Consider the following 72,089-nt stretch of genomic DNA (forward strand, 5'->3'; position numbering starts at 1 on the left):
CTTTGGATCCATGGTTTGACTATGCAATACATGTCTTGTAAGTATGTATACTTTATCTCCCACCTATGAGCTCCAGATATTAAAGCCTTATTAGAGTAGGGTGAGAGAGAAGGCAATGTCACTATGCCTTATACCACAAATACCACATATCTTGAGAGAAGGCATATACCATCAATGCCTTGGTAAGGATCCGAAAATACCACAAAAGAGAGACCTGAGAGAATCATACAAGGAATTTCTGAGTTTTATTTGAAAATCTGCGAAAACCCCAGAGTTATAGCTGATCAAGAATAAGAGACATGGCACTTGGCTAGACTGTTCTATCTTTTAACCACTCAAGACAGAAGTGACAGTTACAAGTCCCATGGTGTAGGTAAAATAAGTAAGTTTTAAGTCTTGACAGTTTACTATAACTCAGAGATGAGATCTTATTTAAAAGCATGTGTACCGTCAATTTTTAAAGATATTGCAACAACTTATGATCCATAGCTGAGTCTATCCTTGCTCAGGGACGAGCAAGAGGTAAGGTTGGGGGAGTTTGTTGATGGTCCTTAAGTATCAAATTTAATTATCAAATAAATAAAGAAAAGGATCCAAATGAAATCAACATCTAGACTTAGGGTTTTATCTGACAGAATTCCACGAGTTTTGGTGTTTGTCTATTTCTGCAGGGGGTTATCAGGAAATATGGAAGAAAGGCCCACATGTCGGGATTACGTAAAGATATTAACGTGCTGCGCAATTATCTTACATCTAGAAGACTCCAGAAGCCACGAGACCGAAGCGGAGGCGAAACGGGGCTAGAGGTAGGGCGCCCGCCCTCCTGCCCTGGGCGCCCGCCCCCTCCAGGAGTCCAATCAGGACTCTGCTTCGCGGGAGATCTCCACCGACCTAAAGGATGAATCTAAACCATACAATCTATGTCGGTTTGATCCAAGGGCCCATATTCACTTGAAGGGACTATAAAACCAGACCCCCTGGCCCCTGGAGGAGAGAGCCTCTCAACCCTAATTCATTGTTCCATCAAGGGAGAAGAAGCCTCTGATCAAGATTAGAGCCACCACATCAATTAGATATCTAGATTAGCATAGCTACATAGGATTAGAACTAGAAGGAGTCAATCTTCGATTGGTTTCCAGATCTGTCAAGAGGATTCTTGGTAATTCTCTAATTGTGCTTCTAATTGCTTTCTAATTATCTTTGTTCTTCAATATTATGAATATGACTTTGTTCTACTTCAATATATTGCTTATGACTTTGCTCTACTTGCTTATATTCAAGATTATATTGTTCTTAGTTTATCATAGTTATGTACTTGGCTTAGTTAGATTGGATCTATATACATGCTTAGGATCGTATAGCGTTTATCCATCGGATGCATGGGTAAATGATAGATATTGTGTAGGCGTGGTGCTTATACCGTATTTATCTGCGATTGTACCCAATATGCCAGATCGTGGGGTGGTTCGTGATAGTGACAGCTTCATTGATTCTTATATAGTCCCCCTCTCGTGTATTGGGCTGGCAGAGCAACATTATTACAGGGGAGTGATTGCTATGTTTCTCATATTCCTTGCTAATATCACTATGCATGGGCGTAGTCTTGTCTCACAATGATTGCTAAGTATGCTTGCACTAACTATGATATGCTAGACTATATAGTTGAGAATAACTTAGGGAATATTCTTGTAGTTCGTTCTAATACCATGCTAATGACTTTCTAGAGTATCTAATTGAGGTGCTTATCATATTTATTATGTGGCTAGATCAGATTAGTTATCCTTGTCACTATTATTATTTCATATATCTTTTATGTGACACTTATCCCTGTATGAAGAGTTAGATATAATGTTCTCAATTATACATGCAATGATAGATGCTCCATCTCATATTCTATTCTGTAATCAATAGTGATGATTGTTAATCCCTTCCCAGTGGTAAAAATATAAATAACGATACCTGGAATACTTCCCGGTTAAAATGCTACATCGGTATTAATCTGTGCGCTTGCAGATCGAATTCATTATTTATTTAGAAGAGCAATTGCATATTTCAATACCGCGTCTCTTATATCATGCTGGGGATGAAAACTTGGCTTAAGTGGTGTAACGGATAGGTTTGGCATTTTTGGCACCGTTACTAGATTTAGAGAACTTAGTCTACTTTTGGTAATGATGTTAAGAATACCCAACACACCACCGCCGCCCCTCTGCCTCATCACGACCGACAACTCGTGCGAGGCAGGAGGTGGGCCGTGAGCCGGCAACACCATGTGCCGGAACCGCGGGCACGACGGCTCAACATCACACGACGACGGGAGGGGACGTGTCTCGCGCGCCATCCCCCACCGCTACTAAGCTACTTCCACGCGGGTTGTTCACTCCAAGAAGGACACTGCCATTCGGATTGGACAATGCCGTGACGCCGCTCGCTAGACCAATATGCCCAAATGCTCAAACGTACGTGGAGAGACCAATGGTCCTCCCACGCGACTCTGAGACCCTACGGCCGATGTCCGAACTGCCGGATTTCTCCCAGGTGCGAGGCCTCCGCCGCCTAGGCCCTGGGCGATACACGATCACCTCACTCAGGCAACGGCTGCTGGAGGAGGGACATGGATGCTTCTACGCCACCGAGCCGGACTCCGACTCCAAAACTGATAGCTACAACCCTACGAGGGAATGCTATCACGTCGACGGGGCAGTAGAAACTACCGACGAGACGTAGGATGCTGCAGCGGGCGGTCGAGCCCCTGCAGCACGGGAAGACCCCAGGACTCCTGGGAAGGACGGACAGGTCAACCCCCTACCACAGGAAGACAAAGCTGCGCAGCTTGCACAGCTACGAGAGCTCAAGATGAAGCTCGACGAAGACCGTGAGCGCCTCGTCATGCTTGAGCAAATCCTTGAGCAAGACCTGCCGTACCCGCCGGGCGGAAGTGTCCGCAGACGCGCTCGAGAGGTACATCGACAAATCGTCGGAGACGCAGAGCCAGAGCAGCCCGCTACTGCGCAACATGCCAGAACCATCGAACTCCCAGGCTCGGCACATTCGAGACGAGGTACAGACTCTGCTCCAGGTGGCGGCAGTTCAACAAGCCGAAAGCTCAGCTTCTCGATGACGAGGAGCTGCCACTGAAAAGCGCGACGAGCCGCCTCAAAATGAAAAAGAGGTGTCAGTCCATCAACAGCCTCCTCCTCGAGGTAGAAAGACCGCTCTCGTTCTCCCCGTCGACACGACGCGCGGCATGACATCGAAGAGAACCGACGCCGCCGGCACGAAGACGCGTTAGAGCGCGGTTACAGTGCACATCGCGGTGGGAGGTACGACAGCGACGAAGACCGGGTGGCCCCCGAGCCACCGGGCCCGCGAGTGTTCAGTAGGGCGATCCGCAGCACGCCCCTGCCCAGTCCATTCCGACCCCCGACCAGCATCGCAAAGTACAATGGTGAGACCAAATCAGAATTATGGCTGGCCGATTTTAGGCTGGCCTGTCAGCTAGGTGGCGCTCGAGGTGATGATCGAGCCATCATCAGATAGCTACCCCTCTTCCTCTCCGACACCGCCCGTCGATGGCTCGAGGAACTTCCAGCAAATCAGATTCACGATTGGGTCGATTTGTTAAAGTTTTCGAGGGTAATTTCAAAGGGACCTACATACGGCCCGGGAACTCGTGGGACCTCAGCAAATGCAAGCAGAAGTCAGGAGAAACTCTTCGAGAGTATGCTCGATGCTTCTCGAAGCAGCGCACTGAGCTGCCACACATCTCTGACCATGACGTTATCCTGGCTTTTGTCTCTGGTACCACCAGTCGAGACTTAGTGTGGGAACTGGGCCGAAATCGCCCTCACACCGTCGATGAGCTGATGGACGTAGTGGCAAACTACGCAGCAGGGGAGGAGGCAGTCGGCGCCTTCTTCGGCTGTGAAGGAGGGAAAGGCAAGCAGCCTGTCGATGAAGATGGAACCCCCAGTCGAGGGCTCAAGAAGAACAAGAAAAAGCAGAAAGTGCGGCAGTACAAGCAGGAGAACTTCAACGACGATCTCGTCGCTGCCATGGAGCGGAAGAAGCCTCGAGGCCCCCCAGATGGGGGTATTTTCGACAAGATGCTTGAAGAGCCATGCCCTTATCATAAGGGAGGCGCCAACCACAAGCTCAAGGACTGTCGTATGCTGAAAAGGCATTTCAACGGTCTAGGGTTCAAAAGGGATGAGCGTGACGACTCGAAGAAGGAGAAGGGCGGCGACAAAGAGGGCAACAAAGACGACGACGGCTTCCCCACCGTCCATGACTGCTACATGATCTATGGTGGGCCTTCGACACAGTTGACCACGAGGCAGCGCAAAAGGGAACGCTGTGAGGTCTTCACGGCAAGAATGGCGGTACCCCAGTACCTCAGCTGGTCAGGCACCCCCATCACCTTCGACCGAGAGGACCGACCCGACAAGGTAGTCGCCCCAGGCGTCTACCCGCTCGTCGTCGACCCTATCATCATCAACACCCGGCTCTCCAAGGTTCTAATGGACAGAGGCAGCAGCCTCAACATCATCTACCTCGAGACCCTCGACCTCCTTGGCATCGATAGGGGACGGCTCCAGCCAAGTGCCGGCGGTTTCCATGGCGTCGTGCCAGGAAAAAAGGCGCTGCCAGTAGGTCGAATCGACCTACCGGTCTGCTTTGGCACGGCAGCCAACTTCAGGAAGGAGACCCTCACCTTTGAGGTGGTCGGGTTCCGTGGCATGTACCATGCCATCATCGGGCGCCCGGGCTACGCCAAGTTCATGGCCATACCCAACTACACCTACTTGAAGCTGAAGATGCCCGGACCAAAAGGCGTCATCACCGTCAGCTCCTCCTTCGAGCACGCTTACGAGTGCGACGTCGAGTGCGTCGAGTATGGGGAGGCGGTCGAGAACTCAACCGAGCTCGTCGCGAAGCTCGAGGCCCTGGCCGCTGAAGCTCCGGAGCCCAAGCGCCACGCGGGCAACTTCGAGCCTGCAGAGGGAACCTCGACCCCAAATAGGAAGCTGTGCTTGTCGACTTTCTCCGTGCGAACGCCAACATGTTTGCATGGAGTCCCTCGGACATGCCAGGCATACCGAGGGAAGTTGCCGAGCACTCCTTGGAGATTCAAGCCGGTTCCAAGCCAGTGAAGCAGCTGTTGCGCCGATTCGACGAGGAGAAGCGCAAGATCATTGGCGAGGAAATCCACAAGCCTTTGACGGCCGGATTCATCAAGGAGGTTCATCATCCCGACTGGTTAGCAAACCCTGTACTAGTTAACAAAAAGAATGGGAAAATGAGGATGTGTGTCGATTATACAAGTCTAAATAAAGCATGTCCGAAAGTTCCTTTTCCATTACCACGTATTGATCAGATTGTCGATTCTACTGCGGGATGTGAAACCCTTTCTTTCCTTGATGCATATTCTGGTTACCACCAAATAAAAATGAAGGAGTCCGACCAGCTCGCAACCTCTTTCATCACACCTTTTGGGATGTATTGCTATGTAACCATGCCGTTTGGGCTTCGAAACGCGGGAGCCACATACCAGCGCTGCATGCTCCACATATTTGGCGAACACATAGGGTCGACGGTCGAGGCCTATGTCGACGACATTGTCGTCAAATCGAAACGGCGAGGGGACCTGATCCAGGACCTCGAGATCGCTTTTAGGTGCTTACGCACCAACCAGATCAAGCTCAATCCCAAGAAATGCGTCTTCGGCGTGCCTCGAGTCATGCTCTTGGGTTAAATTGTTTCCCAGCGTGGCATCGAGGCCAACCCCGAGAAAGTCTCGGCCATCACAAGAATGGGGCCGATCCGAGACATCAAGGGTGTGCAAAGAGTCACGGGATGCCTGGCGGCTCTGAGTCATTTCATCTCGAGACTAGGAGAAGGTCGAGCGTTTTTCTTGGACCCCTGAGGCCGAGGAAGCTCTCGAAAAGCTGAAGAAAACGCTGACATCAGCACCAGTCCTGGTCCCACCTCAACCTGCGGAACCACTGCTCCTTTACGTTGTGTCGACGACCCAGGTCGTCAGTGCAGCAGTGGTGGTCGAGAGGCAGGAGGAGGGGCATGCCCTGCCAGTCCAGAGGCCAGTCTATTTCGTCAGCGAGGTGCTTTCGGAGACCAAGGTACGTTACCCCAAATCCAAAAGCTGATCTACGCCGTAATCCTCGCCCGCCGCAAGCTGCAGCACTACTTTCTCGGCCACCCCATCACGGTGGTCTCGTCTTTCCCCTTGGGCGAGATAATCCAGAACAAGGAGGCCACGGGAAGAATAGCTAAATGGTTGGTCGAGCTCATGAGTGAGACTCTCACTTACGCGCCTCGCAAGGCCATCAAATCGCAAGCCCTGGTGGATTTCATCGCGGAATGGACAGACTCCCAGCTCCCCCCAACCCAGGTCCAGTCGGAGCTATAGACGATGTATTTCGATGGGTCACTCATAAAGACGGGGGACGGGGCCGGCCTGCTATTCATCTCGCCCTTGGGCGTCCATATGAGGAACGTCATCAGGATTCATTTTGCCGCATCCAACAATGTCACGGAATACGAGGCCCTCGTCAACGGTCTCAAGATCGCCATCGAGTTAGGAGTCCGACGCCTCGACGTCCGAGGTGACTCCCAACTCGTCATCGACCAAGTGATGAAGACTTCAAGCTGCCACGACCCGAAAATGGAGGCGTAGTGCAAAGAAGTTCGTCGACTCGAGGACAAGTTCCATGGCCTCGAGCTTGTCCATGTCGCCCGATGCTACAACGAAGCGGCCGACGAACTCGCCAAAATCGCGTCAACCCGAGGCACGGTGCCACCTGACGCGTTCTCAAGAGATCTTCACGAGCAATCCGTCGACTTGGGCTCGGGGGCTGGCGTCGATGCCGCTCCCGCCCTGCCAACCGACACCGTCGATGCAATGCTGATGGCAGCAGAGGTGATGGAGGTAGAGCAGCGACCCGGTCGACCGTTCGACTGGCGCACACCGTTCCTCGACTGCATGATCTGCTGCGAGCTGCCAGAAGATCGATCTGAGGCCCGCCGAATTGCTCGACGGGCCAAGTCATATGTGATTTATGGCGAAGGCAATGAGCTATACCGACGAAGCCCGACGGGGGTCTTGCAGCATTGCATCACCGTAGAAGAAGGCCGAAAACTCCTCGAGGACATACACTCAGGGGCTTGAGGCCACCATGCTGCTCCACGGACCCTCGTGGGGAACGCCTTTCGACAAGGTTTCTACTGGCCAATGGCCGTGGCAGATGCCATCGAGCTTGTACGCTCATGTCATGGGTGCCAGTTCTACGCCAAACAGACGCATCTGCCCGCCCACGCTCTTCAGATGATCCCCATCACCTGGGCATTTGCGGTATGGGGGCTCGATTTAGTAGGACCTCTACAAAAGGCAAAAGGGGGTTACACCCACTTGCTCGTGGCCATCGACAAGTTCTCCAAATGGATCGAGGCTCGACCCATCACCAACAACCACTCCGAACAAGCCGTCCTCTTCTTCACCGACACCATACACCGATTCGGAATCCCTAACGTGATCATCACCGACAACGGCACCCAGTTCACTGGCAAAAAGTTCTTGGACTTCTGCGATCAGCATCACATCCGTGTGAACTGGTCCACGGTGGCTCACCCTCGAACTAACGACCAGGTCGAGCGTGCCAACGGCATGATCTTGCAAGGTGTTGATGCAAAACTGGTCTGCAAACACAAAGGGCTAATACCCGATTCAAACGTTAAGGCGTGCCAGCCGATTTGACCTTGCTATCGGCAAAGGTGATAACTCGAATACTTTAGTCCTGACAACAGCGATGCGCCCGGATGTCACGGCTAAGAGGTACTCACACGGAACTTGAGAACACACCGAGCTTAAGTCGACGAATTCCTAAGAACTCGTAACAAAAGGAAAAAGTATGACGAAGTCGTCGAAAAGTAAATGCTGGAATATGAGTAAAAACGTGTGTTTGATTCCTTGATTGATCTCTTATTACAAGGCCCTAGGGTCTATATTTATACCCTGCTCAAAGAGCTACAACCAGACATGATTAGAATTCGAATTCCAAATTACACGGAATCCGTATATAAAACGATGCAAATAATTAAAGAAATAACAAAACTATCCCTCGTGACAAACCAAAACTCCTCCACATAACGACCGGCAGCTTCCGGACTCCCTCTTTGCATCATCGGCAGACCCTTTGCCATAGTCATCGGCAGACTTTCTTATCTAGCCATCGGCACCATATTACTGCCTGTGGACTTAGTCACGTTCAACTTCTCCCTCATCGGCAACCATCCTCATCGGCAACCCACTTTGTAAACATCGTACTGCCACCTTATCCTGCCATCCTAGACACGTGCCCAAAAACGGTGTCAACACATGCCCCCAGTTTCGGAGTATAAAACTATTATTGCTCCAAAATTCTCTGCAGTAATGATGCCTTTTCCCGCAATTAATGCTCCTAATTTGGTAACCGACAACCTCAATCTGAACAACTCTGATCCTATTCCTCCGCAGATTCCTCGAAATCCCCAACCTCCCAAACGGGCATTTTTCTCAGTCGTACATCGGCAACAATACCGTTACAAAGATCTGCCGATGTTCTGACCAGGATATTCGCACAAACGGTTACTTCCCCTCTATCCGCCCATCGGCAATATGACCGTTATAGAATATTGCCGATGGACCGACCAGGAGATCTCGCACAGTAAAATATCTTCAGATAATGACCGCTTCCGTCAAATCACCTGAGTACCCTCGGATTTCTCGGATGCGGCAAGGAGATAAGTCGGATTTGCCCTTGCCCATTTTGTCCTATAAATAGTTCCTTCTTGGGTACTCCTTCCCCATCACACCATTCTACTACCCAACTTTACTTTTCCAGCGGCGGCGCCACCAAAAACTCCTAAGGTCTCCAACAAGTACCCCTCTTCACCAACTCCGGCGCCTTCACACGCTTCCTTCGCAGCAAGATGGCCGTCGGGTTCGTCGTCCCTGAGGTCAAATCTCCACCCCGTCTTCTGTATTTTTCTTCATATCCCTGTTCACTCGCAATTCATTTTACTGAACATCTTCCTTTTCTTTCCTCTTTGTATTTCTTTTTACGCCCAAAATCACTAGGAATTGTCCAACAAAATTGTCATCCCCACCGATCAACCACACCTTCAATGCCTCGGCCCTCTAGGGGACCCAGATCCAACTAACCTTATCAACGCAGAAACCAACAGGATCCCCTTCAGAGCCGAAAATTTTTCCTTAGATCTGTGGAAGGACACCTTCCGCTCTTGGCCCAGCCCAACTGTAGGGTGGAAAGACTGGTTCTTGAGGGTCAGCAACTCTAATGAAGTTCAGTGGGGTGAAAGGAATCTAGCCCAATGCATTAGATTGTCCATTGCCGATATGCATAGGAACGAGTTACTGTTGATAGCTGCATCCTACTTTTGGTCAGACACCCTCAATGCTTTTGCCTTTGGCCACGGCCCTGCTTCTCCTACTCTTGCCGATGTAGCCATGCTTACTGGTCTAGATATATCTTCTGCCGATAGCACCCACCTTTTTGATACTGCTCCTAGTGCCAAAGTGGAGACTCGCGCTATCGGCGGTTGGTCGGGGTACATTCAGAGGTACCGTGGGAAAGGATCTGTCACCATAAAGGAACAAACCACCTTTCTGAACATGTGGCTGGACAAGTTTGTATTCTGTGGTCGATCGGCAGGACCGACTTCTGTCTACCTATCGGCAGCAGAAAGACTGGCTAACGGTGGCCGATTCCCTCTCGGCCGATACTTGCTTGGCGCTGCTTACCACCTTCTTCATCAAGTAGCCCAGAAACTTCTGCTCGGCCAATCCACTGGCAACTTGGGAGGCCCCTGGTGGTTTGTCAACATGTGGCTCAATCTGCATCTGCACAAGCGTCTCAACTTCAACCTGTTCACACAGCGTTTCCCAAGAGATATAGCTGAAAACCATGTATTGGGTGAAGAGGAATCGGCAACACGCGCCCCCTTGAACTTTGGCGAAGCTGTCATAGTTCTGCCTGGTTCAGGGGGTAATCCAGATCAGATCGGCCGATTCTTCCAGACTCTGTATGAGGGTTTGACCAGAGACGAACGACCATGGTTGGCTTATGATGACCCAGATAGCATGCTCCCTCTGACCTTCAATCCATTTGATGAAGCTCTCGACAGGGACAATGAGGTGATGATGGCAATTGTGACTCCCAGAATCATTCCAGTGAATTTCTTTGGTAGCACAAAAACCTCCCCTCAAACTTACGAATTTTACAATCCATCGGCATTAGCTCGCCAGTTAGCTTTCGGCCAGTTGCCGATTGCACTTCCTTATGCCGATGTGATAAAACCCAGAGAAACTATCAACAACCTTCTTGAGTGGACTCGAGCAGCCCAACTACCACCAAACGCCGATATAGATGTAGATCTGTCAGAATGGGTTCCGGCTGCTTTTATCACTCAGGCATACAAGTTATGGTGGGCAGAATGGAAAGAGCATCTATTCTGCAGATCGGCACTTTCATACCGCGGCATGATTGACTCCGAATACGAAGTTCCCGATGACACTGTAAGTAACTCAAACCAACGTTTCATTTTCTCAATATTACCTCCATCGGCAGCTTACCCTTGTATTCCTTTTGCAGGTTGACAATATTCCTCCATTGGTTAGCAGGAGTGGCAGGCCGATCGACTTGTTTCCATCAGGCCCGATTTCCTCAATCGGCCACAATGCTCCCACTCTAGCTTCCATAGTGCATCGGGGTGTACGCCTCAGGAAAGTCACCACCAGAAGAACCCAGACATCACCAACGGTTGCTGCTCCCACTCTTGCGCAGGCTTTCAAGGCAATTTATCAAATCTTTTCCTTTATGCTGACTATCTTTATATCGGCTATATTTATGCTTATAAACTCTTGTTCATTATTGCAGCAAACCGGCGCATCGGCGAAAGCCAGGTGTGAGAGTACCGATGCCCCCCAGTCTAGCCAACCCAAGAGAAAGGGCACCACGGGTGCTAAGACTGCAACAAAGCGCCAGAAGGTAGCAACTCCCCCTCCTCCTCCGGTATCTCCAATTCCGGTGGAGTCTTCTCCTTCTTCTCCAGAAGCCCAGCCACAGCAAGCACCATCTCCCCACCTATGCAGGAAGCACCACAGATAGAAGAACCCCAACAGGAAGGATCTCAAACAGAAGATACATCAGCTGACATAGGTGAACAAACAACTGGCCCGGTGGGTCCAGTTATACCATCGGCAGTTCTCCCGATTCAGACAACCGTTGTCCCTCCTCTAGGTAACATACTTTAACAATATCGCTACCGATGAACTTATTCTTATTTAGTCTCATAACTCCCTTTGTCTTCTTTCAGTTGATATCGTTCCATCGGCAATCTCAACCGATCAACCTGTAGCTCCATCGGCATCTTTGGCCGATCAGCCTGCAGCTCCGTCAGCACTTCTCAGTCAAAGACAAGAGATCGCCTTGAAGCAAGTGAGTCACCGTTTACCGTTAGCACTATTTGCCGATTCTCTGAGTATGAGCTAATTTTGCTTTCCCTCCCAGGAACAAGATTCTCCCGATAGCCTGTTCTCCTTCGCCATCGATCTCTCTGAAGAAGAAGGTGAAGAAGCAAGCTCTTCTCAGATGGTCGGCATCACATCGGCAGAGATCAGGGTCAGGCTGGAAGAATTGTCAGCTCTCCTTCACCAGGACACAGCGCAATTGGTTGATGATTCCGACCCTACCAAGACCCTGTTCAGAACTCTCAGAGGCCAAATCCCAGCCGATGTTGAAGAAATCCTGTTCCAAGCCGCTCATCTGGAGAGTCGTCAGCTGCAGTACCAAAGAGCTTCTCGGCGGCTTGCCGATAGAGCCGCTCAGACTCAACTCTCCGATGAAATGAGGAAAGAGAAGCTCTTGACCGATGAGAAGCACAAGAACATCGGTATCCTGAGATCTTCTGGAGACGCGCTGAAGCGGAAGATATCCGATCTATCGGCAAGAAAAGAATCCCTGTTGGCGGAGCTCAAGGAAGTAGAGAACGCTCTGTCCCAAGCCCAACAGGAAGAGAGCCAATTGCCAGAGACCATCAGGCTTCTTGAGCACGAGCGAAATGCTCATGGTCGCAAGGCACTTCAACTGAAGAAGAAGCTGAAAACGATAGAAGGTTCTGCCGATGATGACATCAAGGAGATAGAAGCAGCCAACCAAATTCGGCTACGCGCTATATCGGCAATCCAGACGCTGCTTAACACATAGAGATTCCATCGGCATTGTATCTGCGCTTTCCTGCTTCCTCAGCTTTTAGTCTAGCCGATAGGACTGTTATCGGCACCTAAACTTTTGAAACACCAATTCTTGTCCCCAAGCATTTGGATCCAGCCGATAGGAGTGTTATCGGCACCTAAACTTCTATGCATCGACCCATATACTGGGGTAGTACTTCTTTAAATATTTGCCGTTTAATGCTCTGGGAAATTCAATTCCTTCGAGGGTTTCTAGAATGTAGGCATTACCAGGAGCCGATCGACTTATCCGATAAGGACCCTCCCAATTAGGAGACCACTTTCCAAACATCGAACTTTTGGTCCCAATTGGTAAAATTAATTTCCATACCAAATCCCCATCGGCAAACTCTTTAGCCTTCACTTTCTTATCATACCATCTAGCAACTCTCTTCTTATTTTCTTCTATACTCATTAAAGCTTTTAACCGATGCCCTGCTAGATCGTCCAATTCATCGGTCATCAAAGTGGCATAACCATCGGAAGTTAATTGATCTTGAAAAGATAATCGCCTAGATCCAGCCTTAATTTCTCAAGGCAACACTGCATCATGTCCATACACCAATTGATAGGGTGATACTTTGGTCGATCCATGACAAGCCATCCGATAAGACCACAATGCTTCATTTAATAATGTATGCCACCGCTTAGGATTTTCTTCAATCTTTCGTTTAATAAGCTTGATAATTCCTTTGTTAGACGCTTTGGCCTGCCCATTGGCTTGAGCATAATAAGGAGAAGAATTCAACACTTTAATTCCCATACCGATTGCGAATTCATCGAACTCCCCCGATGTGAACATGGTGCCCTGATCGGTAGTAATCGTTTGGGGAATCCCAAATCGGTAAATAAGATGCTCCTTCACAAAATCAATCATATTGGCCGATGTGACTTTCTTCAAAGGAATAGCTTCAACCCACTTAGTGAAATAGTCAGTGGCAACTAGAATGAACTTGTGCCCTTTGCTAGATGGTGGATAAATCTGGCCGATCAGATCGATGGCCCATCCCCGGAACGGCCAGGGCTTTATTATACGATTCATAGCCGATGCGGGTGCTCTCTGGATATTACCAAACTTTTGACAACCTTGACATCCCTTGAAATATTTAAAACAATCTTCAAGTATGGTTGGCCAAAAATATCCATTCCTTCGAATCATCCACTTCATCTTAAAAGCTGACTGATGCGCTCCACACACTCCTTCATGGATTTCCCCCATCAAACTTCTAGCTTCATCATCACCCAAGCATCGGAGAAGAATTCCGTCGATAGTTCGATAATACAATTCATTTTCAAGGAGCACATACTTGGTTGCTTGAAATCGAACCCGTCTTTCAACCTTTTTGGATGGATCTTTTAGATAATCAATAATTTCTTTCCTCCAATCACCGGCACCGACTGCCGATGTCGCATTAATCATTGGCTGATATCCCGAGGCATGCTGAGCTAACCGATTAGCGTCTTCATTATGCAATCGGGGAACATGCTCCAATCGGAAATCCTTGAATTCCTTTAACAGTTGCATACTTCTCTCGAAATAAGTTATGAGAACTTCACTTCGGCATTCATAGCTTCTGGCCAATTGATTTATAACCAACATAGAATCCCCGAATATTTCAACAGCATCAGCATGAACTTCTCTTAACAACTCCAATCCCTTGATCAGAGCTTGATACTCAGCCTGATTATTTGTTGATGTGGCAACAATCGGCAAGGAAAACTCATACTTCCTCCCCTTAGGGGAAACTAATACAATGCCGATTCCTGCCCCCCGGTCACAGGTAGATCCATCAAAGAAGAGCGTCCAGGGTACAATTTCCAAGGTTTCCACTAGACCGCAATGCTGAGTCACAAAATCGGCCATAATCTGCCCTTTGACTGCCTTAGCCGATTCGTAACGCAAATTGAACTCCGATAGCGCTAAAATCCATTTACCGATCCTACCACTCATAATCGGCATAGATAGCATGTATCGGACCACGTCATCTTTGCAAACAACAGTGCATTCGGCCGATAACAGGTAATGTCTCAGCTTGATACATGAAAAATATAAGCATAAGCATAGTTTCTCAATGGCCGAATACCTGGTTTCAGCATCAATCAACCTCCTACTCAAATAATAAATTACCCTTTCTTTCCCTTCAAATTCTTGAACTAAAGCTGAACCGATAACCGATCCATCGGTAGACCAATACAATCTGAAGGGCTTCCCTTGTTGAGGTGGAACTAGAACTGGAGGATTTACTAGATACTTCTTGATTTCATCCAGAGCCAACTGCTGTTCTTCTCCCCAAATAAACTCTTGATCGGCTTTCAATTTAAGAAGAGGACTGAAAGCACGAATCCTACCAGACAAATTCGATATAAACCTCCTGATAAAATTTACCTTGCCGATCAAGGATTGGAGCTTGGTTTTGTTGGTAGGGGCCACTATTTTATTGATGGCATCAATAGATCTTCGACTAATTTCAATACCTCTCTGATGTACCATGAAACCAAGAAACTGCCCTGCCGATACACCAAATGCACACTTGTTGGGATTCATCTTCAATCCATGCTTCCTTGTGCACTCTAAAACTTTTTGTAAATCGGCAAGATGCTTTGAGAAATCTCCAGACTTAGTCACCACATCATCAATATAAATCTCCACGAGCTTGCCGATGAACTCATGAAATATAAAATTCATAGCCCTTTGATAAGTAGCACCAGCATTCTTCAACCCAAAAGTCATGACTATCCATTCAAATAGCCCAACATGACCAGGACACCTGAATGCGGTTTTTGGAATATCCTCCTCCGCCATGAATATTTGATTGTAACCTGCATTACCATCCATGAAGCTGATGACCCGATGACCAGCCGCAGCATCAACCAGTAGATCGGCGACAGGCATTGGGTATCCATCCATCGGCGTAGCTTTATTGAGATTCCTGAAATCAATGCACACCCGAAGCTTCCCGTTCTTCTTGTAAACCGGAACAACATTGGAAATCCACTCGGCATACCGACATTGCCGAATAAATTTAGCTTCAATAAGTTTGGTGATTTCGGCCTTAATATCAGGTAGAATGTTAGGATTACATCGGCGGGCTGGTTGCTGATGTGGCCGAAATCCAGACTTGATGGGTAACCGATGTTCAACAATTGATCGGTCTAAACCAGGCATATCGGTATAATCCCAAGCAAAGCAATCTTTATATTCCTTTAACAAACTAGTCAATTGTTGCTTACTCTCAGGATCTAATTTAGCACTAATAAAAGTAGGCCTAGGCTTATCACCACTACTTATATCTACTTCTACCAAATCATCGGCCGATGTGAATCCCTGGCCTAATTTTCCATCATCGGCGAATCTATCCATTAAAAACCGTCGTCAGAACCGACTGCTTGGATCGGTGGAATCTCATAATCGGCAACTTTGAGAAAATCTTTCTCCCAAACTTCTCCTGAAATGCACCTGGTCCTTTCGTAAGTATCCGCTTCTGCCGATGCGATAACATAAGAAGAATCTCCTAGGACAATCTCAATCTTGTCACCTACCCACTGAACCAAGCATTGATGCATTGTAGATGGGATACAACAATTGGCATGAATCCAATCTCTTCCCAATAATAAGTTGTAAGTACCTTTTCCGCTGATCACGAAAAAAGTTGTCGGCAAGGTTTTGCTGCCGATGGTCAACTCTGCACATATCGCCCCCTTGACTGGAGACACGTTTCCTTCAAAGTCTTTGAGCATCATATCGGTCTTGGTCAAATCTTGATCTCCTTTTCCAAGCTTCCGATATACTGCATACGGCATAATATTAATAGCAGCTCCACCATTAACTAGGATCTTGGTCATTGGCTGCCCATCAACCCTTCCTTTGAGGAACAGAGCTTTAAGATGCTGCCTCTCGTCATCGGCAGGTTTCTCAAAGATAGCCGTCATCGGATCCAGAGCCAACTGAGCTATCTGATTAGAAAATTCCAACTCATCATCTCTGGCTGGTGCAAGAAACTCCATTGGCAACATGAAGACCATGTTGACGCCTGCCGATGGACCTTCCCTCTTAGTGTCTGACGGCTGCCGACTTCCAGAGTTCTCTCCCTTGTTTAGCTCTTCTTGCCTTTCACGTTGCAATCTCCTTTTCTGTGTCTTGGTTAATCCTCCAGGGCACCATGGAGGAAGTGGCCTTTGCCTTGCCGTCGGGCGTCGGTTCTCCCTTGACTCCATACGATGCGTGTTAGCATCCCTGCAAAATATGAATTCATCGGGAACCTGCGCATCAGCCATTTCCTCGAGCTCTTCTTGGTTCCTGGGAAAATATTGGACACGGTCACTAAGTCTGTCGTGCCCACTAAATCTGCCCCCCAGCCGGTCATGAACTGACACCCTTCCTCTGATCGGCCCATTAAATCGCCGTTCATCATCATGATAATGCCGATCGATCCTATCGTACCGATCATAACCGTTGCACTCAGGGCAGTCTCTGACAGTAGGAAGCTTGATATTTTCCTCCCAACAATGGATGAAGAATGGACAATTCCAATGATCCCTGTGCCGATTCCACTCCTGTCGGCGTCTTTCTTCTTCCCGTCGATAATCTTCCTGCTGGCGCCGATACCGATCTTCCCGTTGTTGCCATTTTTCTCGAGGCCTTCTATGAGTTATGACGATACCAGATCGAGGAGGCCTTCCTGAGCTAGTTCCTTCCTGGACCAAGCCCTTACTTCTTGCATCGGCAGTAGTAACTTGATGCTGAGAATCTACCGATGCACTCTTCTCAGCTGTCTCCGATGTTAAGACCTTAGCCTTCCCCTTAGCATCCAACATGTTTGTCGGGAAAGGATGTTGGTCTATCTTCATCGGCTTCTGGGCTTGGGAACTGTCAAACTTGATTCTCCCTGACTCTATAGCCGATTGCAGCTGCTGTCTGAATACTTTGCACTTGTTGGTGTCATGGGAATTTGCATTATGCCACTTGCAATATCTCATCCTCTACAACTCTTCTGCCGATGGGATCACATGGTTAGATGACAGTTTGATCTGACCTTCCTGAAGTAGAAAGTCAAATATCCTATCAGCCTTAGCGGTGTCAAAAGCAAACTTCTCTGGTTCCTTCTGCCCAAAAGGACAAGACATCGGCTTCTTGTTTTTTACCCACTCTGCCAAGCCGATTACTGGTTCTTCATCAGAATCTGAGCTTGTTGCTTCATCGACAAATGACACTTTCCTATTCCATGCTCTTTTAGGCTCGAAAGGCTTGATGTCTTGATCAGAAATCCTCTGCACCAAATGACTTAAACTTTCGAACTCCTGAGAGGCATACTTATCCCTGATATGTGGCAACAAACCCTGGAAAGCCAAATCGGCTAGCTGCCGATCATCCAGAACCAAGCTATAGCATTTATTCTTGACCTCTCGTATCCTCTGCACAAAACCCTCAACCGACTCATCATTACGTTGCTTCAACTTGACCAAGTCGGTGATCTTCTTCTCATGAACCCCCGAGAAGAAGTATTTGTGGAATTGCTTCTCTAGATCGGCCCAAGTAATTACTGAGTTGGGAGGTAATGATATGAACCAAGTAAAGGCCGATCCAGACAATGATGATGAAAATAGACGAACCCTCAATTCATCCCTGTTACCAGCCTCTCCACATTGAATGATGAACCTGTTGACATGCTCCATGGTTGACGTGTCGTCCTGCCCGGAAAACTTTGTAAAATCCGGTACCTTGTACCGATGTGGAAGCGGGATCAAATCATACGCGGGAGGATACGGTGTCCGATAAGAATAAGTGTTGACTTTGGGTTTTATCCCAAATTGTTCCCTCATTACTTCAGCAATCTTATCGGCCCAATATGCATCGGCATCTTGCCGATGAGGCGGCTGCGGATCTGGCACTTGGTGGCGAACCTCCACGTGTCTGTTCGGGACGTGATCTGCACGGAACATTGTATTGATCACCTGTCCTCCAATCTGCGGACCACCAAACTGCTGTCCACCGATTGGCTGTCCTCCGAGTTGCTGTCCAAAATTCATTGGCTGGTTGGGAATCCCCTGACCTTGGAACCCGGGATAGACCTGCCCTTGCTGGAACCCTGTAGTCTGGTAACTCTGCTGGGGCGATTGTGGAAAGGCTTGCTGTCCAAGCCATCCATTATTAGCGTTCATCGGCATTGGTGCTGCCGATGATTGGTAATTGGGTACCGTCGTTGAATTGACATACCCCGACTGGGCCATAGACCTCTGTTGCATCAGCATTGACTCTGTCGATGCGTTGGGCATCTGGAACATTGAATCTTGAGGATTTCCAGTGTGAGGCCTTGCAGTAGTAGTTGTGGTATACCGAGGACTCTGGTTCACCAGCGCATTGGGAGGTGCCGATGTCATAGGAGTTTTGCCCCTCATGTCAGTTATTTGTGATGTTCCCGGTGTCAACTCTGGAGGCATACCGTAACCCCACCAGTTGGGAGGAAGAGTCAACCCTGACATTGCCGATGCCAACATATCTGTTGTCAGTTTATGCTGCCCAACTGAAATTTGTGGGCTGGTTGTCATCGGCATAGATAGTGCACCAGTAGTCCCCGATGTACTTGGAGGGACGGCAGATTGTGCACTTGCAGTCGTCAAGGCAGCCGATGGAGCCGTGACCTCTGGTGCCGTTGGCTGAAGATGGGAGGGGCCCACATAATCTGGTGGGATTTGTCCTTCCTTGAAAGTTCTTGCCACGGCATTGAAAACCGTATTAGACAGTACACCAGCTTGGTTAATCAACGCTCGATTGATGGCATTGTCAACCATATCTTGAAGCTTGCCAGGATTGGCATCAAAGGTAACCTGCCGTGGTGCCGGCAGAGCATCTTTCTGGACCACTTCGCCGCTCCTGTTTATGCTGAAAGACCTCAGGCATTGCTGCTTGAACTCTTCCATGGCTTGGGCAATAGCTTGCTTCTGCTCATCCTTGAGGTTGGCCTCCGTCACGGGGATGACGTTCTCTTGATCGAGGTCAGAGATCGACATGTTGATCTTGATCTTGAATCCTGTCCCACCGAGCGTGCCAAAAGATGTGTTGATGCAAAACTGGTCTGCAAACACAAAGGGCTAATAACCGATTCAAACGTTAAGGCGTGCCAGCCGATTTGACCTTGCTATCGGCAAAGGTGATAACTCGAATACTTTAGTCCTGACAACAGCGATGCGCCCGGATGTCACGGCTAAGAGGTACTCATGCGGAACTTGAGAACACGCCGAGCTTAAGTCGACGAATTCCTAAGAACTCGTAACAAAAGGAAAAAGTATGACGAAGTCGTCGAAAAGTAAATGCTGGAATATGAGTAAAAACGTGCTTTTGATTCCTTGATTGATCTCTTATTACAAGGCCCTAGGGTCTATATTTATACCTTGCTCCAAAAGCTACAACCAGACACGATTAGAATTCGAATTCCAAATTACACGGAATCTGTATACAAAACGATGCAAATAATTAAAGAAATAACAAAACTATCCCTCGTGACAAACCGAAACTCCTCCACATAACGACCGGCAGCTTCCGGACTCCCTCTTTGCATCATCGGCAGACCCTTTGCCATAGTCATCGGCAGACTTTCTTATCTAGCCATCGGCACCATATTACTGCCTGTGGACTTAGTCACGTTCAACTTCTCCCTCATCGGCAACCATCCTCATCGGCAACCCACTTTGTAAACATCGTACTGCCACCTTATCCTGCCATCCTAGACACGTGCCCAAAAACGGTGTCAACACAAGGGCTCAAACCCAGGATCTACAATCGCCTGAAGAAATTCGGCAAGAAGTGGGTCGAGGAACTTTCCTCGGTCTTATGGAGTTTGAGGACGACGCCAAGCCGGGACACCAAATACACCCCGTTCTTCATGGTCTATGGCTCTGAGGCCGTGCTCCCAACGGACCTCGAGTATGGATCTCCTCGACTCAAGGCATACAACGAGCAGTCGAATAAGGAAGCTCAAGAGAATGCTGTCGACCAGCTTGAGGAGGCTCGAGACATGGCCCTCCTCAACTCTGCCAGATACCAGCAGAAGCTTCGACGCTACCACGACAAACACGTACGAAAGAGGGACTTAAACGTGGGTGACCTTGTCCTACGACAACGGCAGAGCAATCAAGGACGCCACAAGCTGACCCCGCCATGGGAAGGCCCGTACGTGGTGGCCGAGGTCTTGAAGCCAGGAACGTACAAGTTAGCGGACGAGAAGGGGGCGGTCTTCACCAACGCATGGAACATCGAACAGCTACGTCAATTCTACCCCTAGAAGTTCAAAACTTACGTTCCTACGTACATTTTGTACCAAGACTCTGTAAACGAATGCATGAATAAATGAACTCTTTCCCTCGAGCAACTTCTTTTTGTACCAAGGATTTACATGTCATAATCTCGACGTTAGAAGGGGGCGCCAACTATGACCCATCATAGTCAACACCCCCTCGGGGGCTACCAGGGCGACGACCCCCCCCAAGCATCGAAAAAGCCAAGAAATTTCCTCTTCTTACTTAGTAAACCTTGCACGATTCGAGTAGCTAAGGCGCCTCGAGCCCCTCAAAGGCCGAGGGACAACGAGCCTGAGAACTCCTATGCCCTCGGGCTACGGAAACTCTACTCACTTCCTTTCCCTTGAGGTGATCGAGGTCGTTTTTAACGAAAGATCAAACAAGGAATACAAACGTAGGCGCAAAGAGAAATAAAAGAACCTCGATAGACAAATAAACATTTAGCAATTACAAAAAGATACTGTATCATTTAAAAAGCATATTGACAAAGTATTATACAAGGGGCCCTAGGCACCCTGCGCAGGCTCGCAGGCCTCAGTCCATGACACGATCCTCACCACCCCCGCCTGCGCCCGAGCCAGTGTCAGGAGGAAGCACCTCAGGCTCAAAAAGCTTAGCCAGCCTTTCCCCAGGAGCCTCCGCGTCGTCGATCAAGGCGTGGAGCCTCTCTTCGTTCTCCGCGTCGGTCTTGGAGATGTCGATGACGAAGCCGTGGGACACCACCTCCATGTCATAGGAGAAGCCCGAGCAGACAACTGCCATCGCCCGCTTCACCCCGATGTGGAGGGCATCCCGCACTCGGTCTCTCAGCGTCGCGCCTAAGTAGCATAGCAGGTCGACCAGTGCGTCGCCTCGAGCTCCCTCCCTCGACTCGTCCATAGGCTCGACCTCCCAAGAGGTCGAGAGGTCGCCTATCGCCGTCCGCACACGACGGTTCAAAGCAACCTCTGCCTCGAGCTGGGCCTTAGCATTACGGGCCTCGACTTGGGCGGCTAGGAGTTCGTCCTTAAGCCCTGCAAACGCCAATACAAGAAACTTTAGGAAAAACTGAGCACACCTCGAAAAAGAAATCCGACAAAGGTAACGTACCACGGATGCTCTCCTCCAGGGCCGTGTTTTCACCGACTAATCTGGTGTTGGCCCTCTCGAGCTCTCTGTTGGAACGGGCCAGCTCGGTGTTGGCGACGCGGAGATCCTCGATCACCTTGCCAGCCTGAGCAATGGCCCCACTCTTCTCCAGCAGTTCTCCCTTCAGACGTTCGATGTCGTCAGAGAGCCTGCGGGATTGAGCCCGCTCCGCCTCGAGATCTTCGAGGGCCTTCCTCTTGGCTTCCTCCGCGGCGCTCCTGGCGATCTCGCCGTTCACGTGCTCCACCTTCATCTTCTGGAAGGACTCTCGGTGGGAGTCCAGGTCGGTCTTGAGAAGGCCCTTCTCCTTGTCCAGGTCCGCAATAATGCTCTTGTAGGACAGGGCCTCCTCCCGGGCTCTGGATGCAGCCTCCTCGACCGTCAGAGCCCGCTCCCGCAGCAGCGTCGTCTCCTCCTCCACCTTCTTCAAGGCCTCTCGAGCCTCTGCGAAGGCAGCCTCCCTCGCCTTTTTTTCCTCCTCAAGCGCTATGAGGTCTTTATAAGCCTTGAGGAGTTTCTCCTGCGACTCGAGGAGTTGATCCTTGAGGACGGGGAGCTGCTCCCAGCCGCCTCGCGTGGCGTGGATGAAGCTCGACTAGATGTGGGAGGTCTCTTTCATATCCTGTGAGCCGGCGGACGAACAGTTAGAGCACAAAACCAAAAGGCTCTATGGAGATCAAAGATCGAAAGACACTTACAAAATAAGCAGGCCCGAGCCCGTTGTTGATGATGTCCGACAGGAGCCCCACCACGTGCTTCATCCAAAGGCGGAGCTCCTCGACATGTTCCCACTTCTCGGCCTCCTTCTTGTCGTCGAGGAAGATGTTGGGCTCGGACGGATCGGTGGAAGCCCGGATACGAATCCGATCGGGGCACCAGTTCTCCATCTCTCGATCAGCCCGCGCCTTGACACCGCGGATAAGGTTCTCGACGGTCTCGAGGGAGCCCCATGGCGCAAGAATAGGTCGACAAGGCATGGGAACCGCCCGTAGTCGTCCACCGTCTTCCAGGTACCGTCCTTGCTCCCTGACGACCCGATCTCGTCCTCCTCGGAGGGAAAGCAGTCCTCCCATGCTCGACGCTCCCGGAGGAACCGTGGGGCGATCCCATCCATGCCGTAGATCGTCCTCTTGATCTCGGACTCGGGATCGGTGGGGGTGCGTGTTGGGTATTTTAAACGCAAACAGAAAAAATCCGCAAGCACACGGATACCGATGTAGCCTTCACCCGAGTGTATTCCAGAGTATCGATTTTCCACAGAGAACGTGAGTGTACTAATTAAGATCCAAGATCGCCCAAGGATAACTATATAATTATTTTTGGTGGGAAGAGAGGAAGTTTCCTGAGAGTTCTCTAGTTGATCTAAGAATCAAGAATTACTTCAAGATTATCTATATCGGGACATCAGAACACTAACCACAGAAAGAGATGAGAAGGGGGCTAGGAAGCTCCGACTACGGTCCTACAAACACCGATCCGAACGAGGTGGAATACGTCGACCGTTAAGGCTGTCACTACCCTAAGGCTACCACAACAATCCGCAAGATTGGGTGCAATTCCAGGTAATTGCAAGACTAAACACCACGTCTAATCTATTAATTACTACTCTAGCGTTATAAAGATTAGAGCACTTGATGCAAGCGGGAATCCAATAAATAACTTGAATGTAAATAAAAGTAATTAGAGAACTCAGGAATTATGAATTGAAGAACCTAGAGAACGATGAAGAATGAACTAGATGCTGCAAAAGTATAATGTTGAGGAAGATCCGACAGATCCGGCTCCTCCTCCGCTCTCCTCTTCTCTCTCCCTATTTTCTAGATTACAACTAGAACGAACTAGAACTATAACTAGAAGAACTAGAATTAACTAGATGAACTAGAACAAGATCTAGATGAACTAGAGGTAGAACTAGAAGAACTAGAGGGATCCTCTCTACTTGGATGAAGAATTGAAACCCTAACTTTGATTCTATAGAAGAGGTATGATCTCCAGGGGCCAGGGGGCCTTGCTTATATAGTCTTTTCAGATGAATCTGGGCCGTCGGATCAAACCGACATTGATCACACGGTTTTCCTTGATCCTTTAGGTCGGTGGAGCATAATACGCGAAACGGGTCCGAATTGGACAGTGTAGCTGGGCGGGCGCCTAGGAGAGTTGGGCGGGCGCCCTGCCTCCGAGCTCGATCGGCCTCCCGTTCGTTCCCGTGGCTTCTTGAGTCTTCTAGATGGTAGAAAATTGTGCGGCACGTTAATATCTCCATGTAAACCCGACGTGTGGGCCTTTCTTTCATATTTCCTGATCACCCCCTGCAGAAATAGACAAACACCAAAACTCGTGGAATTTTGTCAGATAAAACCCTAAGTCTAGGTGTTGGTTGCATTTGGATCCTTTTCTATGATTAGTTGACGGTTAAATGTGAGCATTAAGGACGGTCAACAAGCTCCCCCAAGCTTAACCTTTGCTCGTCCCTAAGGAAAGATGGACTCAAGAGTTTCTGCAGTGGTTTCACGCCTTAAAGATACACATGCGTTCAAATAAGATCTCATCTCTAGGTTAGGGTAAACTGTTAAGATTTAAACTTACTCATTTTACCTTCCACCATGCGGCTTGCAACCGTCACCTGTGTCTTGAGCAGTTAAAAGATAGAACGGTCTAGTCAAGCGCCATGTCTCTTGTTCTTCGATTAACTATAGCTCTGGAGTTTTTGCAGATTTTCAAATAAAACTCACAGATTCCTTGTATGACTCTCTCTAGTCTCTCTTTTGTGATATTTTTGGATCCTTACCAAGGCAGTGATGGTATATGCCTTCTCTCAAAGTATATAGTATTTGTGGTATGAAGCATAGTGGCATTGCCTTTTCTCTCACCCTACTCTAATAAGGTTTTGATATCTGGAGCTCATAGGTGGGAGACAGCTAATACATACTTACAAGACATTTATTGCATAGTCAAACCATGGATCCAGAAGAACAAGTCAATAAGTCAAATCAAGATGTGCATGTGTGGCGAATGAATGGTGTATGGTAATGATGGTGATAACAATGGTGGAAGTCTAATTCTACTTGTGCTCTTTTGAGGGGATACATACCTTTCTTGCTCTTTTGAAACTTTTTGAGGAGAATGACATGCTCGATATTTTCTTTTTTTTCTTTTCTCTCAGGTGGGTATCTTGTACCCCTAATTCTACTGTCGGACACTTGTCCATTTTTACCTCTCATCTCACTTTTTTTTTCTTTTCTTTCGAGGTTCCGGGCACTTGCCCCTTTTTATTTCCTCGTATTTTTTTTCTCTCTCTTTTTTTAGAGCACTCATCTCATGAGATAATATAGCAAGTGGTAGTAACCAAGATAACTTGAGCATTTATTTCACAGGGGAAAAACAGAAATGTTTTTGGCTATTCTCTCCCGGATTAGGAGTAGAATATTTTTAGGTGGCTCTGGAGATGGAAATGAGTGGATGTGTGTGGATGCGTACTTCCAGAGGAGAAGCAGCATGTATGAGTGAACGTGCAAGTGAATCTTGACTTAACCACATGACAAGCTCCTAAGGGTCTACACAGCTTGACCACACTCAATGCTCATAAGCAGTAAAAAGCAAATGTGTGGCTCAAAGTCTAGCAAGCATGTATATATGGCTGTGGTAGGAATTTAAACTCTCATCATACAGGAACTCATCATGCAACATTTTAAAGATTTTCAAAGATAAAATTCTCCAGAATTCTAGCATCTCTAGGAACAGATAAACAGCAGCTCAACCTTCCCATATCATATCCGTTAACGACTTAGACTTCAGATCAATTACTCTTCCCACAAGTTCAGGTTTAGAGCAAATCTTAATTCATAACAGTGATGCCTAAACTTGAGAGAGATTTCAATTTTGAGAACTAGTCATGGCAGAGCAACTATTCATCATTTCCATGTGAGAGCTTATCATGAGGGTTCATAGCAAACTTTATTTATTTATTTATTTAGCAAACTAAGCAAAGACATATATAAGCACAGAATCTTTATTTTGGTTTTTATGATTATGCATCTTTTTATTATTTGAGTAAAATATAAACGTGAGTAGAACACTTAGCTGGATAAATAGGGGTGCTCTTACCCAAGCTGGATTTTGACGTAATTCCTTTTGATGTAGCTAGCAAGTGGTGGAGGAGTATTTGAATGTCGGCAGCACCCTGACAGCGATTAGGATGTCCTCCGTCTGCTAGTCTTCTTTGATCCTTGAATTCTGTGGAGCTCAAATAGACAAAAAAAAGCTTTGTGGAACTGGTTAAGTGTTAGCATAAATATCTAGCCTTTATCATGTTGAGCCTCCTCAATAAATGTTACTCTCTTTAGTAGGATCATTTATTTATTTTTATATTCTCATTTTTATAGGACAAGAATATATTTATTTCATTTTTATGCCACCACAGTTAATGTACTTATGGGTTTTATGCCATGAGCATACTCACATGGGGCTTACTATTTTTAACATTTTTATTTTCTTTTCAAGATGATATGAACCTGATTAACTAAGCAAACCATTTTAAAATAATTGAAAGGGAAAGGATAACTACCAAGTTTACCTCTTAGCAAGGCGTTCGGTGTTTTTAAGTCCTCCGAACGGGACCCTCCGTTTTCTCAGTCGTCCTGGGATTCGCTGGATGGCGTAGTCGGTGGTTCCGGCGGCGCCTGCTCTTCATGTATAACTATCTTCTCTCTACACACCTGACTCGGTGCTACGGTCTCCTCAGGATAGTTCTGTTCAAGTTGTATGTCTTCAGACCTTACAACTTCTCCTTCACAGCCAACCCATCCGTCCTTGATGATTTTGCCTTCTCTGGTTACGGTTGCGTCGTCTTCTTCTTGTCCTGACCTGCTTAGAGTCTTCAACTGTATAATTAAGGTCAGTAAAATAGCGGTGTACCTTGTTAGAGGGGAAGTGCATGTGGACTTCTTTGGTTCCAATCTAGATGATTGCTTTAACAGTGCTGAGGAACGGTCTTCCAAGGATGATGGGTGGATCGTGCTCGTCTTCTCCAATGTCAATAACTTTCAATCTTTCAGAATGTCTGATCTGCCATCTGGAGCTGAATGTATGTTGGTTGTAGGGACATGGTTCCATGCAGGAGCTGATAAGTGACTGCGGCCATTATGTTGACGTTAGATCCGGTGTCGTAGAGTGTCTTCTGAAAAGAATATCCGTTGATTGTGCACTCGATGCTTGGGACACCAGGGTCGTCCTTCTTGATCAAGAAAGGTGACTTGAGTTGACGATCTTGACCTCCTTGAGCTGCAGTGACCATCTTAGCTGACTCGGTACACATTTGCTTGTTCTTGTTCCTCCTGTTGGTCCTCTTCCTTGGTTCATGTCGGGATTTCTCTGGGATTTGTGTAGTCTTGTTTCTTGAAGGAAAACGTCTCCTTCTTCCCCTTGATGTAGAAACTGATCTTGGCAGCACTAGCGTAGATGACAGCTCCCGAGGTGTTCAGGAATGGCTTCCCCTAGGTATAATGTTGACGCTGGAGCCAAAGTCGCAGAGTACTTCTAGGAAGTCCACCATGCCGATGGAGATTGGGATGACGGGGTGTCCTAGATTGTCTCTCTTGACCGGCAGAAGGTCAGTAATTACTTCCACAACGAGGTTACTCCAGTAGTTACATCCTCAAGCATCTTAGGGCAGTGTTTGCATGAGTGTCCAGTATCTCCAGCGTGTTTGTGCTCATAGATCAAGGTTCTTCACTTTGGTGGAGTCTGGGAGTTGTAAAACTCCTTCATATTTTGCTCAAAGTGTACCTACTCATAGAGACAAGGCAGAGATCAAGTGCATGGGCCCTGTTGGTGGAAAACACCAACAGAACCAAAAGTGTATTTGTTCTCTCTAACCTTAAGCATAGTGAGCAAGACAAAGTTGATGGATAATAGGATCATGAGTGTAGCATTTAAAACATTTGTCAGATCACATCGCTCAACCTAATGGAAAGATTATCTATCTATATTTATTTTTTTATATATATAAAATATATCTTCCAAAGATTGAGTGTGCAACATTTTAGCTCATATGATTAGGAGTGTGGAATCACAAAGGTGGAAGGATTAAACATATTGAATTGACTGGGTTGGTTAATCTAGAGTTGTAAATCATACATGTTTGTCTCTTTTATTCATGTGAACGCCAGAACCAAGGAGAAGCTAATAGAAGTGATAGTCAAGTACCTTAAGATGTTACCTTACTTGAAGAGTGATGGTACGGTATCTCCTTGTGGAAGCTTTCCTCTCTTAGCAGTTGTGCATTGTGTTTGTGGCACCCTCCATGGATCATCTCTTGTGAGCTATGCCTTCCTTGTGTAAATTGTTAAACTTGATGTGTGTCTCTCTTTGTCTCCAATGTGAGTTTATCTCAGGACTTCCCAGGTCGATATTGAAAGTTTTCCTGCAGGGGTTAGTCCAACAAAATATACCAATGTCTACACAAGTTGTTTTTAGTTCAATAACCAAACTAGACTCCATGTCTAATTAGATTAAGGAAGGCTGTTTAACCTAAGCACCATGCTTAATTTAAAAACCAATAGAAGTATGTACAGTACTTCCAAACTAACACTTAGTAGGATAAACAAAGGTAGCGTGATGGCTTTTATAGAGATCTACTCAAATGGAGATGAAGTAGTGTGATTACTATTTAACAAATTGAGCATGTCTCAAAGGTAGGGACAACCAACATAGCAACATGGCAAATGATGTTTTTATATAAAGTACTCCCCCAAGCTTGAATTTTGCAAAATTCAAGTTTGGATGAATTTAATTCAATGTTGTATGATGATTGGTTGGACATACCTTGTGCTTGTCATTCATCCGATCTTCTTGCTCCAATCCTGGAAAGGTTAGTGACAAGAATACCCGAAGGAATATTTTTACAATTATCCTTATATGCTCAATACACAAGGTAGTGTTGCAAATAACTAAAAGCTCATGTTACGATGTGATCAGTGCTTGTTTTAGGACACTAAGCTTGTCCTTGGGAAACCATCAATTTATGTCGGCGAAGTGGTTTCCCCTCCAACGCTGACCTATATCAAGATCAACTCAACGAGATCTGCAATATTTAATATAGACATATGCATCGACATCCGCCCTTTTAAAGTTTTTATAAATAGAAAGGAAGTGGGGGTTGGAGATCTCGAATGTGGTGATGTTGGAGAGACCAATGGATTGTGAAGATGTTGCATATGAGCATGGAGTAAATGAAGTGGCTATGAAATAAATTCCATGCTCATTAATGCTTAGAGTGAAATCCATGTGGTATGGTGAAAATGATAAGGTGAGTGTGGTAAATAAGGAAAAGAAAAAGGATACACGGACGACTTGGTTCGAAACTAGCACAGCTACCGTTCCCCGGCAACGGCACCAGAAAGCTTGTTGGGTATTTTAAACGAAAACAGAAAAAATCCGCAAGCGCACGGATACCGATGTAGCCTTCACCCGAGAGTATTCCAGAGTATCGATTTTCCACAGAGAACGTGAGTGTACTAATTGAGATCCAAGATCGCCCAAGGATAACTATATAATTATTTTTGGTGGGAAGAGAGGAAGTTTCCTGAGAGTTCTCTAGTTGATCTAAGAATCAAGAATTACTTCAAGATTATCTATATCGGGACATCAGAACACTAACCACAGAAAGAGATGAGAAGGGGGCTAGGAAGCTCCGACTACGGTCCTACAAACACCGATCCGAACGAGGTGGAATACGTCGACCGTTAAGGCTGTCACTACCCTAAGGCTACCGCAACAATCCGCAGGATTGGGTGCAATTCCAGGTAATTGCAAGACTAAACACCACGTCTAATCTATTAATTACTACTCTAGCGTTATAAAGACTAGAGCACTTGATGCAAGCGGGAATCCAATAAATAACTTTAATGTAAATAAAAGTAATTAGAGAACTCAGGAATTATGAATTGAAGAACCTAGAGAACGATGAAGAATGAACTAGATGCTGCAAAAGTATAATGTTGAGGAAGATCCGACAGATCCGGCTCCTCCTCCGCTCTCCTCTTCTCTCTCCCTATTTTCTAGATTACAACTAGAACGAACTAGAACTATAACTAGAAGAACTAGAATTAGAACTAGATGAACTAGAACTAGATCTAGATGAACTAGAGGTAGAACTAGAAGAACTAGATGGATCCTCTCTACTTGGATGAAGAATTGAAACCCTAACTTTGATTCTGTAGAAGAGGTATGATCAATAGGGGCCAGGGGGCCTTGCTTATATAGTCTTTTCAGATGAATCTGGGCCGTCGGATCAAACCGACATTGATCGCACGGTTTTCCTTGATCCTTTAGGTCGGTGGAGCATAATACGCGAAACGGGTCCGAATTGGACACTGTAGCTGGGCGGGCGCCCAGGAGAGTTGGGCGGGCGCCCTGCCTCCGAGCCCGATCGGCCTCCCGTTCGTTCACGTGGCTTCTGGAGTCTTCTAGATGGTAGAAAATTGCGCGGCACGTTAATATCTCCATGTAAACCCGACGTGTGGGCCTTTCTTTCATATTTCCTGATAACCCCCTGCAGAAATAGACAAACACCAAAACTCAAGAAATTTTGTCAGATAAAACCCTAAGTCTAGGTGTTGGTTGCATTTGGATCCTTTTCTATGATTAGTTGATGGTTAAATGTGAGAATTAAGGACTGTCAACAGTGCGCATCATACAGGCGAGCGCCACCACTCCATCCGCTCGCCCCGACTCTGCCCGGATCGCGGCAGGCGCCCCCGGGAGGAGCCACGCCGGGGTGGGAGGGCCGTACACCGGCAAATCTTCCTCCTGATCGCCGGGCTCTTGTGGCGCCGGTGGTACCGGTTGGGCCAGACCTTGAGGCAGGGGCTCGAGCGGCCTTTCCTCTTGGCCCCCATGCTCCTCCTGCTGCTGTTGTTCCCCCTGCTGCTGCTGTTGTTGCAGCCCCTCGGGCGTTTGCTGCTCCTGCTGCTGCTGTTCCTCCTGCTGATGTCGCTGCTGCTGCTGCTGCTCCTGTGGCGGCCGCATCGCCTCGCGCTCCCGCTCCTCCCCCTCCTTCTCTTTCTCCTTCTGCTCCTCGAGGGCTCGAAGGCCAGTGGGCCAGGGAGTCCGTCCTGAGATGAGAGAAGTCGACGCCTCCTCCTCCATAGGTTGGGCGTCCCCAGACACCTCGTTACCACCAGACGTGTCACTGATGGTGATGGGGTCCGCCTCGACCCCCAATCGGGGAGGCTCGGGGGCTCCTTCCTGCCCCTGAGTTCGGGGCGCCTCGTCACGCGTCGACGGCATCGGAGTAGGCTCGGGACGAGACAGAGCACTCCAAGCGTCGGCCGAAGGTTGAGAGTCGGAGGGGCCTGTGAAGTAAAGAATAAAGGTCGGTCACTGTAATAATCGATACAAGAACGTCACAAGACCCAGAAACAAACTACAAACCTGGCTCTTTGGAGGCTGCTCCTGCCTTGAGCCTCTTCGCCATTGAAGGCTGGGCCTGCTCGAGCGTCCGCTTCAGCCTAAAAAGAAGGAAACGAGCATGAAAAGACTAGAGTACGGGGAAACACGAGGGAATGGGTAAAAAAAGTCACAACTTCAAAAGGCTTACCCTACGGGAAGAACAGCTCGCCTACCGGTACCCCGACTGGTGGGCCTCGGGCCACCCCGCGTCAAGGCTTCGGGCCCCTCGAGTGCAGGTACTGGCCCTGGCACAGCAATTCCCGCTTGGCGGGCACCGGGACTGGCGCTCCTGCGGCCGGCCTCTCCTTTCTCGGAGGCCGCGGCGCGATCGCGAGTAAGTGGCCCCGTCGCCTGGGGCCTAGCATGGCCACCCACCCTGGGCGCGGGGGGAAGGCGCGGCGCGACCTGGCCAGTCGAGGGTGCAGGAGGCGTGTCGGCCCGAGGGCGTTGGGAGAGGGTAAGTTTGGATTAGTAGGGAGACCTTAAAGGTTAGCAAGAATGGGATTGATTCTATACAATGCAACCCAAACAAGAGGAAGAAATTTAACCAAGTGACATATCATGATGCCTGCACGTACTTACGATTCGTACTAGAAATTCATAACGATATTACTTAAAACTTTACAACATAGGGCAAAACTTTATGTTACTCCTCCACATGAGTTCAAAAATTCTAGCAAAGCCTACAAACAAGGGTAAGGTAGGACTAAAGCACTTGGACTCAAAATAGGCAAGTTTTAGTATTGGATCCAAATGGTTTTGAAGTTTTTCAAAGGATACAACAGTCATCTTAGCAACGAATGCTCCGATACCAGCTGTGGCAGAACCTCCTAAGTGTTTGGGCCCACCGACACCTGTCATTGTCCTAAGGACCTTTGACGGTGATGTCGGGGATCCTCCCACTCTAGAAGTCCGATGAGCATCTCAGGACTCTCATTCCACCGCTACCTGTGGCGTATCAAGCAAGCTCGTCCTGACCACTAGCGATGGTCAATTAACGATAACTTCTTCTTCTTGCCCTTAGAGGATAGCAAGTGGCCACCTTAACACCAGGATCACTCGTTGCGAAGACATTGCAGTATCACAAACGACATAAGACCAAAATAATATTTCAGAGTAAAACAGCGGAAGCATTACGTAACTTAATTTACAAAAGTAGTTCATCCAAATAGTAGAGTGTTATTACAAGCCAGGTCCAGCGGAGCAACTTAAACTTTAGTACACAGATTACAAATATACAGACCCTGCCCATGGGTCACGCTCACTCTTCCTCGTTGTCAACCTCGACAACAGTCACACAACAGGGTCCGAAACATGTCGGCTCCTGAGCTTCACCTGCAATAGGGGTTATGAAACCCTGAGTACGGGAGTACTCAAAAAGACTTACCCGGCGGAAAAAGAGGAGAAAGTAAGAATGCAGGATTGGGGTAGACAAGGAGTGGCTGAGCAAGGAGCCAAGTTGTTTTGCTAAAAAGCTTACTAATAGTGCATCCTTACTTTCAAGTTTTACCCGCGAATTCCTCTCCTCAAGAGGCCGAGGAGTTTGAGGACACTCTATCTAGTTGCTTCTCACAGACAAGTCTGTAAGTTCCTAGTCCTTAACCAAAGTATTATCTATCCAACGGCCATAGCTTCATGCCACTCTGAGTCCGGGAATTGGGATCCGAACCTCATGAGACATTTCCCCCTTTCTCATTTTATCACTTAGTTGCATATTTAACTATGATGAGGGTCGAAGGAATTGAGTCTCCCAATCGGGGAGTGTTGACGATCCTTAAGTATTAAATTTAATTATCAAATAAACAGAGAAAAGGATCCAAATGAAATCAACATCTAGACTTAGGGTTTTACCTGACAGAATTCCATGAGTTTTGGTGTTTGTCTATTTCTGCAGGGGGTTATCGGGAAATACGGAAGAAAGGCCCACACGTCGGATTTACATAGAGATATTAACGTGCCGCGCAATTATTTTACATCTAGAAGACTCTAGAAGCCACGGGAAGAAAGCGGAGGCCGAGAGGGGCCAGAGGCAGGGCGCCCGCCCCCTCTCTGAGTCCAATCAGGACTCTGTTTCTCGGGAGATCTCCACCGACCTAAAGGATCAAGGATAACCGTTCAATCAATGTCGGTTTGATCCAACGGCCCATATTCACTTGAAGGGACTATAAAACCAGACCGCCTGGCCCCTGGAGGAGAGAGCCTCTCAACCCTAATTCATTATTTTTTAAGGGAGAAGAAGCCTCTGATCAAGATTAGAGCCACCACATCAATTAGAAATCTAGATTAGCATAGCTACATAGGATTAGAACTAGAAGGAGTCAATCTTCGATTGGTTTCCGGATCTGTCAGGAGGATTCTTGGTAATTCTCTAATTGTGCTTCTAATTGTTCTTCTAATTATCTTTGTTCTTCAATATTATGAATATGACTTTGTTCTACTTCAATATATTGCTTACGACTTTGCTCTACTTGCTTATATTCAAGATTATATTGTTCTTAGTTTATCATAGTTATGTACTTGGCTTAGTTAGATTGGATCTATATACATGCTTAGGATCGTATAGCGTTTATCCATTGGATCCATGGGTAAATGATAGATATTGTGTAGGCGTGGTGCTTATACCGTATTTATCTGTGATTGTACCCAATATGCCAGATCGTGGGGTAGTTCGTGATAGTGACAGCTTCATTGATTCTTATATAGTCCCCCTCTCGTGTATTGGGCTGGCAGATCAATATTATTACAGGGGAGTGATTGCTATGTTTCTCATTTACCTTGCTAATATCACTATGCATGGGCGTAGTCTTGTCTCACAATGATTGCTAAGTATGCTTGCACTAACTATGATAATGCTAGACTATATAGTTGAGAATAACTTAGGGAATATTCTTGTAGTTCGTTCTAATACCATACTAACGACTTTCTAGAGTATCTAATTGAGGTGCTTATCATATTTATTATGTGGCTAAGTTATGATCAGATTAATTATCTTTGTCACTATTCATTATTTCATATATCCTTTATGTGACACTTATCCCTGTATGAAAGGGTTAGATAAATGTTCTCAATTATACATGCAATGATAGATACTCAATCTCATATTCTATTCTGTAATCAATATTGATGATTGTTAATCCCTTCCCAGTGTTAAAAATATAAATAACGATACCTGGAATACTTCCCGGTTAAAATGCTACATCGGTATTAATCTGTGCGCTTGCAGATCCCATTCATTATTTATTTAGAAGAGCAATTGCATATTTCAATACCGTGTCTCTCATGTCATGCTGGGGATGACAACTTGGCTTAAGTGGTGTGAGGGATAGGTTTGGCATTTTTGGCACCGTTACTAGATTTAGAGAACTTAGTCTACTTTTGGTAATGATGTTAAGAATACCCAACAAGCATTTTTGGCGTCGTTGCCGGGGAAGGTTGATTACTAATCAAGAATGGAATAAAGGATTTTGAGTTATCATTCACATCACTAATATGATTGAGCTTATCTATTCTCTCATACAGCTTTACCCCGATATTTTTCTATGTTATCTTATGCAGGGGAATGTATGAATAGAAGACATCTTCCAGGAAATTTTGTTGACAATCCTGAAGTGTTATTCAGAAGAACTAGAGCCAAGATCAAGAAGAGATCATCAACACTTCAGCAAGAAGCTTCATCCAATCAAGAAGATCACCGGAACTTGTCTTCAGAGTTCGATGCCATGGCGAACAAATCAATCCATGAGTTCTCAGCTCCCACTACGGACAACATCCGCACTGGAGCTGCTGCAGAGATCGATGGCAATTTTGAGCTCAAGCCTGGACTTATCAACATGGTGCAATCCAACCAGTTCTGTGGAAAGGCACACGAAGATGCTAGTGCTCATCTACAACACTTCCTCGAGATTTGCAACACATTTACCATATCAGGAGTTTCCAAAGATGCTATACTACTTCGCCTCTTCCCATTCTCACTGTTAGGGAGAGCGAAGCAGTGGTTCTACGCTACAAAGGAGAAGAATACTACGTGGGCACTCTGCTCAACAAACTTCCTGGCAAAGTTCTTTCCCATGGGCAAGACCAATGCTCTCCGTGGGAAGATTACAAGTTTTCAGCAACAAAATGATGAATCCATTCCAGAAGCATGGGAGCGCTTTCAAGACTACACCTTAGAATGTCCCCATCATGGAATGGAGAGTTGGCTATTGATGCAGACATTTTATCATGGTCTCGGCAATAGTGCCCGAGAGACCATGGATGCTGCAGCTGCAGGAGCATTCTTATCACTTACCATACCACAAGCCATAGCTCTTGTGGAGACGATGGCGTCCAACCAAGGCTGGAATGAAGAGAGGACCCAGACACGCAAGAGAGGTGGAGGTATGCATCAGCTCAAGGAGGTAGACATGTTGTCTGCAAAGCTAGACCTGCTCATGAAGAAGCTCGACGATAGAGCTGGAGATAATAAAGAAGTTATGCACATCTACGACTCTCACATGACTTGTGAGGAGTGTGGAGACACTGGACACTCAGGCAATTACTGTCCTGAGATACTTGAGGATGTGAACTACATCAACAATAACAACAACAACTACTACAACCGTCCTCAACAAAATCAAGGTTGGAATCAACAGAGGCCTAACTACTCAGGTAATTATCAAGGTAACAATTCTTACAACAATAATAATAATAATAATTTTCCACCTCTGAGAGAGTTAGTGTCTAATCAAGGAAAGCTAATGGATAACCAATCTAAGAAATTGGCATCTAATGATAAAATGCTAGAAAATATAAATAATAGAATGGATAATTTCTCTACTGCCATCAGTAATCAAATTAGCTTTAATAAAATGATTGAATCCCAGTTAAATCAAATAGCTGCTGCTGTTCCTACTACTATCCCCGGTATACCATCACAACCGGAAGGATTAGAATCTGCAAATCTTGTAGACATGTTTGATGCAGGTAATAACTGGAGTAACCTCGTCACTGAATTCACTACTGACCTTCTGCCGGTCAAGAGAGGCGACCCAGGACGCCCCGTCATCCCGATCTCCATCGGCATGGTGGACGTCCCAGAAGCACTCTGCAACTTTGGCTCTAGTGTCAACATTATACCCAGGGTACTCTATGAAAAATTCTTTACATATCCTTTATTAGAAACAACCATGTGTTTGCAGTTTGCAGATCAGGCGATAAGTTTTCCAAAACGAATATTGAAGAACCTTTGTGTCTAAGTTGGTACCTTATATGCCCCAGCAGACTTCGTAGTGGTAGAGACCGGTAATGATGAGAGAGCACCTATCATCCTAGGGAGGCCATTCTTGAACACCTCGGGAGCTATTATCTACGCCAGTGCTGCCAAGATCAGTTTCTAGATCAAAGGGAGGAAGGAGAAATTTTTCATCAAGAACAAGACTACACAAATTCTAGATCAATCCAGACGTGAATCAAGGAAGAGGACCAACAGGAGGAACAAGAGCAAGCAAGTGTGGACCGAGTCAGCTAAGATGGTCACTATAGTTCATGGAGGTCAAGATCAACAACTTAAGTCACCGTTTTTGACCAAGAAGGACGACCCAGGAATGCCAAGCATCTATTGCTCCATAAATGGATACAACTTTTACAAGACGACTTGTGACACCGGATCGGGCGTCAACATAATGGCCGCAGTCACCTATCGGCTCTTGTTCAGAACCATGCCCCTAAAACCAACATACATTCAGCTCCAGATGGCAAATCAGATGTTTCGAGAAGTTAAAGGAATAGTAACTGATGTCCCAGTCAAAATAGACGATCATTTTGTCTACACAGACTTTCAGGTTATTGACATGGGAGAAGATGAGTACGATCCACCCATCATCCTTGGAAGACCGTTTCTCAGCACCGTTAAAGCAATTATCTACATTGGAACTGGAGAAGTCCATATGCACTTCCCCTCAGAGAAGGTACGCTGTTATTTTACTGACCCTAACTACATCTTTGAAGAATCTAAGTAGGTAAGAAAGCGACGCAACCGCAACCAGAGGATGCAGATCATCAAGGACGGATGGGCAGACTATGAAGGAGAAGTTGTAAGGTCAGAAGACGTAGAATTTAAACAGAATTATCCAGAGGAGACCGTAGCACCGAGTCAGGTATGGAAAGAGAAGATAACTATACATGAAGAGGAGGCGCCGCCGGAAGTACCGACTACGCCACCCAACGAATCCCAGGACAATTGAGAAAAAAGGAGAGTCCCGTTCGGAGGACTTAAAAACACCGAACGCCTTGCCAAGAGGTAAACTTGGTAGTTATCCATTCCCTTTCAATTATTTCAAATAGTTTGCTTAGTTACTTATGTTCGTACTATCTGAAAAATAAAATAAAAATGTGAAAACAGTAAGCCCCATGTGAGTATACGAGTGGCATAAAACCCATAAGTACATTCACTGTGGTGGCATAAAAATAAAATAAATATTTCTTTTCTGCTTTATAAAACAAAAAATATAAAAATAGGGAGTAATATTTACTAAGGAGTCTCAACATGATAAAGGCTAGATATTTATGCTAACACTTAATCAGTTCCACAAGCTTTGTTGTCTATTTGAGCTCCACAGAATTTAAGAATCAAGAAGACTAGCAGACGGAGGACATTCTAATCGCTATGAGGATACTGCTGACTTTCAAATACACCTCCGCCACCTGCTAGCTACATCAAGAGAAATTACATCAAAATTCAGCTTGGGGGAGAGCACCCCCATTTCTCCCGATAAGTATTTCTATCTATCTATCTTTATACTTATACTATATTAAAATATAACTATGAAAAACCAAATAAAGATTTTATGCTTATATATATATTTTGCTTAGTGTGTTTAATAAATAAATAAAGTGGCTATGCTAATCTGTATCTATACAAAACTCTAGCATGGATATGATGAATAGTTGCTCTGCCTAATTTGCACATTTTAAGTTCTCTCTCAAGTTTAGATATAACTGTTATAATTTAAAGCTTGCTCTAGACCTAAACTTATGGGATGAAAACTTGATCTGAAATCTAAGTTGTTAACGGATATGATATGGGAAGGTTAAGCTGCTGTTTATCTGTTCCTAGAGATGCTAGAATTCTGGAGAATTTTATCTTTGAAAATCTTTAAAATATTACATGATGAGTTCCTGTATGATGAGAGTTTAAATTCCTACCACAGCCATATATACATTCTTGTTAGACTTTGAGCCACACATTTACTATTTACTGCTTATGAGCATTGAGTGTGGTCAAGCTGTGTAGACCCTTAGGAGCTTGTCATGTGGTTAAATCAAGATTCACTTACACGTTCACTCATATATGCTACTTCTACTCCGGAAGTACCATCCACATATATCCATCCATTTCCATCTCCAGAATCACCCAAAAATATTCTACTCCTAATCCGAGAGAGAATAACCAAAAATATTTCTGTTTTTCCCTTGTGAAATAAATGCACAAGTTATCTTGTTACTATCACTTGCTATATTATCTCAAGAGATGAGTGCCAAAAAAAAAGATACGAGGAAATAAAAAGGGGCAAGTGCCCGGAGCCTCGAAAGAAAAGAAAAAGTGAGACGAGAGGTAAAAATGGACAAGTGTCCAACAGTAGAATTAGGGGTACAAGATACCCACCTGGGAGAAAAGAAAAAGAAGAGCATCTCATAAAATTTCAAAAAAAAAGCAAGGAAGGTATGTATCCCCTTAAAAGAGCAAAAGTAGAATTAGACTTTCACCATTGCTATCACTATCATCACCATACACCATTCATTCGCCACAGATGCACATCTTGATTTGGCTTAATGATTTGTTCCTTTGGATCCATGGTTTGACTATGCAATACATGTCTTGTAAGTATGTATACTTTATCTCCCACCTATGTGCCCCAGATATTAAAGCCTTATTAGAGTAGGATGAGAGAGAAGACAATGTCACTATGCTTTATACCACAAATACCACATACTTGAGAGAAGACATATACCATCACTACCTAGGTAAGGATCCAAAAATACCACAAAGGAGAGATTTGAGAGAGTCATACAAGGAATCTCTGAGTTTTATTTGAAAATCTGCAAAAACTCCAGAGCTATAGCTGATCAAGAATAAGAGACATGGCACTTGACTAGACTGTTCTATCTTTTAACCACTCAAGACAGAAGTGACGATTACAAGTCCCATGGTAAAGGTAAAGTAAGTAGGTTTTAAGTCTTTACAGTTTACTCTAACTCAGAGATGAGATCTTATTTAAAAACCATGTGTACCGTCAATTTTTAAGATATTACAACAACTTCTAGTCCATTGCTGAGTCTATCCTTGCTCAGGGACGAGCAAGAGGTAAGCTTGGGGGAGTTTGTTGACGGTCCTTAAGTATTAAATTTAATTATCAAATAAACAGAGAAAAGGATCCAAATGAAATCAACATCTAGACTTAGGGTTTTATCTGATAGAATTCCACGAGTTTTGGTGTTTGTCTATTTCTGCAGGGGGTTATCGGGAAATACGGAAGAAAGGCCCACACGTCGGATTTACATAGAGATATTAACGTGCCGCGCAATTATCTTACATCTAGAAGACTCCAAAAGCCACGGGAAGGAAGTGGAGGCCGAGAGGGGCCAGAGGCAGGGCGCCCGCCCTCCTGCCCTGGGCACCCGCCCCCTCTCTGAGTCCAATCAGGACTCTGTTTTTCGGGGGATCTCCACCGACCTAAAGGATCAAGGATAGCCGTTCAATGAATGTCGGTTTGATCCAACGGCCCATATTCACTTGAAGGGACTATAAAACCAGACCCCCTGGCCCCTGGAGGAGAGAGCCTCTCAACCCTAATTCATTATTCTTCAAGGGAGAAGAAGCCTCTGATCAAGATTAGAGCCACCACATCAATTAGATATCTAGATTAGCATAGCTACATAGGATTAGAACTAGAAGGAGTCAATCTTCGATTGGTTTCCAGATCTGTCAAGAGGATTCTTGGTAATTCTCTAATTGTGCCTCTAATTGTTCTTCTAATTATCTTTTTTCTTCAATATTATGAATATGACTTTGTTCTACTTCAATATATTGCTTATGACTTTCCTCTACTTGCTTATATTCAAGATTATATTGTTCTTAGTTTATCATAGTTATGTACTTGGCTTAGTTATATTGGATCTATATACATGTTTAGGATCGTATAGCGTTTATCCATTGGATCCATGGGTAAATGATAGATATTGTGTAGGCGTGGTGCTTATACCGTATTTATCTGCGATTGTACCCAATATGCCAGATCGTGGGGTAGTTCGTGATAGTGACAGCTTCATTGATTCTTATATAGTCCCCCTCTCGTGTATTGGGCTGGCAGAGCAATATTATTACAGGGGAGTGATTGCTATGTTTCTCATTTACCTTGCTAATATCACTATGCATGGGCGTAGTCTTGTCTCACAATGATTGCTAAGTATGCTTGCACTAACTATGATAATGCTAGACTATATAGTTGAGAATAACTTAGGGAATATTCTTGTAGTTCGTTCTAATACCATGCTAATGACTTTCTAGAGTATCTAATTGAGGTGCTTATCATATTTATTATGTGGCTAAGTTATGATTAGATTAATTATCTTTGTCACTATTCATTATTTCATATATCCTTTATGTGACACTTATCCCTGTATGAAAGGGTTAGATAAATGTTCTCAATTATACATGCAATGATAGATACTCAATCTCATATTCTATTCTGTAATCAATATTGATGATTATTAATCCCTTCCCAGTGGTAAAAATATAAATAACGATACCTGGAATACTTCCCGGTTAAAATGCTACATCGGTATTAATCTCTGCGCTTGCAGATCCCATTCATTATTTATTTAGAAGAGCAATTGCATATTCAATACCGCGTCTCTCATGTCATGCTGGGGATGACAACTTGGCTTAAGTGGTGTGAGGGATAGGTTTGGCATTTTTGGCACCGTTACTAGATTTAGAGAACTTAGTCTACTTTTGGTAATGATGTTAAGAATACCCAACAGGGAGCAACGACGATTCGAATCGCTTAGCAATCTAGCTAGAGTTCCTAACCACCTGACATATGTAGAACAAAATCTTACATATATCAACCCAAATCAAGCTCTCCCCAAATTTGACCAGGTTCGCGGCACCCGAGAGCACAGTACCCCACCATCCTACAGCCGATCTAGATGTCCCCCGGTCATCTCAGATCCGTAAGGTGGTACAGGCTACTCTCGCCATCACTCCACGCCCAGTGCGCGAGTAGCTGTTCGCGTCGAGGGATCACAAGACCGGGCTTACCGTGGGCAAGTGCCTAGTACTATAGATTCTCAACCTAGCAGGCCTTCAACGGACCGGTCCTTAACCGACACAGTTGGAGACACTGCTTTAAGACTCCATTCTTAAAGCAAGTCCACCGACCGGTCTCAAGTTGAAATATCATTGACCATAAGTGTATTCCACAACAACCCTTCAAACTTTCTTGTTTGAAAACCTATCTAGTAGCAGGGCTAAGCATCGCTACGCAATTTTAAAATAAAACAGGTGTCAAGGACAGGATAACAAATATCAAGGTAGTAAATGCAGCAAGTAGGTTAACCCAATTCTCAACTACCTAATGCAGCGTTTTCAATTCATAAGTGATAAAAGATTTAAAACATTCAAGGAGGGGTTAATGTATCCGGGGCTTGCCTTGGTTGCAGAGCTGAGAGGGTTCCTCGGAGACTTCCCAAGTCTCAGATCCTACTTCCTCGAACGGAGCACCGACCTCGGGGTTCGGTTCAACGGTCGCTCCTTCGGTCACGTGCACTATACGCAAAATGATGGATGCTCATGATATGCGTATGACAGACATTTAAGAAGGACCGAGTTAAGTACAGCTGGCCTTCTCGGTGCAACACAGACTAAACAGTAATTAAAGTTGTTTCTCATTTTAGTGTCTTTACCCAAGAGGTTGCATCTGTAAGGTAAGACTTTCCTTAATTCTTAATTATCCTTAACTAACTAATTATTAATCCTTTTTATCTTAATTAATTCTTAATTAAGTATTAATGACACTAATTAAACATTACTACCAAACAATAATTAAGTGCCAAAGGTCATTAAGGTTAATGACCTCAGGTCATCATACAATCCCAAAATCACTCAAACCCTAAGTTTGAGAATTTAAACTAATTATCATCTATTTATTCTAGAATTATTATTTAATTACTAATTAAGGGATTAATGATATTTTATGCAAATATTATCCAAATGCCACCAAATTTTGTGTGAAGCCAGGGAATAATATTCAGAGGCTGCTCACAATTTTTGGTGATTTTTGGATATACCCATAAATTATGAAAATTCATGGAAATTTTATTTATTAATTAAAAGAGGCAATTTTTATATACATTCAAACTACCAGAAAATAGAATCCAATATTTTTCCTGTGTTCTACTTATTTCAGAGAACCTACACAGAAATTCCCATGATTTTTGAATCAATACATGATTTAATATAAAAAATCAAACATATACCATAATTTTGCATAATTCGGCCCACGCTCCTACGGCTGGCCCGCTTGGCTTTGGCCCAAGTCGGCCCACGCGCTGAACCCGCCCTCTCCCCTCTCTCTGCAAGACGCTGACGGGGAGGTCCCACCCGTCAGCTTCTTCTTCACCACGCACGGCGGCTCGGCCACGGCTCCGGCCGCCGTTGGCGAGGGTCTCGGCCCACGCGCGTGTGCGCATCAGCCTCGCCTCGCCTTCGCGACTCTACTGCCACCCCCTAATCACACTCTATCCCCTTCTTCCCACCTCGGCCGCGCAAATGGCGGCGGCCGCCATGACCGATCACGGACCGGCCACTAGGGCTCGGTAGAGCGCAATTGAATAAGACAGGGAGGTTTGGGGGGGATTAGGGAGCACGGTGCTCACCTCACCACGGCGGGAGAAGCAGCAGAAGGCCTTGGCGACGGTGGCCGTGTGATCGGACGGCGCTCTGGGCTTAGCGAGCTTGTTCCGACGAACCTGCTCGCGTCCGAAGGAAAAGGGCAAGCGCATCAGCTCCGGGCGAAAGAGAGGAACCGGAAACGACTATGTACAAGGCGTATAGCCTCCTAGAACGGCGTGACCACGGAGGAGGCGCACGGTGGCGGTCCCGGCCGGAGTCGGACGAGAACGGCTCGGTTGCGGCTTATGGGGGATTAGAGCTTGCGCTAGGGGGTGCATTCGGTGGCGGAGCTCAGGGTGGAGCTGCTGGGGGGTCCCTGGTGGCTTGGAATGGAGCGAGGAGGGCGAATTGGTGGGCGCAGTGAGCTCGTCGGCGTCGGGTGTGAAGGAAAAAAGAACACGTCGGCCGGTGGAGTGACTTATATCGCGAACGGAGGAGACGCCAAGCTTCCACGCGCCTGGCGACACAGGCAGGCAAGCTGCTGCGTGCTCGCACGCATGCACGCGGCGCTGCACGCGCGGCGGCCGCGCTGGACAGGGGCGCCGTGATCCCTATCGGATCACTGTAGCCGTCCATATCCTCCCCTTTCTCTCCCATTGCGAAATTCGACCAAAAGTTGAACTGGAACCAAATTTTCACCAAAGTGAAAGTTGTGCAAAATTTTACAAGCTACAAAACATGTTTTGGTGGCCAAAGCTAATTCTGAGTGGAAAAAGATAAATTTGACAAAACAGTTTGAATTTCAAATCTCAAATTGGGGAAATTCCAATTTTTGAATTGGGGCAGATCAGAATTTCCAAAATTACTTTTGATTTTCCATAACAACTTGGAAAATTCCCAACATGAAAGTTGTTCAACTTTTTGAGCTCTACAACTTTCATGTTGGTCACTTCTCAAGATTCCAAATAAATTTTGAATTGGGGATTCAAATTGGAAGGGGGGACATTTTCTAGAAATCTATAATTTCAAAATTACTTTAAATTTTGTGTTGAAACTTCAAAAACTCAAAACACCAAAGTTGTACATCTTGACAAGATCTACAACTTTGCTTTTGAACTCAACCTCAAATTTTGCGTAGTTTTGAAGTTACACAAAAGGGGGCAAATCTAGGGTTCTAAAATCAGGGTTTTCCCCCTATTCTCTCGGAAACCCTCCACCCTAGGGATTATACAACCAACACAAGCATCACCTCACAACATAAGCACACTTTAATTCCCTAAGCACATTCAACCAAATTAAACTTATTTTAAGTTGATGCATAATAATGTGCTTAACAAATATGCGATGCAATGCTCATGATGACATGATCTAGTTTTAGTAACCCTAACATCAGGGATGTTACATTGAGTCATTCCCTTTCCTTGAAGTCGACAGTCTGGTGATGAAATCTGTAACAGAACCGACCAAATTATAAGAGTTCAAGTGTAGAAACGATCGAAAAGCAATCAAGTTTCCAAACTTGAACCCATATAATCCCGGTAGTCAATTGAAATCACGAAGGACTTCAAACCAACTCGCAACAAACCAAGATCGTAATAGTTCAACATAAACACAACGAATGTTACATAGTCATTCATTGCCGTCGAAGCGGCACCACATCGGAGTTATTAAGTTATTACAACACAAGTTCGAAGTAGCGGAAGCAAAATAATTACACACACTTGTTCAAAGCTCAGTTCACAAGTTTTTGGTTATTGCCAGAGTCTACACCATCCTTCCAAAAGCATCAGATACGAGGTTGTTAGAGAACCGTGCCCAACGGTTAGTCCTCATCCCCAGCGGGATGGAGACAGGTCTTGCAGAAACCGTCATAAAAGATGTCATCTACAACAAGTGGGAATAAACCCTGAGTACGAGAATGTACTCTGCTAGACTTACCCGTCTAGTAAAACATAAAAGACACCAAGGATCATGCAAGGCTAAATATCAAGTGGAGCGGGTTGACTCATCATTTGCCAAAAGCTTATATTACCCCTAATTATTTTGAGTGCATCATATTTATTCATCATCAGCCTATCACTAGATTAGCACCTGTACTACAACACATCGCTTGATTATTGCAAACAATAATAACCATATCAAGTTCATCATATGTTCTTCTTGCTATCATCATTATCATGAACCAAGTTCATTAGTGGATGCTACGTTTGCCACTGCTCTGTCAAGTTCTCACTGACCGGGAGAGACGGCGATTCGAATCGAATTCCTATCCAGCTGGAGGGTTATTCCTAGCACTCACCCAAGCATCCCCCATCGGAGAGCCAACGGGTCACCTTTGGTACAACTCAGGAATCACGGCTCCGATCAGCGCCGCACTCCCAGGGCTACCACTCTGCCAGGGAGGTCAGGAATTTTAACTCACCTGCCTTTGGGCTTACGCCAATGGTCCCCCGCACACTGCACTTCCTCCGGTAGTGCGCACTTTATACTTGCCGGTCTTCCGGCCTGAGTCATACTACTCGGCTTCGCGGTCGGAACGAGTTATCCGGCCAACTAAGTGTTAGGCATGCGTTCAACATGACAAGAGGACGTACAACGATCGGTCCTTAGCTGCCACAGACAGAGTTACTACAATCTTGCAAAACTCCGCCCGGCTTAAGTCAAATTAATCAGGTTCCATCCACGATAGCACATATAGACCATCGTGATCCGACATAACCCTATATCGCGCAGGTGACAGGAAATCACCCGACTTCTACCGTTTAAGCATGGCTAAGCTGCTACTCGATCCTAACTCTACAACCAGGGTGTGGTGAGTTATCTAGACAAGGATGGAGTAAAATGCAGCAAAGGTGCCATCACAACTCCTATACTTAATGCACCAATAGATATAACATATTAAGTAAACTTTCAAAAGTAAAGGGAGGCTTAGAATGCTCCGGGGCTTGCCTTTCACGAACGAGGCTGGCTCGTGACTTGGGCACTCAACCTCTTCTTCGGGCTCCTCGAGTCCGACTTGCTGGACCTCCACCTCTGGGTTGCCCTCCTGATCTTTGGGATTCGCTTGCAGATCGAAGGAGACTGCCGCGTCCGATGCACCTATTGCATGCTCGGTGAATAAGAAGGTGTGCATACAAAAGAATGAATGCTTGACAACATAAGTAACTCACTGGACACTCATTTACGGAGTACCCCGTTATAACAAATTCTCACAAGTTAATAAGTTAACCTAACCAAAACCTTCCATACTACTATAACAGCAAGCAACATAAAGCAGAAGTAGCTCAGTAAACAGATCATAACTAGTGCTAGGCAGATCCAACACATATGAGTGAGGACATTCTGGAAAGCTTATGAAATTGTCTACAAATCATCTTTTAACATCACAGCAAGATTCATATATTAAACTAGTCATTTAAACAATGTTCCAGGTTCTGTCCCAGAAAAACAGAGAGCACCTATTTCTGGAACCCAACTTGGAACAGCTATAACTTTTAAACTACTAGGCCAAATGATCCCAAATTTAAACCACAGCTAGCTCAATAAATCTACAACAACTTTGATTTAGACAAGTTGCCCAGAAAACCAAATTATCATTAAGCAAGAGTTAAATTGCTCCCTTGCTGTCCAAAACAGCCTTTAACCCTATAATTAATTATTTGATGGCATAACCAAAACACAAACCATGACAACCACATGGCTTATGAGCATAAGTAAATCACCAGGTTACCAAAACACTAGATGATAACCTTCAAACATTTACTTAACAAGGCATTTATTAATTAATTCTAGAAAAGAGCATAATTACAAGATACTAGCCAAAATGCTCAGAAAAATCTACAAAAATTACAGAAGCACAAGGATAGCATCAAAGCATCACCATAAAAATTTCAGAGCAATTGCACATACCAAGTTAAAGATATGCATTTAACATGTAACTAGGTGCTTATTTCATAAATTGGAAAACATGACTTATATGGTGCCAAACAACAGATTTCAGATTATTTACACATGAGGAATGCCATAAACAGGTTTATTACCAAAGTAGAGCACCAGCATAATTACCAATTATTTTATATAATTTAATCAAGGAAACAAGCCACATTTAAATCATAAATTACATATCAAAGTTGCATTACTCCAAAAATCATGAAATATTTATCATAGCATTCTAGTATCACACTGAGGCTACCACAAAATTTTCATGGCAAACTAAGACGTATAACCAGAGATGTGAATTTATTCATGAACAACAAGATTAATTCCTTAATAAATATTTTTCCAGAAAACATGGTTCATTTTATATTTTATTAAAAACTAGACATCTCAAGGAATACCAACAAAATTGGTTTCACAATTTTTGGATCTCAGAAACAGGAGATATGATTTTTGCAAGAAAGCCAAAAATCAGAATTTTGAATAAAAGAAAAGGAGGGAAAGAGGTGACACTGATAGTGGACCCCAGCTGTCAGGTTCTTCTTCCTCACGGCCGAGGCGACTTTCGCCGGTGATTTCTCCGCGACGGCGAGGTCTCCGGCCAAACCAAGGTCACCAACGTGATCCCCAGACTCCAGCGACTCGATTGACCCCCTTTTTCCCCACGGCGGAGCCACCGGAAGGGGCTCACCGTCGACGATGGCGGCTCGGCGGAGGTGCTCGGCGTTACGCCGGAGCCCTCAGGCCAGTAGAGCATGACCTAAGACCTTCTACAGCACCAGCGAACTACGGTGAAGCTTCCTAGGTACGCGGCTTGGCTTGGAACCTCGTGGAATACGCTGGCCACGAGAGCACCCATCTCCGGCGGAAACACGGCGGCGCTGCGCGTCGTGTCCGGCGACGGAGAGCTCGGTAGAGCGTCGACCAAGTTGCGCAAACGCAAGCTAGGAACCTAAGCAACCTCTAGGACCCAACCAGAGACGACGAGAGGCTTCACAGGGCTCGGCATTGGGTTCGCCGAAAAAGATGGTCACGGCGACCCGATTTTGGGGAAGAAGGAAATGGCGGCTCATCGGTGGATTTCTCGGCGAGATGATGGGTGGATATTGGAGAGTGGTTCACGGCGAAGCTTTGGGTGAAGTTTGGAGAGCAATGGCGCAGCAAGGGACGCGCGCGAGCTCGCCGGAGTACGCTCGCGACGGAGAGCTCACGGCGGCCGTGTTTCTGGCGAGAGGGGGGGCAGAGCGGAAGTGGACGCGTCCACTCTGCTCGGGGCGTCGCCGTGGACGTCATGCGCACGCTGGGAGCTGACGAGCGGGGCCATCACCGGCGTACGGGCGACATCTGGCGGATAGGTGGCGCCCTGGCCATTCCCGACGGTGAGCTCGACTTCGATTCAGAGAAAACGGCGACCGACTGACAGAGCGACTTCAGCAACGGATAGCTCCCAAACCAGCCCGAGATAGAAGATGATGCAGTTGACAAAGTTGGAGTTCCAATCGAGTTCTACAACTTTGTCAACTAGAGCAAAAGCCAGATCGGCCGGGATTGAGAGATATAGAGTTTCCAAAATCGATCGAGCAAACTGTTTTCGTTCCAAGACTTAGAAATTTTTCTAAGTGTTGGAAACAGCCCCAAATCTGCCTTGTGGGTCACTTTTGAGATATTTGTGATCATTTTCATGAGATGGCCATAAAACAACTTTTGTTCCTTATAAAGTTTTCTAGAACTTTGCTATAGGAAGTTTTGACATGCAAACAATTTATGAAACACTTTTTAAAAGCCTAAGGAAAAGAGGTTTCTAGGGCCTATTTACACAAGTATGACTTAAAGGCATATTTTGGAGAAGTGATCAACATGAACATTATTCCCAAGGTTACGTTAAGCATTGATAAACTAATTACCAAGGCATAGAGGACAAACACAATCATGGTTCACTCAAGCATAAGCATAGGAAACCCATTTAAGCAATTTAAAACACAAATTTGCATAGAATGACATGGCTCAAGATAGATGATGATCATGATATGCTTTGAGTAGATGATGATGCTCATGCTATGCACATGATCAATGCAACCATGACACTGGGGTGTTACAGCCCTCCCCCCTTACAAAAATCTCGTCCCGAGATTTGAAAGCTTACTGATTTTCGAAGAATGTTTTGTAAACTTCTTTTAAATAATCCTCCGTCTCCCAAGTGGCATCTTCCTCCCCGTGGTTACTCCACAACAATTTGTAGAACTTAACCACACAATTACGCGTCTCCCGCTCCTTGCGATCAAGAACCGCTACGGGTTTTTCCTCATACACCAGGTCTGACTTCAACTAGATATCTCGAACTTCCACTCGTTCCTCCGGTACACGAAGGCACTTCTTTAATTGTGATACGTGGAAGATAGGGAAAATAGCTCGAAGCGCAACTGGAAGTTGAACCTTGTATGCCACATTCCCTTTCTTTTCGAGAATCTGATAAGGTCCCACATAACGAGGGGCAAGCTTTCACTTGACTCCGAACCTTTGTACACCCTTCATCGGAGACACCTTGATATACACATGGTCGCCAACTGAAAACTCAATCGGCTTCCTTCTTTTGTCGGCATAACTTTTCTGACGAGCTTGAGTAGCTTCCAGATGTTGCTGGATGGTACGGACTTTCTGCTCTGCTTCGTTCACGAAATCGATGCCATAAAACCTTCGTTGTCCGGCTTCTACCCAATTCAATGGGGTTCGACACTTCCGACCGTACAGGGCTTCAAATGGAGCCATCTTGATAGTCTCCTGATAACTATTGTTGTAGGAGAACTCAGCTAATGGCAACCACTTAACCCAAGAACCTTTTGAAGAGAGAGCACATGCCCTCAACATGTCCTCAAGGATTTGGTTAACCCGTTCAGTTTGACCAGCCGTTTGGGGATGATAAGCAGAGCTACGGACTAAATGAGTACCAATCTGCTCATGTAGACACTCCCAAAAATGAGCAGTGAACTGCGGTCCACGATCTGATACAATAGTTCGAGGCACACCATACTGACGAACAATGTGCTCGAAATACAATTCCGCATATTGATGTGGACGGTAGTCAGTTCGGACTGGAATAAATCGAGCAACCTTGGTCAAACGATCTACAATCACCCAGATGGAGTCGTAACCCTTAATAGAAATTGGGAGTCCACTGATGAAATCCATGCTGACTTCTTCCCATTTCCAACCAGGAATTGATAAGGGTTGAAGCAAACCAGCTTTCATGTGAACAGCCTTCACACGACAACAATTGTCACAACAAGCGACAAAAGCAGCGATCTCCTTTTTCATCTTTGTCCACCAAAACAAAGGTTTCAGATCCTGATACATCTTGCTACTACCAGGATGAATAGACAATTTGGATGAATGAGCTTCAGATAAGATCTGATTTCGCAGTTCGCGGTCTTTTGGGACCACTAGCTGATCTTTGAACCAAAGGATTCCGTTCTCATCGACCCGGAAATGCTTGGTTTCTTCTTCCTTCATTTTCTTCTTTATATGATAGATTCCTTCATCTGTCTGCTGCAACTCGATGACTCGATTGCGAAGAGTACTCTCCAGAGAAATCTGGTGGAGCACAAGTGGATGCATAAGATGTGACAACAACGGATCTTCCACTTGGATTGAGTGACAGTGCGCTTTCCGACTCAAGGCATCCGCCACCACGTTTGCCTTGCCCGGATGATAGTGCGCTTGTAGATTATAATCTTTAATCAACTCAAGCCATCTTCGCTGCCACATGTTCAGTTCAGGTTGGGTGAAGATATACTTGAGACTCTTATGATCGGTGTAGATATTACACAGATTACCCAGCAAATAATGCCTCCAGATTTTCAAAGCATGAACAACTGCTGCCAATTCTACATCATGAGTAGGGTAATTGACCTCATGTTTTCAAAGTTGGCGTGAGGCATACGCGATTACGCGACCTTCCTGCATCAACACGCAGCCTAGGCCAATGCCTGACGCGTCACAAAAGACATCGAAGGGCTTCTCGATATCAGGTTGAGCTAGGACAGGAGCTGATGTCAGCAACGTCCTCAACTTGTGGAATGCCTCTTCACATTCAGGCGTCCACACAAACTTCTCATCTTTCTAAAGTAGACGAGTCATAGGCTTGGATATTTTGGAGAATTTGGGAATGAATCGATGATAATATCCAGCCAGACCAAGAAAACTCCGAACCTCGTGTACTGAAGTTGGAACTTTCCAATCCAGCACTTCTTGCACCTTGGCTGGATCCACCGATATGCCTTCTTCAGATAAGACATGGCCCAAGAAAGGTACTTTCTTCAGCCAAAACTCTCATTTGCTAAACTTGGCATAAAGCTGATGTTCGCGCAAACGCGACAACACTATACGCAGATGCTCTGCATGCTCCTCTTCATTGCAGGAATATACCAAGATATCATCAATGAAGACCACCACAAACTTGTCCAATTCGGGCATGAACACCGAATTCATGAGATACATGAAGTGAGCAGGTGCATTTGTGAGATAATCATACAAGCCATACCTCGTCGAGAAAGCTGTCTTAGGTACATCTTCAGGACGGATCTTGATCTGATGGTACCCAGATCGCAAGTCAATCTTGGAGAATGCCTTGGCTTTAGACAACTGATCAAACAAGATATCAATGCGAGGAAGAGGGTATTTATTCTTGATGGTCACCGCATTTAGGGGACGATAGTCCACACACATGCGTAACGATTGATCCTTCTTCTTCACAAAGATAGCCGGACAACCCCACGGAGACGAACTAGGACGGATAAGACTCTTCTTCAACAACTCATTCAGTTGGGTCTTAAGCTCAGCTAATTCATTGGGTGTCATTCTATAAGGTCTTCTAGAGATAGGAGCGGTATCGGGAATCAATTCAATTTTGAATTCCACATCCCGATCTGGAGGAAGCCCGGGTAAATCATCAGGAAACACGTCCGGAAACTCAGACACCACCGGAATGTCCAGAATAGCCATAGATGTAACTACATTCACAGTGTTACGGATTTGAATATCCCGAGGGAGTTGCACTAGAAATGCCTCCTTGGTGTTTGGGTCTTTCAACATCACTACACGAGTGGTGGTGTCGATAAGAACTCCATTGCCACTCATCCACTTCATCCCCAGAATTACATCTATGCCCACACCGGGTAAAACAACCAAATCAGCAAGAAACTGACGGCCTCCTATTTCCAGAGTTGCCCCCAAAACCACTTGATTGGTGGAAATATCATTTCCCGCAGCACTAATACAATAACTGCCCTTATCAAGTGTAATTGCCTTGATGCTATGCTTAGACACAAATTCAGAACTCACAAAGGAATGCGATGCTCCAGAATCAAAAAGCACGAGTGCATCATTTTGATTAACCAGAAACTTACCAGCCGTAACTACCTCACCAGCAGGGATTGCTTACACAGTTGTGTAGTGAACACGCCCCTGACGGACGTTCCCCTGGTTGACCTTCTTCGGCGGGTAAGGACAATTGTTCTGCCAATGCCCGATCTGATTGTAGTTCCAGCACGGACGGTTGGCAGGCGGAGTCTTGGCATAGTTGGGACCCGTGTTGCCCCTAGGAAGAGCAATAGAGTACCCCTTGCGAAAACCCGTCTTGGCCTGATTCTTCTTCATCGGAGGGCGGTACCGCTGGTTAGGCGTTGGAGCACGGAACGGTGGCCTAGCTGCCACTGGAGCCTTGGACTGAGATGACCCTGCCCCATCCTCAAAAGCCCTCTTGCGAGTCTTGGTCGCAGTGTACACAGTGTTATAGTTCTCTTGGGTGAGAGCATCACTGACAAACTCATTGAAAGTTGCACAATTAGTGCGGCCCATAGTCTTCAGCAACTTGGGACCCAAACCCCGCTTGAAACTAGCAATCTTTTTCGTCTCAGTGTTCACAAACTCAGGAGCATACCTCGACAAATGATTGAAAGCATGCAAATACTCCTTCAAAGTTTTGTTACCCTGAGTTAACTGCATGAACTCGGTATGTTTCATCTCCATGACACCAGGAGGAATGAAATGCCCTTTAAAAGCATCACGGAAAAGATTCCAGTCAAGCACCGTGTCGGCTGGAAGAGCTTCCCGATACTGATTCCAAGAGATGCCTGCTGGGCCCTGCAGTTGATGAGCTGCATACTCAGCCTTCAAACCTTCAGTCAACCGAAGCAAGTGGAACTTTTGTTCCACCGTGTTCAACCATTCTTCAGCTTGAAGGGGTTCTTCAGCTTCTCTGAAAGGTGGGGGCTTGGTATCCATGAAGCCCTTGAAGCTACTGTACTGATTAGGAGCTGGCCCTTCATGTGCATTACGACCACCCTGATTAGCCATCCGATTGATGGTCTCAGTGAGCATCCTCTGATTGTCCACCATCATTTGCATTAACTCAGCAGGATTGGGTGGTGGAGGAGGAGGGGGTGGATTCATGTTTGCACGCTGTTCCGCACCTCGGGTGCCACGAGACATCTGAAAAGACACAGTCAGTGAGCATTGATGATGACAAGATTTGCCATAGAAGAACTTATATTTATGCCTGAAAGTATTTGAGAGAATAGCTTTACAGAAAAGGCACAATAATTCAATTCCACAAAACAACATCACCAATCCAACACATGACCGAGATATCCGCAATATGCACCACAACGGAAACATCGTCATAACATAACAAACATGTTAAGATTGCACATTGGGTTCATAAAGTTATTACACCATCACAGTACATGCCATGATTCAAGGTCAAAGTTCCGGATTACAACATGGTTGCAAAAGCACCACTACTGACTAGCATACTACAAAAGATCCTCACAAAACACTACTCCCTACACTCCAGGCTCGTCGTCCGAGTCAGCATCGAAGATCGCCTGTCCATCCTCGTCACTAACCGGCTCAAGCTCCTCGTCCTCCACGTCCTCGTGCAAAGGTGGTGTAGCCACCGCTGGTCCATCGACCTCCATACCATCATCATCGGCCTCAATCACCTGAGGTCCCACCTCTGGATACATGGGTATAGGGCGAGGAATAGGGTGTAGCAGGTTGTTGAGACGGTGAATCTCCACAAGACCAGCCTCAATCTGATCCTGTAGATAGTTCTCCCGCTCAAGAGACTGAACTCGGTGCATCTCCCATGCTCTACGCCTGTTCTCCGACACGCGGAGTGCGGTGTCCCTCTCACGAGTGATCTGCACCAAGCGCTCCTGCACCGTCTCCTTCTCTCTAGCTAACAGACTCATCTGATCCTGCTTATGATCTCTCTCTCTAATGGCCTTCACCCACTGCTGCCTACGGTACTCCGCAATACCTTCCCAGTCATTGCGGTCCTTCTGAGCTTGCTCCAGGAGTCTAGCTTGCTTGCGAAACTTGTGAGCACGCTTTTCAGCCTTCCGTTGCATCTCCTGAGCCTGGCGAACAGCCACCATCACCTATGCATAGGTGTCCTCTCGCTAACTGATCAGCTTGAGCACAGCCATCATAGCACTCATAGCAGGACTAGAACTCTCAGCTCTCTCTCCCCTGCCTCGAACCAAAGCGCAACCATCAGCCTGTTTCCATTCCGCTGCTGCTGGGTCAGCACGGGGAATGGAGGCTGCTCGTCCTCCCATCAGCTCATCACCACACCTCTGACAGATATCGAGCAAGATGGTCTGGGCTGCAACCTGAGCTGCCTCCCAAGGAGTCTGCCCATCGGAGCTACAAGTCCAGCCTGTCCATGCAGGCTTGTCCCCATGTGGAGGGACAACTCCCTGCACAGCAACCCACTGTATCCCTCCTGTGCTCTCCAACTCCCACCAAGAATACTGAGGTGGCTCAGTATACCCGACAGACTGAAGCACCCTCCAGAGCAAAGTAGGAATGCCAAACTCGCTCAAGAAAGTGTCACTGGGACAGGGTGAAGCGGGTGCGTCCATCTGTGGAAAGGAATAGGAATACCATGGGTAAACGAGGATTAGTTTAAGCAACCTTTATTTAGTTTAAAAGGGATGACATTGTAAGGGAAGGAGTAGACAGAATGTATGTATGAATGCGACATGATGCATGCACGAACTTTACGTCCTCACAAACTTAGAAAATTAATATTCTAACGGATATACGGTGGCATACATTCGTCTCTCGATACGATAACTATCGATTTACACGTGCGCTGTTAGAGTACCTGCAGAAAACTTTATTTCAGCCCAACAATTCCCAATATATCACTCAAGAAAGTAGTAAACTAAGTGCACATTGCTTGGACATGCCCAACATGCTCAAACAATGACACCACAGCTACCCGAGAAAGTAATGCTCCCCAATTAAGTTTCTTTCGCGGTTCCATGGTTTTGACATGTAACCACTCCAGAAACCACCGCGAACACTCCCCTAGACCGCCGTTTGGACGATCACACTCTCACAGCTCACACTTACCAGAGCGTAGGTGCGACGTTGCGTAATTTAAATCTAGCGACATATGTGGCTAATTCACATTTGAAGGCTACCTCCACCATTAGACCACATGGTAGCATAGTGCGGTCATCACACATCCATACCTGAGTACTGCCGGAGATGCATAAATAAAAACCCCCAAGTCAGTACTTAAATAGCCACCTATAGTCCTTATGTGGGCAAGGAGGATTCGACCACTGGCATAACTTAAATATTGATTTACACCATTTTTTTTAAAAACTCTTTTGTTTTTAAATACACAAACGCTGCATTTATAATGCTGAACTTGCTCCGATGCCAGCTGTCACAGAACCGACCAAATTATAAGAGTTCAAGTGTAGAAACGATCGACAAGCAATCAAGTTTCCAAACTTGAGCCCATATAATCCCGGTAGTCAATTGAAATCACGAAGGACATCAAACCAACTCGCAACAAACCAAGATCGTAGTAGTTCAACATAAACACAACGAATGTTAAATAGTCATTCATTGTCGTCGAAGCGGCACCACATCGGAGTTATTAAGTTATTACAACACAAGTTCGAAGTAGCGGAAGCAAAATAATTACACACACTTGTTCAAAGCTCAGTTCACAAGTTTTTGGTTATTGCCAGAGTCTACACCATCCTTCCAAAAGCATCAGATACGAGGTTGTTAGAGAACCGTGCCCAACGGTTAGTCCTCATCCCCAGCGGGATGGAGACAGGTCTTGCAGAAACCGTCATAAAAGATGTCATCTGCAACAAGTGGGAATAAACCCTGAGTACGAGAATGTACTCAGCTAGACTTACCCGTCTAGTAAAACATAAAAGACACCAACGATCATGCAAGGCTAAATATCAAGTGGACCTGGTTGACTCATCATTTGCCAAAAGCTTATATTACCACTAATTATTTTGAGTGCATCATATTTATTCATCATCAGCCTATTACTAGATTAGCACCTGTACTACAACACATCGCTTGATTATTGCAAACAATAATAACCATATCAAGTTCATCATATGTTCTTCTTGCTATCATCATTATCATGGACCAAGTTCATTAGTGGATGCTACGTTTGCCGCTGCTCTGTCAAGTTCTCACTGACCGGGAGAGACGGCGATTCGAATCGAATTCCTATCCAGCTGGAGGGTTATTCCTAGCACTCAGCCAAGCATCCCCCGTCGGAGAGCCAACGGGTCACCTTTGGTACAACTCAGGAATCGCGGTTCCGATCAGCGCCGCACTCCCAGGGCTACCACTCTGCCAGGGAGGTCAGGAATTTTAACTCACCTGCCTTTGGGCTTACGCCAATGGTCCCCCGCACACCGCACTTCCTCCGGTAGTGCGCACTTTATACTTGCCGGTCTTCCGGCCTGAGTCATACTACTCGGCTTCGCGGTCGGAACGAGTTATCCGGCCAACTAAGTGTTAGGCATGCGTTCAACATGACAAGAGGACGTACAACGATCGGTCCTTAGCTGCCACAGACGGAGTTACTACAATCTTGCAAAACTCCGCCCGGCTTAAGTCAAATTAATCAGGTTCCATCCACGATAGCACATATAGACCATCGTGATCCGACATAACCCTATATCGCGCAGGTGACAGGAAATCACCCGACTTCTACCGTTTAAGCATGGCTAAGCTGCTACTCGATCCTAACTCTACAACTAGGGTGTGGTGATTTATCTGGACAAGGATGGAGTAAAATGTAGCAAAGGTTCCATCACAACTCCTATACTTAATGCACCAATAGACATAACATATGAACTAAACTTTCAAAAGTAAAGGGAGGCTTAGAATGCTCCGGGGCTTGCCTTTCACGAACGAGGCTGGCTCGTGACTTGGGCACTCAACCTCTTCTTCGGGCTCCTCGAGTCCGACTTGCTGGACCTCCACCTCTGGGTTGCCCTCCTGACCTTCGGGATTCGCTTGCAGATCGAAGGAGACTGCCGCGTCCGATGCACCTATTGCATGCTCGGTGAATAAGAAGGTGTGCATACAAAAGAATGAATGCTCGACAACATAAGTAACTCACTGGACACTCATTTATGGAGTACCCCGTTGTAACAAATTCTCACAAGTTAATAAGTTAACCTAACCAAAACCTTCCATACTACTATAACAGCAAGCAACATAAAGCAGAAGTAGCTCAGTAAACAGGTCATAACTAGTGCTAGGCAGATCCAACACATATGAGTGAGGACATTCTGGAAAGCTTATGAAATTGTCTACAAATCATCTTTGAACATCACAGCAAGATTCATACATTAAACCAGTCATTTAAACAAAGTTCCAGGTTCTGTCCCAGAAAAACAGAGAGCACCTATTTCTGGAACCCAACTTGAAACAGCTATAACTTTTAAACTACTAGGCTAAATGATCCCAAATTTAAACCACAGCTAGCTCAATAAATCTACAACAACTTTGATATAGACAAGTTGCCCAGAAAACCAAATTATCATTAAGCAAGAGTTAAATTGCTCCCTTGCTGTCCAAAACAGCCTTTAACCCTATAATTAATTATTTGATGGCATAACCAAAACACAAACCATGCCAACCACATGGCTTATGAGCATAAGTAAATCACCAGGTTACCAAAACACTAGATGATAACCTTCAAACATTTACTTAACAAGGCATTTATTAATTAATTCTAGAAAAGAGCATAATTACAAGATACTAGCCAAAGTGCTCAGAAAAATCTACAAAAATTACAGAAGCACAAGGATAGCATCAAAGCATCACCATAAAAATTTCAGAGCAATTGCACATACCAAATTAAAGATATGCATTTAACATGTAACTAGGTGCTTATTTCATAAATTGGAAAACATGACTTATATGGTGCCAAACAACAGATTTCAGATTATTTACACATGAGGAATGCCATAAACAGGTCTACTACCAAAGTAGAGCACCAGCATAAGTACCAATTGTTTTATATAATTTAATCAAGGAAACAAGCCACATTTCAATCATAAATTACATATCAAAGTTGCATTACTTCAAAAATCATGAAATATTTATCATAGCATTCTAGTATCACACAGAGGCTACCACAAAAAATTTCATGGCAAACTAAGAAGTATAACCAGAGATGTGAATTTATTCATGAACAACAAGATTAATTCCTTAACAAATATTTTCCCAGAAAACATGGTTCATTTTATATTTTATTAAAAACTAGCCATCTCAAGGAATGCCACAAAATTGGTTTCACAATTTTTGAATCTCAGAAACAGGAGATATGATTTTTGGAAGAAAGCCAAAAATCAGGATTTTGAATAAAAATAAAGGAGCGAAAGAGGTGACACTAACAGTGGACCCCAGCTGTCAGGTTCTTCTTCCTCACGGCCGAGGCGACTTTCGCCGGCGATTTCTCCGCGACGGCGAGGTCTCCGGCCAAACCAAGGGCACCAACGTGATCCCCAGACTCCAGCGACTCGATTGACCCCCTTTTCCCCACGGCGGAGCCACCGGAAGGGGCTCACCGTCGACGATGGTGGCTCGGCGGAGGTGCTCGGCGTTACGCCGGAGCCCTCAGGCTGGTAGAGCGTGACCTAAGACCTTCTACAGCACCAGCGAACTACGGCGAAGCTTCCTAGGTACGCGGCTTGGCTTGGAACCTCGTGGAATACGCTGGCCACGAGAGCACCCATCTCCGGCGGAAACACGGCGGCGCTGCGCGTCGTGTCCGGCGACGGTGAGCTCGGTAGAGCGTCGACCAAGTTGCCCAAACGCAAGCTAGGAACCTAAGCAACCTCTAGGACCCAACCAGAGACGACGAGAGGCTTCACAGGGCTCGGCATTGGGTTCGCCGGAAAAGATGGTGACGGCGACCCGATTTGGGGGAAGAAGGAAATGGCGGCTCACCGGTGGATTTCGCGGCGAGATGATGGGTGGATATTGGAGAGCGGTTCACGGCGAAGCTTTGGGTGAAGTTTGGCGAGCAATGGCGCAGCAAGGGACGCGCGCGAGCTCGCCGGAGTACGCTCGCGACGGAGAGCTCACGGCGGCCGCGTTTCTGGCGAGAGGGGGAGGCAGAGCGGAAGTGGACGCGTCCACTCTGCTCGGGGCGTCGCCGTGGACGTCATGCGCGCGCTGGGAGCTGACGAGCGGGGCCATCGCTGGCATACGGGCGACATCTGGCGGACAGGTGGCGCCCTGGCCATTCCCGACGGTGAGCTCGACTTCGATTCAGAGAAAACGGCGACCGACTGACAGAGCGATTTCAGCAACGGATAGCTCCCAAACCAGCCCGAGATAGAAGATGATGCAGTTGACAAAGTTGGAGTTCCAATCGAGTTCTACAACTTTGTCAACTAGAGCAAAAGCCAGATCGGCCGGGATTGAGAGATATAGAGTTTCCAAAATCGATCGAGCAAACTGTTTTCGTTCCAATACTTAGAAATTTTTCTAAGTGTTGGAAACAGCCCCAAATCTGCCTTGTGGGTCACTTTTGAGATATTTGTGTTCATTTTCATGAGATGGCAATAAAACAACTTTTGTTCCTTATAAAATTTGCTACAACTTTGCTGTAGGAAGTTATGACATCCAAATAATTTATGAAACACTTTTTAAAAGCCTAAGGAAAAGAGGTTTCTAGGGCCTATTTACACAAGTATGACTTAAAGGCATATTTTGGAGAAGTGATCAACATGAACATTATTCCCAAGGTTAAGTTAAGCATAGATAAACTAATTACCAAGGCATAGAGCACAAACACAATCATGGTTCACTCAAGCATAAGCATAGGAAACCCATTTAAGCAATTTAAAACACAAATTTGCATAGAATGACATGGCTCAAGATAGATGATGATCATGATATGCTTTGAGTAGATGATGATGCTCATGCTATGCACATGATCAATGCAACCATAACACTGGGGTGTTACAAAATCCATATTGATCTCTTCCCACTTCCGATCTGGAACTGATAGCGGTTGCAATAACCCTGCTTATTTCATATGTATAGCTTTAACTCTACAACATGTGTCGCATCGGGCCACATAGGCTGCTATTTCCTTCTTCATCTTGGTCCACCAAAAATGGGACTTCAGATCTTGGTACATGTTGCTACTCCCGGGGTGGATGGAAAGCTTTGAAAGATGTGCTTCATCCATGATCTGATTCTTTAGTTCTCGATTCTTAGGAACATCAACCGATTCTGAAACCACAGTACCCCTCTTTCATCCACTCGGGGTCTTGGGGTCATTCTTGATCTTTTCCTTGATATGAGAAACACCCTTATCTGATTTTTGGACCTCTATGACTTGACTCTCGAGTGAGCAACTAAGCTGTATATGACATAGAACCTCAGGATGCATTAGGTTGAACCCATCTTTGAACAAAGGCTGGACCACCTGATAGTGTGGTTTACGACTTAAAGCATCTGCCACAACGTTTGCCTTGCATAGGTAATAGTGGACTTCGAGATCATAGTCCTTGATCAACTCCAACCATCTTTGTTGCCTCATATTGAATTCAGATTGAGTGAAAATGTACTTAAGGCTCTTATGGTCCGTGTAGATATGACACTTATTTCCAAGCAGACAATGCCTCCAAATCTTTAGAGCATGCACAACAGTTGCAAGCTCAAGATCATGTGTCGGATAGTTGACTTCATGTTTCCTCAACTAACATGAAGCATAGGCTATGAGTCTGCCCTCTTGCATAAGTACACATCCCAAACCATTCCTTGACGTGTCACAAAACACATCAAAAGACTTCTCGATGTCCGGTTGTGCGAAAACAGGATCGGTGGTCAGTAGCTTTCGCAAGGTGCGGAAGGCTACTTCACACTCTTTTGTCTAGGCAAACTTATGATCCTTTTGCCGCAAACTGGTCATCGGCTTAGCAATCTTGGAGAAGTCAGGGATGAAGCGATGATAATACCCGGCTAGCCCAACAAACCTTTGAACTTCCGAGCTAGAAGTTGGGGCCTTCCAGTCCATGACCTCTTGTACTTTTGCTGGATCTACTGCAATCCCTTATTCCAACAGAATGTGCCCTAGGAATGGAACCTTCTTAAGCCAAAACTCACACTTGCTGAACTTTGCATATAACAAATGTTCCCGCAGTCGAGTCACTACAATTCTCAGATGCTCAGCATGGTCTTGCTATTCTCTGAATAAACTAGAATGTCATCGATGAACACCATGACAAACTTGTCTAACTCTGGCATAAAGACTAAGTTCATCAGATACATAAAGTATGCAGGAGCATTTGTTAATCCAAATGACATGTCAAGATACTCGTACAACCTGTATTTGGTAGAAAAGGCAGTCTTTTGTATGTCTTCCGGTCGAATCTTGATTTGCTGATACCCTGACCTCAGATCTATCTTGGAGAACACCTTAGCTTTTGATAACTGTTCAAACAGGATATCAATGCGAGGTAGAGGATACTTGTTCTTGATTGTCGCCGCATTGAGCAGACGATAGTCCACGCACATGTGCAAGCATTGATCCTTCTTCGCAAACAGTGTTGGACAACACCATTCGGACGAACTTGGCCAGATGAAACCCTTATCCAGCAACTCTTTCAGTTGAGTTTTTAATTCAGCGAGGTCATTGGGTGGCATCTGGTACGGTCTCCTGGAGATCGATGTTGTACCTGGTATCAACTCTATGGCAAACTTCACTTCTCTATCCGGAGGAAGCCCAGGTAACTCACATAGAAAAACATCTGGAAACTCACAAATGACTAGTATATGTTCTAATAGAACCACTTGTATAGCACAAAAATGACTGGCAAAGTCAAACCGCTGAGGTAATCTGACCTGAGACATGCCTTCACCTTTTGGATCCTTATGGGAGAGAGTCCTCTAACCTGCATCTATGATGGCACCCCAATTTGTCATCTTATTCATGCCAATAATAACATCCAGAACTAACCCTTGCATGACCACTAGGTTTACAGGAAACCTTTAGCCGCTGATATCCAAGGTCACTCCCGTCACTGCCTTATTGGTCAACACATCAGCCCCAGCTGAACTGATGTGATAACCACAACCCAACTCGATAACCGATTGATCATGTTTTTGTGCAAATGCTTGGCTCATGAATGAATGCGATGATCCAGAATCAAACAAAACAACTGCAAGATGGTGGTTGACAGGGAACATAATAGTTCTTACCGGTTCTCCTTCTGGGATCTCCTCGATTGAGGTGTGTGCACACGGGCTATGTAGGTCGTCTACTGCTTCTTGGGATAAGGGCATTCCTTGGTAAAGTGCCCCATCTTGTGGCAGTTGTAGCATGAACCCTTGGTCGCGGTGTTGCTAGCAGGCGCTGCGTCTTGATTGGACCTTGGCTTTGCTGGAGCCACTGCTACCTTGTACAGCTTCTGCTGAGTTGGATGCCCTGTGTTTCTTCTATGCAGAGGTCAGAACCTAGCATTCGAGGTAAGAGGACGATACTGCTGACTCCTACCACTGGTGCCCTGGACTAAGATGAATCGGCTTCAAACGCCCTTTTGCATGACTTGGATGCACTGTAGTTATAGTTGTTGTTCTCTTGGGTTAGACAGTCATTGATGTAGGCATTGAAAGTGGCTCGGGTCCCTGTACCCATAGTCTTCAGCATCTTCGGGCTCATGCCCCTCTGGAAGCTAGCAATCTTCTTAGCATCCATGTTCACAAACTCTGGAGCGTAACGAGCAAGATTGTTGAAAGCGTGCAAGTATTCTTTCACAGTCTTTGTCCCCTGAGACAGCTTCATGAACTCTCCGATCTTCATCTCCACCAAGCCCGGAGGAATATAATTTCCCCAAAAGGTGATAGTGAAGTGGTTCTAGGTGATTGGCGTCCCCTCGGTGTATGTGGTACAATAGTGGGACCACCAAATCCCAGTGGGCCCCTCTAGCTGATGCGCTATATACTCTGCTTTTAGCTCTTCCGTCATTCAGAGGAGACAAATTTTCTGTTCCATGGTGTTAATCCACTCGTCGGGTTGAAGTGGTTCTGCGGCATCCTTAAAGACCGGTGGTTTGGTGTCCATAAAGTCCTTGAAATAACTATACCGATTCACTTCTTGACCACCCGGGTTAGGCCCACAATAGGTGTTGTTAGCGATATTGCACAGGGCAGCTTCCATGTTTTGCTGCATCTATTCCATGTTCCGTTGACTTCCCAAAAACTATGCGAAGAACACCTCCGCAGTGTACGGAGGGGGTGGTGGTGGTGGCGGTGATGGTGATGGCGCTCTTTCCTCATTCTTGCGAGCCCCACCTCCAGACGAACCTTCTCCAGCACCGGGGTTGCGGTTACCCCTGCCATGTGTTTCCACCATCGGCGCGCGTTAATGATGAGCAATCATTAGGAGTTGTTATCATCCAGTAGATATATGCAAGATTGTGCCACACTGAATTTACTGACCAGAATAAATTGACACAATAAATAGAGGCACAATAATTCATCATCCGCACACAATATCACTAACTGATTACTTAGCATATAGCCACATGATTCGCATACATCCAAAATTGCCAGCATACATACACTGGACCTTTTCAGCGTCAACACAACTCAACCACATAAAGTCTCACAGCAACCGAGTCTCAACCGGATTAAGAGTACATGCCATGCAACAACAACAGCAAAAGTAGAAGGACTAGCTCTAGAGCCCTAGCATCTACTCGCTATGGTTCCTATCCATGCCGAAACCTACGCCTTCCTCATGTTTGTTGGGTATTCTTAATGTCATTACCAGAAGTAGACTTAGTTTTCTAATTCTGATAACGGTGCCAAAAATGCCAAACCTATCCCTTCTGCCACTTAAGCCAAGTTGTCATCCCCAGCATGACATGAGAGAGGCGGTATTGAAATATACAATTGCTCATCTAAATAAATAACAAATATGATCTGCAAGCGCACAGATTAATACCGATGTAGCATTTTAACCGGGAAGTATTCCAGGTATCATTATTTATATTTTTACCACTGGGAAGGGATTAATAATCATCAATGTTGATTATAGAATAGAATATAAGATTGAGTATCTATCATTGCATGTATAATTGAGAACATTTATCTAACTCTTTCATACAGGGATAAGTGTCACATAAAGGATATATAAAGTAATGAATGGTGACAAAGATAATTAATCTGATCAGCATAACTTAGCCACATATAAATATGATAAGCACCTCAATTAGATATTCTAGCAAGTCATTAGCATGGAATTAGTACGAACTACAAGAATATTTCCTAAGTTATTCTTAACTATACAGTCTAGCATATCATAGTTAGTGCAATTATACTTAGCAATCATTGTGAGACAGGACTACGCCCATGCATAGTGATATTATCAAGGAATATGAGAAACATCGCAATCACTCCCCTGTAATAATGTTGCTCTACCAGCCCAATACACGAGAGGGGGACTATATAAGAATCAATGGAGCTGTCACTACCACGAACTACCCCGCGATGTAGCATATAGGGTACAATCGCAGATAAATACGGTATAAGCACCACGCCTACACAATATCTATCATTTACCCATGGATCCGATGGATAAACGTTATACAATCCTAAACATGTATATAGATCCAATCTAACTAAGCCAAGTATATAACTATGATAAACTAAGAACAATATAATTGCGAATATAAACATGTAGATCAAAGTCATAATCAATATATTGAAATAGAACAAAGTCATATTCATAATATCGAAGAACAAAGATGAAAAATTGAAGAACAATAGAGAATTAACAAGAATCCTCTTGACAGATCCGGAAACCAATCGAAGATTGACTCCTAGTTCTAATCCTATGTAGCTATGCTAATCTAGATATCTAATTGATGTGGTGGCTCTAGGCTTGATCAGAGGCTTCTTCTCCCTGATGAATAATGAATTAGGGTTGAGAGGTGCTCTCCTCCAAGGGCCAGGGGGTCTGGTTTTATAGTCCCTCCAAGTGAATATGGGCCGTCGGATCAAACCGACATTGATTGAACGGTTATCCATGATCCTTTAGGTCGGTGGATCGTAATCCGCGAATAGAGTCCTGATTGGACTCCAAAGGGGGGCGGGCGCCCTGGTCTCTAGGGCGGGCGCCCTGGGCCAGGCCCAGTTCTGCCTCTGCTTCGTTCCCGTGGCTTCTGGAGTCTTCTAGATGTAAGATAAGTGCGCGGCACGTTAATATCTCTATGAAATCCCGACCTGTGGGCCTTTCTTTCGTATTTCCTGATAACCCCCTGTAAAAATTAACAAACACCAAATCTCGTGGAATTCTATTAGATAAAACCCTAAGTCTAGATGTCGGTTTCATTTGGATCCTTTTCTTTGTTTATTTGATAATTAAATTTGATACTTAAGGACCGTCAACAAACTCCCCCAAGCTTACCTCTTGCTCGTCCCTGAGCAAGGACAATCTCAGTGATGGATCAGAATATAACACCCCAGTGTTATGGTTGCATAAATCACATGCATAACATGAGCATTATCATCTACTCAAGCATATCATGATCATCATCTACCTTGAGCCATGTCATTCTATGTAAAAATGTGCTTTAAGTGGTCTAAGTAGGCTTCCTATGCTTATGTTTGTGTAAACCATGCTTGTGTTTGTGCTCTATGTCTTGGTAATTAGTTTATCTATGCTTAACTCAACATTTGGAACAATGTTCATGTTGATCACTTCTCCAAAATAATCACTTAAGTCATACTTACACAAATAGGCCCTAGAAACCTCTTTTGCTTAGGCTTTTAAAAACTGTTTCATAAAATGTTTGCATGTCAAAACTTTCTACAGCAAAGTTGTAGCAAATTTTATAAGGAACAAAAGTTGTTTTATGGCCATCTCATGAAAATGATCACATCTGCCCAAACAGTGCTTGCAAGGCAGAATTGGGTGCTGTTTTGGCACTTAGTCGAATTTGGCTAAGTCCTGGCCTTAACAGTTTGCTCGATTGATTTTAAAAACTCCATATCTTTCAACCCAGCTGATTTGGCTCTTGCTCTAGTTGACATTGTTGTAGAACTCAGTTGATACTCCAACTTTGTAAACTACAACATCCCCTAACTCGCTCTGGTTTGGAAGTTATTCATCGACGAAGTTGCTCTGTCACACAGTGATCGCGTCGCCTGATTTAGAGCCGAGCTCGCCGTCGTGAACGTCCAGAGCCACACCTGTCCGCCAGTTGGCGCCCGTACGCCGGCGTTGGCCCCGCTCGTCAGGTCATCGGCGTTAGCATGGACGCCATGACGCCCCGCACTCACTCGGCGCCGTCCACTCTCTTCCTTCCCCTCTATCGCGCTCCGTCTGGCGGAAACGCCGTCGCCATTGTCGCCGAGAGCTTCGCAAGCTCATCGCGCCCTCGCCTCTGTGTCTTGCTTTGCCTCCGAGTGCCTCCAAGTCCGCCTCGAGCTCCTCCATCTTCTCCACCCAACAGTTGGACGAGATCTCCCCGAGGTGAGCGACATTTCCCGAGTTCCGCGTCGTCGGGTTCACGGCCGTCGTGACCGCGATTCCGGCGAACCTCGCCGCTGCTCCATCCATGCTTCCTTCCTTCCCTCTGAGTTGCGTTAGAGTCTACTTAGGTCTTGGCGTCGGTCCACGTCACGCCATTCCGGCTGATACATAACCGTCACGCGGGAACACGGCCGCCGCACCGCCGTGCTCACCGCCGACGAGCACCTCGCACGTGAGCAGGCTCACCGGAGCCGTTAGGGTTAGGCGTTTCCACCTAGAAAGCTCCGCACTGACTCACTGATGCTTGAGCCCCCATTCCTCCACACTCTACCGGTCAGAGATGGCCGGCGTAAGCCGGGATAGCTCCGCCGCGCTGCCATGGCCAACGGCGACCCCTCTCCGTCGCTGTAACCCTAGCGCCACCTACCTCCATCGATGCGGAATCACTCCAGGAGCACGCTGGTGCCCTTGGATCCGCCGGAGAAGCTCACCGTCGGCGAGCATTTGCCGGCGAAGGAGTCCTCTGTTCCCTGGGTCGCTGACGTGCGGGACCCGTTGTCAGTGACTCAACGGTTTCCTCCTTCCTTTTATTCAAATTCCAGATTTTTGGCTTTCTTGCAAAAATCATATCTCTGGTTCTGTTGATCCAAAAATTGTGAAACCAATTTTGTGGTGTTCCTTGAGATGGATAGTTTCTAATAAAAATATAAAATGAACTATGTTTTCTGGGAAAAATATTTATTAGGATTTAATCTTGTTATTCATGAGTAAATTCATATCTTTTGCTATACTGCTTCTTTTGCCATGAAATTTTTATGGTAGTCTCTACGTGATACTAGAATGCTATGATAAATATTTCATGATTTTTGGAGTACTGCATCTGTGATATGTAATTTATATTTGAGATTGGGCTTGTTTTCTTATTTAAATCACAATAAATAATTGGTGCTTATGCTGGTGCTCTACTTTGGTGGAAAACTTGTTTGTGGTATTGGTAACATGTAAATATTCTGAAATCTGTTGTTTGACACTTTATAAGCCATGTTCCTTAATTTATGAAATAAACACCTTGTCACATGTTAAATGCTTATCTTAAGTTTGGCATGTGCAATTGCTCTGAAATTTTTATGGTGATGTCACAATGCTATGCTTATGCTTCTGTAATTGTAGATATTTTGGAGCACTTTTGCTAGTATTTTGTGATTATGTCCCTTTATAGAATTAAATTGATAAATGCCTTGTTAGTAAATGTTTAGAGGTTAACATGTGATGTTCTAGTTGTCTTATGATGTGCTTGTGTTGATAAGCCATGTGGTTGACATTGTTTATGCTTTGGCTTTGTCATCAAATAATTAATTAAAGGGGTTAAAAGCTGTTCTGGACAGCAAGGAAGTATTTTAATCTTTTCCTATTGAAAACTTGGTTTTCTGGAAGGCTTGTCTAAATCAAAGTTGTTGTAAACTTTATGAACTAGCCGTGGTTTAATTTTGGGATCATTTGGTCCAGTAGTTTGAAAGTTATGGCTGTTCCAAGTTGGGTTCCAGAAATAGGTGCTTTCTGTTTTTCTGGGACAGAACCTGGAACTTTGTTTATAAGGCTTGTTTAACTTATGAATCTTGCTGTGATGTTTAAAGATGGTTTGTAGACAATTTCATAAGCTTTCCAGAATGTCCTCACTCATGTTTGTTGGATCTGTCTAGCATTAGTTATGACCTGTCTTCTGAGCTGTTCTGTTATGGGTTGCTTGCTGTTTATAGTTTGACTTGCTAAGTCTTGCTAAGTTAGTTAGTCATCCTTTGTGAGTTAATCTTAGGAGTTTACTCCGTAAATGAATGTCCAGTGAGTTTAATTATGTGTCAAGCATTCATCCTTTAGTATGCACACTTTCTTATTCATCGAGCATACAATAGGTGCACCGGACGTGACCGCCTCCTACGAGCTTCAAGTGAACCTCGAAGGCCAGGAGGGCAACCCGGAGGTGGAGGTCCAGCAAGCCGGACTCGAGGAGCCCTAAGAAGAAGTTGAGTGCCCGAACCACTAACCAGCTTCTTTCGTGAAAGGCAAGCCCCAGAGCATCCTAAGTCTCCCTTTACTTTCGAAAGTTTACTTGAATATGTTATATCTATTGATGCATTAAGTATAGGAGTTGTGATGAAACCTTTACTGCATTTTACTCCATCCTTGTCCAGATATCTTATCACTACCTGGTTATAGAGTTAGGATCAAGTAGCAGCTTAGCCATGCTTTAACCGGTAGAAGTCGGGTGATATCCTGTCACCTGCGCGATATAGGGTTATGTCGGATCACGATGGACTATATGTGCTATCGTGGATGGAACCTGGTTAAATTGACTTAAGCCGGGCAGAGTTTTGCAAGGTTGTAGTAACTCCGTCTGTGGCAGCTAAGGACCGACCATTGTACGTCCTCTTGTCATGTTGAACGCATGCCTAACACTTAGTTGGCCGGATAACTCGTTCCGACCGCGAAGCCGAGTAATATGTCTCAGGCCGGAAGGTCGATAAGTATAAAGTGCGCACTACCGGAGGAAGTGCGGTGTGCGGGGGACCATTGGCGTAAGTCCAAAGGCAGGTGAGTTAAAATTCCTGACCTCCCTAGCAGAGTGGTAGCCCTGGGAGTGCGGCGCTGATCGGAACCGCGATTCCTGAGTCGTACCAAAGGTGACCCGTTGGCTCTCCGACGGGGGATGCTTGGGTGAGTGCTAGGAATACCCCTCCAGCTGGATAGGAATTCGATTCGAATCGCCGTCTCTCCCGATTAGTGAGAACTTGACAGAGCAGTGGCAAATGTAGCATTCACTAATGAACTTGGTTCATGTTAATGATGATAGCAAGGAAGAACATATGATGAATTTGATATGGTTATTATTGCTTGTAATCATCAAGTGAAGTGCTTTAGTATAGGTGCTAATCTAGTGGTAGGCTGATGATGATTAAATATGATGCTTCCACAATATTTTAGTTATAATTTAAGCTTTTGGCAAATGTTGAGTCAACCAGCTCTACTTGATATTAGCCTTGCATGATCCTTCGTGTCTTTTATGTTTAACTAGACGGGTAAGTCTAGCTGAGTACATCCTCGTACTCAGGGTTTATTCCCACCTGTTGCAGATGATATATTTTATGATGGCTTCTACAAGACCTGTCTCCATCCCGCTGGGGATGAGGACTAACCGTTGGGCATGGTTCTCTAACCAACTCGTACCTGCTGCTTTTGGATGGATGATGTACGACTCTGGCTATAACAAGAACCTGTGAACTGAACTTTGAAAAGTGTGTGTAAACTATTTTGCTTCCGCTACTTCGAACATGTGTTGTAATAACTTAATAACTCCGATGTGGTGCCGCTTCGTCGGCAATGAATGACTATGTAACATTCGCTGTGTTGTGTTGAACTATTACGATCTTGGTTTGTTGCAAGTTGGTTTGAAGTCCTTCGTGATTTCAGTTGACTACCAGGATTATATGGGCTCAAGTTTGGAAACTTGATTGCTTGTCGACCGTTTCTACACTTGAACTCTTATAATTTTGTCGGTTCTATGACAGCTGGCATCAGAGCAAGTTTAGCATTATAAATGCAGCGTTTGTGTATTTGAAAACAAAGAGTTTTTAAATACAATTTTGAAAATCAACACTTAATTATGCCAGTGGTCGAATCCTCCTTGCCCATATAAGGACTATAGGTGGCTAATTAAGTACTGACTTGGGGGTTTTAATTATGCATCTCCGGCAGTACTCTGGTATGGATGTGTGATGACCGCACTATGCTACCCTGTGGTCTAATGGTAGAGGTAGCCTTCATATGTGAAATAGCCACGTATGTCGCTAGATTTAAATTATGCAACATCACACCTACGCTCTGGTATGTGTGAGCTGTGAGAGCATGATCGTCCAAACGGCGATCTAGGGGAGTGTTCGTGGTGGTTTTTTGGAGTGGTTACATGTCAAAACCATGGAACCATGAAAGAAACTTAATTGGGGAGCATTTAAATATCTCGGGTAGTTGTGGTGTCATTGTTTGTGCTTGTTGGGCATGTCCAAGCAATGTGCACTTAGTTTACTGCTTTCTTGAGTGATATATTGGGAACAGTTGGGCTGCAATGAAGTTTTCTGCAGGTACTCTAACAGCCCTCGTGTAATTCGCTAGTTATCGTATCGAGAGACGAATGTATGCCACCGTATATCCGTTAGAATATTAAATTTTCTAAGTTTGTGAGGACGTACGGTTCGTGCATGCATCATGTAGCATTCATACATACATTCTGTCTACTCCTTCCCTTACCATGTCGTCCCTTTTAATTAAATAAATGTGCTGAAAATTATTCCTCTCTTACCCATGGTATTCCTATTCCTTTCCACAGATGGACGTGCCCGCTTCACCTTGCCCCAGTGACACCTTCTTGAGAGAGTTTGGCACTCCTACCTTGCTCTGGAGGGTGCTACAGTCCGTGGGGTATACTGAGCCACCTCAGTATTCTTGGTGGGTGGTGGATATGATAGGAGAGTTGCAGTGGTTTGCTGTGTAGGGAGTTGTCCCTCCACATGGGGGCAGGCCTGCATGGACAGGGTGGACCTGCAACTCAGATGGGCAAACTCCTTGGGAAGCAGCTCAAGTTGCGGCCCAGGCTATGCTGCTCAATATCTGTCAGAGGTTTGGCGATGAGCTGACAGGAGGACCAGCGGCCTACATTCCCCGTGCTGACCAAGCAGCAGCGGAGTGGAAGCAGGCTGATGGTTGTGCGTTGGTCCGAGGCAGGGGAGAGCAAGGTGAGAGTTCCAGTCCTGCTATGAGTGCTATGATGGCTGTGCTCAAGCTGTTCAGTCAGCGGGAGGACATTTATGCACAGGTGATGGTGGCTGTTCGCCAGCCTCAGGAGATGCGACAGAAGGCTGAAAAGCGTGCTCGCAAGTTTTGCAAGCAAGCTAGACTCCTGGAGCAAGCTCAGATGGACCGCAATGACTGGGAAGGCATTGCGGAGTACCGTAGGCAGCAGTGGGTGAAGGCCATTAGGGAGAGAGATCATAAGCAGGATCAGATGAGTCAGTTGGCTAGAGAGAGGGAGACGGTGCAGGAGCGCTTGGCGCAGGTTACTCGTGAGAGGGATACGGCATTCCGTGTGTCGGAGAACAGGCGCCGGGCTTGGGAGATGCACCGAATTCAGTCGCTTGAGCGGGAGAACTATCTCCAGGATCAGATTGAGGCTGGTCTTGTGGAGATTAACCGTCTCAACAACTTGC

Source organism: Sorghum bicolor, chromosome 10 (genome assembly GCF_000003195.3).
Source record: "Sorghum bicolor cultivar BTx623 chromosome 10, Sorghum_bicolor_NCBIv3, whole genome shotgun sequence".
NCBI lineage: Eukaryota > Viridiplantae > Streptophyta > Magnoliopsida > Poales > Poaceae > Sorghum > Sorghum bicolor.